A 71526-nucleotide genomic window follows, 5' to 3' on the forward strand; every position below is an offset into this window, starting at 1 on the left:
GTAATCCACGGCAGAATATCTCTAAATATAAAACAGTTTCCCTATTCACCTGTAAAGTCTCTCCAACTCTGTGGGACCGAAGGGTGGTCTCTGACCCCGGCCCGCGGCCCCGCCCTCGGCAGCGTGGCCCGGCCGAACTGCCATATCTGTCACTGTTCTTCCTCTGCTTTTCTATGTACCAGAGCCATATCCGGTGGTTGTTTTTGACGCCATGTTGGTTTGCGTTGGACCAAAAAAAAAGGATTCACTGCCGAGGGACTTTCGGCGCTTCATTGTCGCTTCCTACTTTACGATGGTCAGATTACTATAACTATTACGGGGAATCTTTCTGCATGGTTTTCATATGGAATTCAATGTTTTGCTCATTTTTTACAATTACTTCGGTATTTTTATATATTTTTAATATTTTGGAGATATATATGAATCTATCTGTATAGGCTGCAGAGTCTGGTGGGCGCATACAGCTGATGTGAATATTAATGCCACGTTTGTGTCGTCACATGAAGTTTTTAGGGCTCACAACATGTTTACGTGCTGTCGCTGCCAACCGGGCGGAGTCCGGGGTCCTGGTGCCGGCGCGGGGGCGGGAGTGGAACCCGCGGTCTGAAGGGGGGGCAAAACACTTAAAAGGTTTGACGATTGTTCTTTTAGTAAGACAGAAGGTTTGTTTTACCTGCTTTAGCTCCGAATGCTTCCGGTCATCTTCCTCAGAAGCGCCATCTGCTGGTGAAAGTCACTAGTGAGCAAAACTGGGAAAACAAACCTTCTGTCGTACTACAAGAACAATCTTCAATAGTTTCAACTAAGACGACAGTATGAACCCTTTTCAAAGAAAAGCCACAGGTTAAAGTCAAGGGTGGACGTTTTGAAGGTTCAGATGTTAAAGACGGGAATTATCGGCGCGTCTCGGACACAGCTAGGGGGCGCTGTGACCACGGGAATAACACTAAAGGGTTGGTTTTGTACAAGGGGGCGATATTAAGAGAGGATAGTGGAGTAACGCGGTGGAGACATCAGAACCAGGGCGTCTCCTGCAGCTGCCATTTTGGAGCACGAAGGTTTCGAGCCAAAATGGCGATTTCGCTGCTTTTTCGGTTGAGTTCATTCTTGTTGCATTATCGTTTTTAGATTTTAGAGGGAGCGCTCATTTTTAACGTTGAATAATTGGGGCCAAATCTCGTCCAGCCTCGATATGTTTACACTCGGAACATTCCACTGCAGCGCCGTACAGGAGCACGCCCGGGCCTCCTAATCTGCTGCCTCCTGCTGCCCCCTGCTGGCCTCTACTGCCCCCTGCTTGCCTCCGCCGGCCACACAGGACCCCGGACTTTGGCTCTTTTTGGAGAAATGAATCTGAACAATCGAGTGTCCCTTTTTCACGATTATCACCACACTATTATAAACATGAATATATATAAAGTATATTACTCTATATCAATGCAGTCATCTGTGGTCGGACATGAGCAGTATCACATTAAAATGAGTGTAACATGAACCTCAGCGTCTCTGCCTCTGTGTTTGTGTGTGTGCCTGCATGGGGGTGTGCACGTGTGGACACAGATGTGGGGGGGTGACTCGACGTCAGTGCAGACAGATACTGGAGCAGCACCTCGGAGCCATTTCCTGTTGACAAGAGCTGAAAATGAGCCATTTTCCCATGTTTGTTTCTTCAGGGCTGGTGAAGGGGCTCTTACACAGTGTTCACACCGCACGCTTCTCAAGTGTTATCGCAACCAAAGCCCCTAGTTACTTGTGCTTATTGAAGTCAGACAGCATGGAGACGCTCTGAACGTGCGCCAGCTCAAAGTGTGTTCTGAAGCTTGGCTATCATAGAATGACAGAATTACTGTTTTGGGCTAACTAGTCCCTCTTTGCCACTGCCATGTCCTATGGATCTTTAAAGCAGTACTAAGTAACTCATGCCCCTAGAGGCCATAAGCACCACTGCAGCTGTCATAGCACGCTACGGTTTTGTCCGTGAGAGTAAATACTACGCTGACAAAGGGACAGAAGGATATTGTACATCCAAATACACAATCATTTTTCACTCAAACTTTGCTTTGTCCGTTAGCCTGTTCGCTTCTTCTTCGTGATCCATTAACACTTGTATTACCCCCAGAGGCACTACAGAAAGGATTTATTTAGGTAAACAAGTTACTTAGTGCTGCTTTAACTATACCCGATGGTCTACGCCAGGATCGCTCCAGTATTTAAGCCTACATCCAGTTCATACGCTTGAATAGAGGGCCATCATTTGTACCGGCAAAGTGGCTGAGACGGGATAGCATGTTACAATCTCCTACGGCTCATTGATGATGAAACTTCTGCAATAATCCGCAAATGTGTCAAGCTCAGCTCAGTGTGAGATCATTGTAAACAGTTGCTTTATGTAGATTTTTTTTTTTTTTTTACATTATTAGTGTCAATTTCTTGCACCTAGAAGCCCGTCCACCATATATTTTGTATGTAAATCAGACGCTTTTTACACGATGTGTGAACGTATTTAGGTTGCTAAGCAACACAAGCACGAAGCACTCCCCTCCTCACAAACACACATGTAGTGCACATAAAGCTATACATAAATGCTATAAAAGTCAATGGGCGACTGAAGCCGCTGAGACTCCTGCTTCAGCCAGGTTCAGAGCAGCTGTTTGGACCGGCCCAAAGTGCTGAGGTTGAATTCACACTGACACAAAAATGCCACTCAGGTCAAGAGCCACTGAAGTCGACCAAACTACAGCCTGTGTGAAAACGCCCATGACACTGATGTGTCGTTTGGGGAAGTGTTCACATCCTAGACAGAGTTGAAAGTCCTCCAAGTCAGAGATTCCAAACCGTCTTTGCCTCTCGTACCCCTTACACGTCCATTTACACTCCAAGTAGCTCCCCTGCTGCGGGGGCAGCAGTCTCAGCAGAGATGCCCAAACTTCCCGGTCCATGTGAAATACTGTTCTGGGCAAAATTTTGCAGGACAGTGACTATTTGTCACCAAAGAAGGTGACCCTCGAGCTGTTATCAAGGGGAGGCTAACACACAAAGGTTCAATTTTGACAAACCAGATTCTGAATCAATCTCTGTCCAAATGGGGCAAATAATGACAGGGGTTCCGAAAACACTGTATAATTAGTCCTCAAGATGGCGACAATGAGACCATGACAAAACAGTGTCATTCTGACACACCAGTGTGTTTTTAGGGGCCTGTTCAGCCTTGTCATTCCCAACCCCTGTAAACCTGTTAAGAGGTCCCTGAAATGGTCACACTCGCCCAGAGGCAGGAAGGACTGTGAGGAACAGCTCATCCATCGGTCCATCTTTAGGGCCACAACTGCTTTTCGGCATAATTGCCGCTGACGCAGGGCTAAACACAAGCCAAGAAGCACAACAATCATGTAAGAGAGCAATCAGGGACCATCTGGGATAAAAGGCAGGCAGGCGTTGGGAATGACAACACTATAAAATGCATCATATCTCAGCTATGAATGAACAGAATCAGAATCCCGCATGGACCGAGCACTGGTGCAGGGAAAGGTATCCTGCTCTTTTGAAAGCCTTGCCACACTCTTCACACACGTACGGCCTGTCATCTCTGTGGACGACCTGGTGACACGTGAGCGAGCTTCGATCGATAAATACTGCCCCACACTGGTCGCACTCGTACGGCTTCTCTCCGGTGTGGATGCGCTTGTGCTTTTCAGATACAAGGGATATCTGAACGCCCGGTCACAGACGTCACAGACGTACTTCTTTTCACCCGTGTGGATCTTCTTGTGATACATGAGATTTTTCGCTATAGAAAAGGTCTTCCCACACTGGTCGCATTCGTATGGTCTTTCTCCCGTGTGAATCCTGTAGTGCTGCTTCAAGGAGGAGCGGTCTCTGAACTCCTTCCCACACTGGTCGCACTCATACGGTTTTTCTCCAGTGTGAGACCTCATGTGGCTCCTCAAGGCGTCTCTCATCACAAACCTTCTCCCGCACAGTTGACACTCGTACGGCTTCTCCCCAGTGTGACGTCTCTTGTGTACTTTCAAGTAAGACAGGCACGTAAACTCCTTCCCACACTGGTCACAGCTGCATGCTTTCTCTCCTGTGTGGGTTCGACGGTGTCTTGAGAGATCACCGGCCTCTCTAAAAGCCTGATCACACTGGTCGCACCTGTGCGGCCGCTCGCCTCGGTGGGACTTTTGGTGACGCTGGAGCTTGGACTTAAGCCTAAAGGTCTTCCCACACTGGTCGCACTCGTACGGCTTCTCTCCAGTGTGGACCGTCATGTGTAGTTTGAACCCGTCCTTCTGTGTGAAGGCCTTCCCACACGTGTCACAGCTGTACGGCTTTTCCCCAGCGTGGACTCTCATGTGGGAGTCCAGATTGGCTTTTGAGGTGTACGCCTTTCCGCACTGATCGCACTCGTACGGTTTTTTACCCGTGTGAATCCTCTGGTGCCGTCTGTCGAAAATTAGGGGGAAAACGTTGGAAATTTTGGGGCAAAATTGGGAAGAAATTTGGGGGAGGGGAATTAAAAAATTGGGAAAAACATAGGGAAACAATTGGGGAAAATACCTAAAACCATTGGTGAAAAAGTATATAAATATATGTTTAAAATTGAGAAAAAATTAAGAAAACTTTAGATTTTTGTTTTGTAGTTTAGATTAGAACAGGTAACACATATATACATACAGTAACATGCAGTGAAATTCTCTTTTGTACTGTCTGATAATATATACTACTACGGAAGATTTTTCAGATTTTTGTAGTTATAGGAAGTTTCTTGGTTGTTTAACTTCAAATAAATGATATGGGCCGATATTTGGAGATTTTACAATATTGGCAATCAGCTAATTTTGCGCGAATAAAAAGTGATATCTCTGGGAGCAAAAGAGATAAAGACCTTCCATTTTCTTGCATTGGAAAGAGTGAAGTCAGAACTTTAAATCGAGTCCTCACACAAGTTCTTCAGTCTTAGTGGAACAGAAAAACATAAGAGAAACATCGGCATAAAAAATTGGTCGTGGAATCCAGGGACACAAGTCGGCCGACTCAGTTTCCCAGAAATCGAGAAAGAAGAGCATTTTTTGAAAGTTGGTGATTTTCTTTTTTGCAGGTTCTTTTAGTAGAGATGATGAAGAAGCCTCTCCATGTTTTAGATAACAGTATTGGTATATTTGAAAGCATGAATTCTCAGGCTGAAAAAAATCGGAGAAATAGCGCACGCCGTGGGCCGTGTCATTGTGTGTGTGTGGCTTCATGATTATGCAACGCTTCCCTGTGCCTTCGTGTCTGTTTGCTTTTTGATGAGGCCATTGTTGTGCTGTATGCTACCGTGATGTGTTCAGTTCATTGGATTTGTTTGTGTTTTGTTTTTGGTCGTAAGCTGTGTGTGCAGGTTACGGATAATGTAACGTAGTCACTGTCCATGGCACTAATGACCGTGTGTGTGTTCTTCTTTCCCTCTGATCAAATGTGTGTGTGTTGGGATAATGTTGCTAGTTGTCATTGTGTTGCTAGTTGCTGTAGAGGTAGGCTCTATGGGAAGTGGATTTATACAAGAGACATTTATTTATATATTATTATATTATTATATATATATATTCTTTTTTCCTTGATGGCACATTTTTTTGCTTTTGCCTTCCCAGATCTGCAATCAGTTCACTTTAAATAAATCCATGCAAAAAATTATCTGTTTCTATTTTTCATTCAGTTACTATTACGGAAGAGGCCATCAGTAAGTCAAGCACAACATGTTTCTGCAATACCATAGTACGTAGAGCCACTAGCTCCTCATTGGTAGCATTCACAGCCACTGTAGCCAAGAATGCTAATGATTGGCAACCTATAGGTGACAAGCAATGGTACAGGAAAATGAGAGACCTATACGTGCCTTTCAGTCATGTGACTTTTGTTGTTATGGTGGCCATTTTGAATACCAAAGCAGAATTCTGCATTCTGAATGTACTTGGGATCATTGCTCCAGAAGAGTGAAGCAGATCTTTAGTAAATGCTGCTGTAGCTCGACAGGCAGATCTGCTACGTCTGTGCCACATTTGCTGCTTGTATCACATAAACGTGCGTCTCTGGGGTCGTGTTTTCACTGTTATCTTCTTGAGCAATGATTCCGAGTACATAAAAAGGCCACTCTCAATCAGCTGCCTTTCATTTTTATCCTGAGTAGAGATATTGTTACATGTTGTAGTACTGCGTAATTCTAATTCAGTATTCAAAATGGCAGCCGGAACTATGCATGATGTCAGTGGAAACGCATCTATACAGAACATCGCTAAACTGGAGAGTGACACACAACTAAACACTCACGTGACGGGGAAGACGCACCAACCACAGAAGAGTAGAGACGTCTTCAGTTCTTTTACTCGCAAGGAATGAGTCTCAGAGATGCAACTTCCTCTCACTGGGAGCATGAAAAACTAACACATTTATATGTTCCTTTCAGTATGATGGGCGTTATTACAGATTTCTGCACAGAAACATTTCTGTTAGTCACGTACTCACTTTCACTTCCCTCATGAAACTGGGTGCAGTTAGAACGCTTGTGTAAGTTGAGCAAACATCGCATAAAGGCAGGCATTGAACTGTGACAAGTAACAAGCATACAGTATTTTTCTGACAAGTATGCTTATGCTAACGGCAACATGCTAATGCTAATGGCAGCATGCTAATGCTAACGGCAGCATGCTAATGCTAACGGCAACTAATCAAAGCTGGGACAGAAACTATGATTGAATCACCTAAACTTATAAATACAACCGGCCACTGTTTTTCCAGGGTTATAGACCAGACATTTGGAAACATGGGCTGAGCATATCGGCATTGGTTAATTCAAATCCCCAAAAATCTGCATCTACACGAGGAGTTTGTTTTGACATGATTCTCCCGCTGACTCTTCTGACTCTCCAACAGCCAAAGGAGGTGAGTTTCGATCCTTCTGAATGAACATGTCTGTCACTCACACGGCGGAGGAGCAGGAAAAACCCCTCAGTGCCTTGAGGTCAGCAGCAAAACCTCCATCTGGACTCGATGAAGATTATTCATGCAGCTCTATGAACGGGTGAAACCCTTATTGTCCTGTTACTGTAGTACCAGGGCTCCTCCAGGAAAACAAAAGCAGCCTTTAAATTGAACTGACTGGCAACCAGAAAACAGCAACAACAACCAAATCTATGGAATGCCATGTGGAAGAGAGAAATCGTTTTTTTTTTCTTCACTTTTTAATTAATTCTTGCTAATAGTCCAGGAGCCAGACCTCCTCCTCAGGCACATTTTTGCTACCTTTTCCAAACTAGTATCTTTCATTAGAGTAAACCACGGGTCATTACCAGTGGGGACCCCCATTGCAACTCGGCCCTGTTCGGCTGTGGGACCCCAAAAACCACTTTAATGGGACAGGCTTCAGACAGAACTTTGTGATTCTATCTAAAGTAGTGCTGTGGTCACATACAGAGTCACAGATTAATGACATTTAGAACAAAGAAAGCTGACATGATGACGAACAAAGGAATATGACAGTCTTGGGCTTTAGCTTTTTTGTCTAACTATATATTTACAAAAATGCTAAATAAATGTCATATAGATAAGAAAAGCACTTCACAAATAAGTGCATTATTGTCTTTTGTGTTTATCTTCACCCTTTTCAAATGTAAATAGAAAACTTCCCCGACTCATTCGCTTCACATTAAGCCCAAGATGAGCTCAGGACCTCAAACGGATCAGCAGCTATAACAGAAAATGCGTTCCATGTTCCCTCTCAGAGCTGTGGATCCTCATGCATTTGTCCATATAGGCCTGTGAGAACATTCCATGGTGAAGTTACAGCTTTTAGGACAACAGTTCAACTTCACCTTTTTGGATTTGCTTCAAACTTGGCACAGTTGATGTTGATACACTAAATATTCTGTGAATACAATTTGAGCAGCATATCTTTTTTGATTTATGAGTTTTAAGGGTTTTCAAAGGGGGGTAGGGTTAAAATCAGGCCTTGATGCAACTAAAAAGTTTCACTAACTTTAAAGACTTGGGACGTTTGTGACAGACTTTTGGGAATTTAATAACATGTACAGTAAAAGACAGCTTGAAATATTAGAGTAAAGACAGGTGCTGACTTCTCTGAGTGCACAGGGAGAAGGCAGATGAGTGAGAATCTGCAGCACACTGAGACTGGTGAACAAACATGAGTGTGAAGGACAGAGATACAGACCCTTAGATCTGGACCAGACGCCCCAGCGAGGTCAGCAAGACTGTGCTGACCACAGAAAAGCTCCCAGGCTCACAGCTGTGGTAGAACTGTCACCCTGAGCACAGTTTCAACAGGCTTTACCCAAATCTAAAAGCCTCTGGGGGTAAAAGTGACTATTTTGTCAACAAAAATGAGTTGAAAACGAGGAGGACAATGCGACCAAAGGGGGACAAAAACGCTCCCAAAAACAAAATGTGATGACGACACAAAAAACAAAAAAGCCACATGAGAACAATAGAAAGGATGTAGTTTGTAAGCTCATTGGCTGATCCACACTCCGGAACAGTAGGAGGCGGTAATGCTCCTTTAAGCTGGTTGCCAACCGCCGTAAAACAACAAAAAGAAGAAAGAAGAAGAGAACAATAGAAAAGGGACAAGAATGCAACAAAAGAGACTGGGCAAGGAAAAAGATCCATTTAGATGAGTTTTGTCGGTCTTAAAATAAGGCGTTACTCTGGCTTATAGACTATAAACCTTTAGATTTGGGTAAAGCTGAACTGTAGAAAACACACTTGGTTAAGAGGTTAAGCTAAAAGAACAAATGATACTATTTTCAAGATGCGTATGGACAGAATTGACAGGCTGTGACTCTACAGAAAGTTTCAGAAAGTTAGAGCAACAGCTGGTCGTCTACAAGAAATGTTTAATGAACTTCTTAACCCCCGCCTTAACTGAGCACATTTTCTCCAGTTCGGCTTCACCCAAATCTAAAAGCTTCTTGGGGAAAAAAAAAGTAAAAACACAAAAGAGCAACAAAAAGTGTCGCAAGAGTGGCAAAAATGTGATGAAAAGGCGACAATCACATAGTAAAAAAGTGATGATGAGGGTTATGATAATGGGATCGGTTTTGTAGGTCTTAGCTTTCAAATGAGGCGTTACTCTGGCCTAAAGGCTGTAAACTCTCTAGTCAAGCTTTTAGATTTGGGTAATGCAGAACTGGAGAAAATGCTCTAGGTTAAGAGGTTAAGCTCTCCGCTCACATACACTAGAGCAGGGGTAGGCAACGTCAGGCCCGGGGGCCACAACCGGCCCTCCATCATCAAACTCTGGCCCTCGAGATGATTTTGAGAAATATTATGACCCAAATCAGAGATTGAATGCCTGTTAAAGTACTCTAGAAATGTGAAAAATACTGTCAATTCCTTAAAATGTCTTAGCAGAGCACCCTTTAAGGCCATAATCCTAAAAGAATAATCATCTAAAGGAAGAAATGACTTAAATCTACTTGAATTAAGAGATTAAATCTAAAGATTGAGTAGATTTGGTCTGGCCTTAAAGCAGATATAACCTATTCTTGACAATGGAACAAGCACAAGTTTTTTCTTAATTCAGATTATTTTGTATAATTTCCAGAAAAAATAAAATAAAATACAGTAAAAGTTAATTTGGGGGATTTCTATTTGTTCCATTGGCATTGGTGTTTTTATCTGATCTTAGATTAGTTCAAACAGACTCAAATTTAACATTAAAAAAAACTTTATTCAAGCGAATTTTAATAGTTTATCTAATTTAAGCTGGACATTTTCCCAGTGTGTATGATGTACAACACTGGCATATGCAGAAAGTGATGCTTTACTAATTGCTTTAATTGGAGGGTCGGGCCCTTGGTCTTTTGACGATGAAGAATCCCAGTCCTCCACCGAGCAAACTTGCCACCCCTGCACTAGAGCGCCTCATGTCTGCTGTTTTTTTATCACAAGGAATTATAAAAAAAGATAACACATTGAACCAAAGTCTCACATCGGCGAACAAACCTTTACTTATTTCAAAGTGGGAAAATAGAGTTTGGTCAGTAAAATAGTTTTCACATTAGTTTGTAGAAGAAATACTCATGTAGCTCATTAGCGCCCCTTTCTGGCTGTGCATCATATTTGGACAAAAACACTTTAGTTTCAACATTCTAAAGTTATAGTCCACAGTTTAAAACCGTCATTTCTGTCACGGTTCAGTTAATTGGCTGAAGCGGAGGTCATGTCCCGCCCCCCAGCAGCGGAGACTCCTCCCCCTCTGCTCTGGGACAGACGGGGCCCCCCTCAGGCCCGTCGTACAGGTGCGGGCCCTGCAGCACGGCCTCAGCGCGAAGCTCGATCTTCTGCAGAAACAGGAAGGAAAAGATTGAAGTTCACATGGAAGGGACTGAACGAACACAGTGTGTGAGGAAAATAACACACATGTAAGTTCATGTGAGTTTTGTTGATTTGCTGGAGAGTGAGAGCCCGATGGGAACCTATTGCACATGTTATTAGTGGTCGTGGAAACCAGTGGAAACTTACACAGACACGGGGAGAACATGCAAACTCCACACAGAAAGGCCCGGTCCAGGTGGGAATGGAACCCTGGACCTTCTTGCTGTGAGGCACGAGTGCTAAACGCTGTGCCACCGCCAGACTCACAGCAGAGAGACTTTAAAGTCATGGACCTTCTTTGTGTGAAGAGTTTCAGCCTCGTGACGTCAGTCCAGTCCAGATCCTCTAATGTTTTACTGGAAACTTGGTGTCTGCCCGTCTTGGTCAGGTCTATCTCTAAAGCCTGGTTCACCCGGCAGGATTTTAACCCCCGACAACCTTAAAGACGCCCAATTATTGTAAGATCGTGTGACGATGGGACCGCTCCAAACTCATATCGGGCACTGCTTGGGCACTGTGGTGTGTTGCCAATCAGAAAGCGAGGTGACGAGGCGGCAAGGAAGTACAGAGGGGAATCCAAAATCAAAACAGCCGCCATGGCACGAGAAAGTCCGTTGAAGTAAAAGTACAAACCATCTCCACTGTCGCCATGTTTGTTTACTCTGAAGTCACGTTTGATCTCGAGAGGTTCTGACCTGGGATCCGACCACGTGAGTGAAATGGGTTCATGTGTGATGGCTTGATTTTGCCGTGCGGCTGCACCACACACTGTACAACGTTTTTATGGCTGTGTGTGCTGAAAATCTGTCCACAATTTTAAAATCTTCCCGTGTGAACCAGTATTAAAAAAAGATCTAAGATCTCTATGGGACTAACCTGCTCTCTAAAAATACAAATGAGACACCAGGGGGAGATGAAAGACCCTCCAATCATCCCATTAACACTTGTATTACCCCCAGAGGGACCACGGTAAGGATTTATTAAGGCAAACAAGTTCCTTAGTGTTGCTTTAACTTTACTGCTCATAAACAACGTAAAAAAAAAACGTAAGTGTTTTAGTCCAAACCTGGAAGTCTCTGATGAAGGTGAGGAAGAAACTGATGAAGGAAAAGGCCAGAGACCATTCACTCACTGTGCTGACCAGGTGAGCCGTGTAACCCTGAAATATAATAATAAAACATGTATAATAGACACAGAGCTGACCAGGTGAGCCGTGTAGCCCTGAAATATAATAATAAAACATGTATAATAGACACAGAGCTGACCAGGTGAGCCGTGTAACCCTGAAATATAATAATAAAACATGTATAATAGACACAGAGCTGACCAGGTGAGCCGTGTAACCCTGAAATATAATAATAAAACATGTATAATAGACACAGAGCTGACCAGGTGAGCCGTGTAACCCTGAAATATAATAATAAAACATGTATAATAGACACAGAGCTGACCAGGTGAGCCGTGTAGCCCTGAAATATAATAATAAAACATGTATAATAGACACAGAGCTGACCAGGTGAGCCGTGTAACCCTGAAATATAATAATAAAACATGTATAATAGACACAGAGCTGACCAGGTGAGCCGTGTAACCCTGAAATATAATAATAAAACATGTATAATAGACACAGAGCTGACCAGGTGAGCCGTGTAACCCTGAAATATAATAATAAAACATGTATAATAGACACAGAGCTGACCAGGTGAGCCGTGTAACCCTGAAATATAATAATAAAACATGTATAATAGACACAGAGCTGACCAGGTGAGCCGTACAACCCGGAAATATAATAATAAAACATGTATAATAGACACAGAGCTGACCAGGTGAGCCGTGTAGCCCTGAAATATAATAATAAAACATGTATAATAGACACAGAGCTGACCAGGTGAGCCGTGTAGCCCTGAAATATAATAATAAAACATGTATAATAGACACAGAGCTGACCAGGTGAGCCGTGTAGCCCTGAAATATAATAATAAAACATGTATAATAGACACAGAGCTGACCAGGTGAGCCGTACAACCCGGAAATATAATAATAAAACATGTATAACAGGCACAGAGCCTGAACCCTGAAATAAAATATGTTTAATCACATAACCCCCGCCTTACCCAAGCACATGTTCCCCAGTCTGGTTTTACCCAAATCTAAAAGCTTCTTGACTGGAGTTTGTAGCCTAGAGGCCAGAGTAACGGCTTTTTCCTGATGTGCATTATAACACATCTTGACTCCGGGACGTTTTAATGCACGGCTCCTCGTTGTTTAATCCACTTATACCATGGTCCCACAAACTGAACATTTTATAACGAGTTTCATCTAGTTTCACTTTTCTGTGGAAGTAAACACCGATGTGCGGCACTCGTGGGCAGGAGTTATTTCACTTTTACGCTGTTTAACCTGAAGCTAGCTAGCTCAACCAGCTCAACTGTTTATGGAAACAGCTGCGGTGGAGTCGCTCACACCTGGGCCCCCCCAACTCAAACTTTTATGATTGACTTTACTAATCCAGACAAATATGTTTAAATGCAGGATCATTTTAAGTACACCTGAAAATGATGAATAGCCTTAACCGTTTTCAATAGAAATGTAAAGCTCATATTTTATTAACAGTTGGCTAACCTAGCTGCTCACTCTCCTCTACAAACATTTATCAAACATTTTGTTTTGGCCAAAAACGTTGAAATTAAACAAAATCCATCTCATACGTTCCTGTCAGTCACTAATTACGCCTTTATCTGATTCAGCTGTGTCATGCGTTGCTATGGCGATGCCCACAGCGGAGTGATACCCCAGTGATTTAACTACCGGACTACGTGTGCGGTTATACCAAAATAATGCACGCTTGTTGGCGCCCACCAGCCAATCAGAATCGAGTATTCACCCAGACCATGGTATAAACATTTTTTGCCCCTTTGCTTTTTTGATGCTTTTTTGTCGTTTTTTTAATACGTATCTGAAGCTCCTTTTATGGCTTTTTGGCAGCTTTTTCATACTTGTTCTTGTCTCATTATTGTCGATATTTTGACACCATTTTCCAGAACCTTTTTGATTTGGGTAAAGCCAAACTGGAGAAAAAATGTGCTTGGTTCAGGTGGGGGTCAATGGTTAAAGACAGTTCCAAAACATCATGACAAATGTCCAAATACATCTACAGATACAGGCGGCATCTCGTCATAGAAGGGGGCGTGGCTTCGCCGAGGGGGAAAATAGAATCTTTAGAGAAACACCATTTTTTTAGCCATTTTCTGGTGGAATATGGACTTATTTATCACACATTAATAAAGTCAATTGTAAATCGGGCCCATATGGATATTTTCTTACAGCAGATTGCTCAGTAGAGGTGTAAAAACAGCAGTTGTAGCTAGTGTTAGCTAGCCGCTAGCATTAGCCCGTTGCTAACATGTAGCATCATGTTAGCATTCTCCGTTATTTATATATTTATGGGCTGTTCAACCACTTTGCTTCTCTCCATGCCTTTGTATCTTTATTTAGTAGAAACTATGTTCATAATTCAGCGTTTGTTGAAGTAGTTTTTAAATAATTAGAGAAAGTTTAGATTTTTCTCCAAATGGTTTTCCCCTTTTCAAACATGACCATATATGGGCGAATCCCGTCTGTATCTATATGTTTAAATACTCACTTAAACCACAAACTCAGTGGTCGTAATGTTATGGCTGACGTCACAGTAAGATAAATGAAAAACAAACCGTTTCTCCGGGAATCCAGTGCAGTTTATGAGCCACGTCCACTCCGGGCAAACTGCTGTACATCACCACCGACGACACGAACACTGGGCCACGGTTAAGGACTGAACCGAGACTAACCCAGGACCAAACCAGAGCTAAACCAGGGGTAAGCTGGGACCAAACTGGACTAAGCGGGGTCTTAGTTTCGAAGGATACTGCAGATGATGGAGCAGAAGGTCCACAGCGTCAGCATCAGTCTGGTCTTGAACAGGGACTTGCTGTGGAGCTCCGGCTGCATCCAGAAGGAGATGAGCGTCTGCACCAGGACGTAGAGCGCCCCCACGCCGAAGGTGAGCACCGCCCCCAACAGGTGAACGGGGAACAGCGCCGTCTTCTGCTCACCACAAAGCACCAGAGCAGGAGTTCAATAACCAAAGACGAGACAAAGTTCATACTATAAAACTGGATTATCAAATTATTGAATGTTTGGTCGTTTTTGGTCGAGTTTAAGTGATTTATGCTAAAAAAAGACACTAGAAAAAGAATAGATGTGTGATGGTTTTAAGGCTGTTTTTAGGCGTTGTTATATTTTTCTATAGGTTTGTGATTGGCGGGTCGGCGTCTGACCTGGAAGTTTGCGACGATGCACATGCCGAGGTTCGACAGGAGCCCGAACAGCAGCCCCACGAGGTTCAGCCGGAGCAGGCGCGAGTCAGAGCACAGCGCCCCCACCTGTTTGTACCGCACATACACCGTGAACACGCCTGAGGAGACACAGGAGAGTGGACATCTGAAAACTACATCTGAGAGAGAGAGAGCGCCCCCTACAGGCCTGAGGAGACACAGGAGAGTGGACATCTGAAAACTACATCTGAGAGAGAGAGAGAGAGAGCGCCCCCTACAGGCCTGAGGAGACACGGGAGAGTGGACATCTGAAAACTACATCTGAGAGAGAGAGAGAGAGAGCGCCCCCTACAGGCCTGAGGAGACACGGGAGAGTGATCTGAAAACTACATCTGAGAGAGAGAGAGAGAGAGCGCCCCCTACAGGCCTGAGGAGAGACGGGAGAGTGGACATTTGAAAACTACATCTGAGAGAGAGAGAGAGAGAGCGCCCCCTACAGGCCTGAGGAGACACGGGAGAGTGGACATCTGAAAACTACATCTGAGAGAGAGAGAGAGAGCGCCCCCTACAGGCCTGAGGAGAGACAGGAGAGTGGACATCTGAAAACTGCATCTGAGAGAGAGAGAGCGCCCCCTACAGGCCTGAGGAGACACGGGAGAGTGGACATCTGAAAACTACATCTGAGAGAGAGAGAGAGAGCGCCCCCTACAGGCCTGAGGAGACACGGGAGAGTGGACATCTGAAAACTACATCTGAGAGAGAGAGAGAGAGAGCGCCCCCTACAGGCCTGAGGAGACACAGGAGAGTGGACATCTGAAAACTGCATCTGAGAGAGAGAGAGCGCGAGAGAGCGCCCCCTACAGGCCTGAGGAGAGACGGGAGAGTGGACATCTGAAAACTACATCTGAGAGAGAGAGAGAGAGCGCCCCCTACAGGCCTGAGGAGAGACGGGAGAGTGGACATCTGAAAACTACATCTGAGAGAGAGAGAGAGAGAGCGCCCCCTACAGGCCTGAGGAGACACGGGAGAGTGGACATTTGAAAACTACATCTGAGAGAGAGAGAGAGAGAGCGCCCCCTACAGGCCTGAGGAGACACGGGAGAGTGGACATCTGAAAACTACATCTGAGAGAGAGAGAGCCCCCTACAGGCCTGAGGAGAGACGGGAGAGTGGACATCTGAAAACTACATCTGAGAGAGAGAGCGCCCCCTACAGGCCTGAGGAGAGACGGGAGAGTGGACATCTGAAAACTACATCTGAGAGAGAGAGAGAGAGAGCGCCCCCTACAGGCCTGAGGAGACACGGGAGAGTGGACATCTGAAAACTACATCTGAGAGAGAGAGAGAGCGCCCCCTACAGGCCTGAGGAGAGACGGGAGAGTGGACATCTGAAAACTACATCTGAGAGAGAGAGAGAGAGAGCGCCCCCTACAGGCCTGAGGAGAGACGGGAGAGTGGACATTTGAAAACTGCATCTGAGAGAGAGAGAGAGAGAGCGCCCCCTACAGGCCTGAGGAGACACGGGAGAGTGGACATCTGAAAACTACATCTGAGAGAGAGAGAGAGCGCCCCCTACAGGCCTGAGGAGAGTGGACATCTGAAAACTACATCCGAGAGAGAGAGAGCGCCCCCTACAGGCCTGAGGAGAGACGGGAGAGTGGACATCTGAAAACTGCATCTGAGAGAGAGAGAGAGAGAGAGCCCCCTACAGGCCTGAGGAGAGACGGGAGAGTGGACATCTGAAAACTACATCTGAGAGAGAGAGAGAGAGAGCGCCCCCTACAGGCCTGAGGAGAGACGGGAGAGTGGACATCTGAAAACTACATCTGAGCGAGAGAGAGAGAGAGCGCCCCCTACAGGCCTGAGGAGAGACGGGAGAGTGGACATCTGAAAACTACATCTGAGAGAGAGAGAGAGAGAGCGCCCCCTACAGGCCTGAGGAGACACGGGAGAGTGGACATCTGAAAACTACATCTGAGCGAGAGAGAGAGAGAGAGCGCCCCCTACAGGCCTGAGGAGACACGGGAGAGTGGACATTTGAAAACTGCATCTGAGAGAGAGAGAGAGAGAGCGCCTCCTACAGGCCTGAGGAGAGACGGGAGAGTGGACATTTGAAAACTGCATCTGAGAGAGAGAGAGAGAGAGCGCCCCCTACAGGCCTGAGGAGAGACGGGAGAGTGGACATTTGAAAACTACATCTGAGAGAGAGAGAGAGAGAGAGCGCCCCCTACAGGCCTGAGGAGAGACGGGAGAGTGGACATTTGAAAACTACATCTGAGAGAGAGAGAGAGAGAGCGCGCCCCCTACAGGCCTGAGGAGACACAGGAGAGTGGACATCTGAAAACTACATCTGAGAGAGAGAGAGAGCGCCCCCTACAGGCCTGAGGAGAGACAGGAGAGTGGACATCTGAAAACTACATCTGAGAGAGAGAGAGAGAGAGAGCGCCCCCTACAGGCCTGAGGAGAGACGGGAGAGTGGACATTTGAAAACTACATCTGAGAGAGAGAGAGAGAGAGCGCGCCCCCTACAGGCCTGAGGAGACACAGGAGAGTGGACATCTGAAAACTACATCTGAGAGAGAGAGAGCGCCCCCTACAGGCCTGAGGAGAGACGGGAGAGTGGACATCTGAAAACTACATCTGAGAGAGAGAGAGAGAGAGCGCCCCCTACAGGCCTGAGGAGAGACGGGAGAGTGGACATCTGAAAACTACATCTGAGAGAGAGAGAGAGAGAGCGCCCCCTACAGGCCTGAGGAGAGACAGGAGAGTGGACATCTGAAAACTGCATCTGAGAGAGAGAGAGAGAGCGCCCCCTACAGGCCTGATGAGAGACAGGAGAGTGGACATCTGAAAACTACATCTGAGAGAGAGAGAGAGAGAGCGCCCCCTACAGGCCTGAGGAGAGACGGGAGAGTGGACATCTGAAAACTACATCTGAGAGAGAGAGAGAGCGCCCCCTACAGGCCTGAGGAGAGACGGGAGAGTGGACATCTGAAAACTGCATCTGAGAGAGAGAGAGAGAGAGAGCGCCCCCTACAGGCCTGAGGAGAGACGGGAGAGTGGACATCTGAAAACTACATCTGAGAGAGAGAGAGAGAGCGCGCCCCCTACAGGCCTGAGGAGACACGGGAGAGTGGACATCTGAAAACTACATCTGAGAGAGAGAGAGAGAGAGCGCCCCCTACAGGCCTGAGGAGACACGGGAGAGTGGACATCTGAAAACTACATCTGAGAGAGAGAGAGAGAGAGAGCGCCCCCTACAGGCCTGAGGAGACACGGGAGAGTGGACATCTGAAAACTACATCTGAGAGAGAGAGAGAGAGAGCGCCCCCTACAGGCCTGAGGAGACACGGGAGAGTGGACATCTGAAAACTGCATCTGAGAGAGAGAGAGAGAGAGCGCCCCCTACAGGCCTGAGGAGACACGGGAGAGTGGACATCTGAAAACTGCATCTGAGAGAGAGAGAGAGAGAGCGCCCCCTACAGGCCTGAGGAGAGAGGACATCTGAAAACTACATCTGAGAGAGAGAGAGAGAGAGCGCCCCCTACAGGCCTGAGGAGAGTGGACATTTGAAAACTACATCTGAGAGAGAGAGAGAGAGAGAGAGAGAGAGCGCCCCCTACAGGCCTGAGGAGAGACGGGAGAGTGGACATCTGAAAACTACATCTGAGAGAGAGAGAGAGAGAGCGCCCCCTACAGGCCTGAGGAGAGACAGGAGAGTGGACATCTGAAAACTGCATCTGAGAGAGAGAGAGAGAGAGCGCCCCCTACAGGCCTGAGGAGAGACGGGAGAGTGGACATCTGAAAACTACATCTGAGAGAGAGAGAGAGAGAGAGCGCCCCCTACAGGCCTGAGGAGACACGGGAGAGTGGACATCTGAAAACTACATCTGAGAGAGAGAGAGAGAGCCCCCTACAAAAAAAGAGGAAAATTAAAGGAAAAGTGTGTGTGTGTGTGTGTGGGGGGGGGGGGGGGGGGGGGTGACAAAGTGATGTAAATATTTCTGATTTTACCTAAAAACGCAGAGACGTCCAGCATGATCCCGAACACGCAGCGCTCAGGAGCCATCGTCCCGGTGTCACTGGAACAAAAACAACAGAAGATCCTAAAAGACGAGTCTCTGCTCCTCATCTGATCTGAAGCTGCCGTCACTGATGTTAAAGAGCACTTGAGACAATAATGAGGCCGGAAGATGAGCTTGTTTAATCAGGAGGAAGATTCAATAACACTGAAGAAATACCGTTTGTGATGTGTTTAAAAAACTTTGACTTATTGAGAACATTTTTGCAGAAACATACATCTTTCTGTGTCAGGTTTTTGTCCTCAGTGGAAGAAAAAAAAAAAAAAAAAATGAATCTTCACTAAATCGGATGCAAATAAAGCAACCTCACAATATATGAAATTTTCCTATATTGCGAGGTTGCTTTTTTTGAGTGGTTTTCATTTAAAATAGATTGTGTTTCAAAATGTCTCCACACATTTTAATTATTTTGGATAATTTAGATAAATTTTAAAATTTCAAAATAAATTTTGTGCAAAACAACTGGAAAACTATATTGTAGTAGCACTGCCTGATCGACACACTTTTGTTTTCGTATAAGTTACAACACAGAGCCATCGTATCGTGTTGTTGATTGCACAAATAGAAGCACCAACAATCCAGGACTCATCATTCATAACATACAGGCAGGTGCGCGTCCGTTCAGGACCATAGACAAGGCTTAGGGTGGTGTAAGTCAAACGATAGACCAATGGTCCGAGGTTGAGATCAAGAATGCACCCGCATCACCTTTGGGACCTGCTGAATCCAGACGGCGTGAGGAAAACACATGCTTTTTGTACTTCTGCAGTAAAGTTTGTTGGTAATGACGAGAGGAGCAGCTGATAAAGAGAAACTATCATCAGGATGCTGCTTCAGCCTGAGCAGGAAACTCTGTCTGTCACCAACACAAATGAGACACATTTTCCCTCTCTCTTCAATGACCCATGCGTCTAATTATGTTCATGATAAATGGATAAATCGCTTGTTTTGAGTGCTGCACGGTTTAAGAAAAGCCTTTGTAGTGCTGTGACTCTTGTAACTTGTGTTGAAGGTCCTACACGACTCTGCAATCCTGCAAACTAACGTTAATTGCTGTATTTAAGAAGTACATTTGCATAGCTAACCTTGGCCTGCATAATTGTAGACCGATATGTTCACCTGTACTGACAGTAAGTTTCCGTAGATAAACGCCGCGTCCTGACAGCGCTTCATTCATTGCATTACTCGCGCGTTACCCATGTAAACACCTGATATCTATTCTCTAATAAATATATATAAATATTAGTGGTGGGCCGCTAGCCTCGCACTGTCACAAATACCCGATTCGAGTGGAGTCTATCTTCCGCAAACGCGCACACGTGTCAGCTCCAGCCAAATCTTACCAACAGCCTGATTAACAAACTACGACACTTAATCCTTTACTTACTAGATTATTTTGAAAAATATTACACTTTATATTTTGGTCTGTACTTGTATGTTACCTCCCATATATTAAGTGTTTGCACAAATTGGGAATACATTAGGTCCAAGTGCAGAGTAAATATGTAATAAAAAAGTTTAATAAAAAATATTGGCCTAGGCTACATTGCCTATATACAGTAGCCTCTATCTAACGTTTTTCTTTTTACTTTTAAAGCACCGATAAGAGCACCATTAAAGTCCCGGATCTTTTTTCTGTAGCAGGTCATAGTTGCAGAAGAGGAGATTTAGTTTGTCACAAAGCTACTGACTGTACACAGTTCATCAGGACCTCTAATGTCGGCCTACAGTTCAAAATTAATGTTTAACTGAATAAACAGTTAGTAAACACAAGTGCATCTTCTTGAAAATGAATTATTTTCATCACCAATTATCATAGTAGAACGTTCTCAAGCAGTTTGTGATGCATTTTGGAAACAGGAGATGAGCCCCTGGTCTAACGCACCACCTGATTTGAGAAACTCGTTCTCAAAGACTTACTTTTAGTCATTATTTGGGGAGCACACATATTCTGAATGGCTTCGGCAGAATTCAAGCAAGACATTTTAATCTAGATTAATCTAGATTAATTTCAGAATTAATCTAGATTAATCTAGATTAAAAAAAATTAATCTATGCCCACCTCTAATAAATATAAATATGTGATCCGTGATATTGGAAGAGTATGTGTGCGCACATCAGTCACGTGTCTCATGTTTGTCAGCAATGAAATCCGTCTGTAAACAATAACCTACATAATCTAATTAGTGAAAATAATAAACAACAAATAATAAGCATAAGTGCATGGCCTTATAGTTTTGTAGTTTTATAGTTTTAAAGTTTTCATAGTTTATCATTTATCTCAGCATAGTTTTCTGTTTCTTGTTGCACAAATGAATGGAAGAAATGGAAGCCCTACTTTGTGAATAAACCGATTCTGATTCTGATGTAAGTTCCGCTCTGAGGTTCCTGACCTCAGAGGGACTTTCCTGGTTAAATAAAGGTCAGACCATCGTTCTCAGCAGCAGGACCGAAGGAGGCTGCACTTATGCAACTCCTGAACCCCTTAACCCCCACTTGCTTCAAAAAAGCTTAAAGGAAACAATATCAAGATAGTGACAAAAAACGAGGATGAAAACGGAAAATAAATTCGTACCAGAAAAGCAACAAAAACGTGATGAAAATACGACAAAAAAGCTGCAAAAACATGATAAAAAAAGAGGTACGATCACTTTTGTAGGTCTTAGCTTTCAAATGAGGCGTGAACACTGTTGCTCTCCAGTCGAGAAGCTTTTAGATTCGGGTAAAGCTGAACTAGAGAAAATGTGCTCGGTTCAGGCGTACACAGGGTTACACAGGGGTACACAGGGGTACACAGGGGTTACACAGGGGTTACACAGGGTAACACAGGGGTTACACAGGGTTACACAGGGGTACACAGGGGTTACACAGGGGTTACACAGGGTAACACAGGGGTTACACAGGGTTACACAGGGGTTACACAGGGTTACACAGGGTTACACAGGAGTACACAGGGTTACACAGGGTTACACAGGGGTTACACAGGGTTACACAGGAGTACACAGGGGTTACACAGGGTTACACAGGGTTACACAGGGTTACACAGGGGTTACACAGGGGTTACACAGGGTTACACAGGGTTACACAGGAGTACACAGGGTTACACAGGGTTACACAGGGGTTACACAGGGTTACACAGGAGTACACAGGGTTACACAGGGGTTACACAGGGTTACACAGGGTTACACAGGGGTTACACAGGAGTACACAGGGTTACACAGGGTTACACAGGGTTACACAGGGGTTACACAGGGTTACACAGGAGTACACAGGGGTTACACAGGGTTACACAGGGTTACACAGGGTTACACAGGAGTACACAGGGGTTACACAGGGTTACACAGGGTTACACAGGGTTACACAGGGGTACACAGGGTTACACAGGGGTTACACAGGGGTTACACAGGGGGTACACAGGGTTACACAGGGTTACACAGGGTTACACAGGGTTACACAGGGGTTACACAGGTGTACACAGGGGTACATAGGGTTACACAGGGGTACACAGGGTTACACAGGGTTACACAGGGTTACACAGGGGTACACAGGGTTACACAGGGGTTACACAGGGTTACACAGGGGTTACACAGGGTTACACAGGGGTTACACAGGGTTACACAGGGTTACACAGGGGTACACAGGGGTACACAGGGGTACACAGGGGTACACAGGGGTACACAGGGGTACACAGGGTTACACAGGGTTACACAGGGGTACACAGGGTTACACAGGGGTACACAGGGTTACACAGGGGTACACAGGGTTACACAGGGGTTACACAGGGGTTACACAGGGGGTACACAGGGTTACACAGGGTTACACAGGGGTTACACAGGTGTACACAGGGGTACATAGGGTTACACAGGGGTACACAGGGTTACACAGGGTTACACAGGGGTACACAGGGTTACACAGGGTTACACAGGGTTACACAGGGTTACACAGGGTTACACAGGGGTTACACAGGGGTTACACAGGGGTTACACAGGAGTACACAGGGTTACACAGGTGTACACAGGGGTACATAGGGTTACACAGGGGTACACAGGGTTACACAGGGTTACACAGGGGTACACAGGGTTACACAGGGTTACACAGGGTTACACAGGGTTACACAGGGTTACACAGGGGTTACACAGGGGTTACACAGGGGTACACAGGAGTACACAGGGTTACACAGGGGTTACACAGGGTTACACAGGGTTACACAGGGGTACACAGGGTTACACAGGGGTTACACAGGGTTACACAGGGTTACACAGGGGTACACAGGGTTACACAGGGGTTACACAGGGTTACACAGGGTTACACAGGGGTTACACAGGGGTTACACAGGGGTTACACAGGGGTTACACAGGGTTACACAGGGGTTACACAGGGTTACACAGGGTTACACAGGGGTTACACAGGGGTTACACAGGGTTACACAGGGTTACACAGGGTTACACAGGGGTTACACAGGGTTACACAGGGTTACACAGGGTTACACAGGGGTTACACAGGGTTACACAGGGGTTACACAGGAGTACACAGGGGTTACACAGGGGTTACACAGGAGTACACAGGGTTACACAGGGGTTACACAGGGTTACACAGGGGTTACACAGGAGTACACAGGGGTTACACAGGGGTTACACAGGAGTACACAGGGGTTACACAGGGGTTACACAGGGTTACACAGGGTTACACAGGGGTTACACAGGGTTACACAGGGGTTACACAGGAGTACACAGGGGTTACACAGGGTTACACAGGGGTTACACAGGGTTACACAGGGTTACACAGGGTTACACAGGGTTACACAGGGTTACACAGGGGTTACACAGGGTTACACAGGGGTTACACAGGGTTACACAGGGTTACACAGGGGTTACACAGGGGTTACACAGGGTTACACAGGGTTACACAGGGTTACACAGGGTTACACAGGGGTTACACAGGGTTACACAGGGTTACACAGGGGTTACACAGGGTTACACAGGGGTTACACAGGGGTTACACAGGGGTTACACAGGGTTACACAGGGGTTACACAGGGTTACACAGGGTTACACAGGGGTTACACAGGGGTTACACAGGGTTACACAGGGTTACACAGGGTTACACAGGGTTACACAGGGTTACACAGGGGTTACACAGGGTTACACAGGGTTACACAGGGGTTACACAGGGTTACACAGGGTTACACAGGAGTACACAGGGGTTACACAGGGGTTACACAGGAGTACACAGGGGTTACACAGGGGTTACACAGGGTTACACAGGGTTACACAGGGTTACACAGGGGTTACACAGGTGTACACAGGGGTACATAGGGTTACACAGGGGTACAAAGGGGTACACAGGGTTACACAGGGTTACACAGGGGTTACACAGGGTTACACAGGGGTTACACAGGGGTTACACAGGGGTTACACAGGGGTTACACAGGGTTACACAGGGTTACACAGGGTTACACAGGGTTACACAGGGGTACACAGGGTTACACAGGGTTACACAGGGGTTACACAGGGTTACACAGGGTTACACAGGGGTACACAGGGTTACACAGGGGTTACACAGGGTTACACAGGGTTACACAGGGGTACACAGGGTTACACAGGGGTTACACAGGGTTACACAGGGTTACACAGGGGTTACACAGGGGTTACACAGGGGTTACACAGGGTTACACAGGGGTTACACAGGGTTACACAGGGTTACACAGGGGTTACACAGGGGTTACACAGGGTTACACAGGGTTACACAGGGTTACACAGGGGTTACACAGGGTTACACAGGGTTACACAGGGTTACACAGGGGTTACACAGGGTTACACAGGGGTTACACAGGAGTACACAGGGGTTACACAGGGGTTACACAGGAGTACACAGGGTTACACAGGGGTTACACAGGGTTACACAGGGGTTACACAGGAGTACACAGGGGTTACACAGGGGTTACACAGGAGTACACAGGGGTTACACAGGGGTTACACAGGGTTACACAGGGTTACACAGGGGTTACACAGGGTTACACAGGGGTTACACAGGAGTACACAGGGGTTACACAGGGTTACACAGGGGTACACAGGGTTACACAGGGTTACACAGGGTTACACAGGGTTACACAGGGTTACACAGGGGTTACACAGGGTTACACAGGGGTTACACAGGGTTACACAGGGTTACACAGGGGTTACACAGGGGTTACACAGGGTTACACAGGGTTACACAGGGTTACACAGGGTTACACAGGGGTTACACAGGGTTACACAGGGTTACACAGGGGTTACACAGGGTTACACAGGGGTTACACAGGGGTTACACAGGGGTTACACAGGGTTACACAGGGGTTACACAGGGTTACACAGGGTTACACAGGGGTTACACAGGGGTTACACAGGGTTACACAGGGTTACACAGGGTTACACAGGGGTTACACAGGGTTACACAGGGTTACACAGGGGTTACACAGGGTTACACAGGGTTACACAGGGGTTACACAGGGTTACACAGGGGTTACACAGGAGTACACAGGGGTTACACAGGGGTTACACAGGAGTACACAGGGGTTACACAGGGGTTACACAGGGTTACACAGGGTTACACAGGGTTACACAGGGGTTACACAGGTGTACACAGGGGTACATAGGGTTACACAGGGGTACAAAGGGGTACACAGGGTTACACAGGGTTACACAGGGGTTACACAGGGTTACACAGGGGTTACACAGGGGTTACACAGGGGTTACACAGGGGTTACACAGGGTTACACAGGGTTACACAGGGGTTACACAGGGTTACACAGGGGTTACACAGGGTTACACAGGGTTACACAGGGTTACACAGGGTTACACAGGGGTTACACAGGGTTACACAGGGGTACACAGGGTTACACAGGGTTACACAGGGGTACACAGGGTTACACAGGGGTACACAGGGGTACACAGGAGTACACAGGGTTACACAGGGGTACACAGGGTTACACAGGAGTACACAGGGGTACACAGGGTTACACAGGGGTACACAGGGTTACACAGGGTTACACAGGGGTACACAGGGGTACACAGGAGTACACAGGAGTACACAGGGTTACACAGGGTTACACAGGGTTACACAGGGGTACACAGGGTTACACAGGGGTACACAGGGGTACACAGGAGTACACAGGGTTACACAGGGTTACACAGGGGTACACAGGGTTACACAGGAGTACACAGGGTTACACAGGGGTACACAGGAGTACACAGGGTTACACAGGGTTACACAGGGTTACACAGGGGTACACAGGGTTACACAGGGTTACACAGGGTTACACAGGGTTACACAGGGGTACACAGGGGTACACAGGGTTACACAGGGGTTACACAGGGGTACACAGGGGTTACACAGGGGTTACACAGGAGTACACAGGGGTACACAGGGGTACACAGGAGTACACAGGGGTACACAGGGGTACACAGGAGTACACAGGGGTACACAGGGGTACACAGGAGTACACAGGGGTACACAGGAGTACACAGGGGTACACAGGGGTACACAGGGTTACACAGGGGTTACACAGGGGTACACAGGAGTACACAGGGTTACACAGGGGTTACACAGGAGTACACAGGGGTACACAGGGGTACACAGGGTTACACAGGGGTACACAGGGGTACACAGGGGTACACAGGGTTACACAGGGGTACACAGGGGTACACAGGGTTACACAGGGGTACACATGGTTACACAGGGGTACACAGGGTTACACAGGGGTACACAGGGTTACACAGGGGTACACAGGAGTTACACAGGGGTACACAGGGTTACACAGGGTTACACAGGGGTACACAGGGTCACACAGGGGTACACAGGGTTACACAGGGGTACACAGGAGTTACACAGGGGTTACACAGGGGCTACACAGGGGTTACACAGGGGTACACAGGGGTACACAGGAGTACACAGGGGTACACAGGGGTACACAGGGTTACACAGGGGTACACAGGGGTACACAGGAGTACACAGGGTTACACAGGGGTACACAGGGGTACACAGGAGTACACAGGGTTACACAGGGGTTACACAGGAGTACACAGGGTTACACAGGGGTACACAGGGTTACACAGGGTTACACAGGGTTACACAGGGTTACACAGGGGTACACAGGAGTACACAGGGTTACACAGGGGTTACACAGGAGTACACAGGGTTACACAGGGGTACACAGGGTTACACAGGGTTACACAGGGTTACACAGGGTTACACAGGGTTACACAGGGGTTACACAGGGTTACACAGGGTTACACAGGGTTACACAGGGGTACACAGGGGTACACAGGGTTACACAGGGGTACACAGGGGTACACAGGGGTACACAGGGGTTACACAGGAGTACACAGGGGTTACACAGGAGTACACAGAGTTACACAGGGTTACACAGGGGTACACAGGGTTACACAGAGTTACACAGGGGTTACACAGGGTTACACAGGGTTACACAGGGGTACACAGGGGTACACAGGGGTACACAGGGGTACACAGGGTTACACAGGGGTACACAGGGTTACACAGGAGTACACAGGGGTACACAGGGTTACACAGGGGTTACACAGGGGTTACACAGGGGTACACAGGGGTTACACAGGAGCACACAGGGTTACACAGGGGTACACAGGGTTACACAGGGGTACACAGGGGTTACACAGGGGTACACAGGGTTACACAGGGGTACACAGGGGTTACACAGGGGTACACAGATGTGTAATGACACGTGGAGAGTCACCTGATGTACGGCAGCAGAGGGTCGACATGTCTGAGGACGACCGCAGTGATGTAAGCGAAAACAAAGGAGGCGGCCGTCCAAACGACGAGGGCCGCCGGGAGGAAGCACAGGCCCTGCTGGAACCACCACATCCTGAGGAGAGGGGAGAGAGAGAAGAGGGGGAGAGAGAGAGAGAGAGAGAGGAGGGGGGAGGGAGAGGAAAGAGAAGAGAAAGGAGAGGAGAGAGGAGTTGAGAGAGAGGAAGGAGAGAGAGGGAGAGAGAGAGAGAGAGAGAGAGAGAGAGAGAGAGGAGAGAGAGGAGGGGGAGGGAGAGGAAAGAGAAGAGAAAGGAGAGGAGAGAGGAGTTGAGAGAGAGGAAGGAGAGAGAGGGAGATAGTGGGGGGAGAGAGAGAGGGGGAGAGAGAGGAGCAAGGGGGTGAGAGAGGGAGGAGAGAGAGGGGGAGAGAGAAAGGGAGAGAGAGGGAGATAGTGAGGGGGAGAGAGAGGGGGAGAAAAAGGAGAGAGAAAAGGAGGAGAGAAAGGGGAGAGAGGAGAGAGGAGAAAGAGAGAAAGGAGAGGAGAGAGAAAAGGAGGGAGAGGGGGAGAGAGAGAGGAGAGAGAAAAGGAGAGAGAGACAGGGGAGAGAGGAGAGAGGAGAAAGAGAGAAAGGAGAGGAGAGAGAAAAGGAGGGAGAGGGGGAGAGAGAGAGGAGAGAGAAAAGGAGAGAGAGACAGGGGAGAGAGGGAGAGGAGAGAGAGGAGAAAGAGAGGGGGAGAGAAAGGAGAGGAGAGAGAAAAGGAGGAGAGAGAAAAGGAGGAGAGAAAGGAGAGATGGGTAGAGAGAGAGAGAGAGAGAGAGAGAGGGAGGAGAGAGGGGGAGAAAGAGGGGTAGGCATTAGGTTCAGTACAATCAGAGTCAGAGATTCATGTTTTTCATATTTTAGTTGTAAGTTGGTGTCAAAAATAACATGTAGTATTATTATTAACAGTCAAGCGTTGTTAAAAAAAAATAGGATTATAACAAGCACTTTTTTTTTTCAAAGTTAAAACTCAAACTCAGAATTGCATTTCATTCTAAAGCATTACTATATGTCAAAGAGGAGGTAGTAAACAGCACCAGGGCCTGAGGGAAGCGCGAGTTTCAGAGGAAGTGAAAGCAAACTCTGAGCTATTTTAAATTAAATTAATGTTCACATTCTTCACTCTTAGCGCGAGATAAACTTGAAACGTGAGCGGTGACTTCCAGAATGTGTAGTTCCTGGCAATGAAAAACCTTCATGTAACAACAATACAGTAATCTGCTTTAATCTTTTGAGGGAAAATAGGTTTATATATAAAGATTGTTTTTGTGTCAAACTTAGTTCTTTAATGATCGGAGATGCCTAATGACTGAATCAGACTTTTTAGATTCACAACATGTGGCAGCGGGACACTTTGTAGAATATTTTAGCTTTTGTAAACACTTTTATTCCTTAAATAAATCTATCAAACTGCCTTTTCTTCTTCTGACAGACTCGTGTTTTGATGTCGGAGCTAATGACTCTCACGTTACCCGCCCCCCTCTCAGCTCAAACCCGACAAACTGACCTCTGAAGCGGCCGCAGCTCCGTCCCAGCCCGCGGGGACCTCCGTGATCCCCTGAACCAAAAAAAACCTGTCCGAAAAACGGGTGAAAACTTCCTAAAAACAACCTGTCACGGCTCAAACGCAGCGGCTGCCACTCAGGCAACCACTGCGCATGCCCAGTGCTTCCTTCACCCAGAGTGTGGTCTGTCAGGCGCTGGATCCCGCAACAAACTCATATGACTGTTTGGATTTTTGCGGAAACAGTGAGATAAATACCTTGTGAAAAAGGCCAGCACATATTTATTTATCTTATTATGTAAATGACCAGCTGTAACTGTTGTTTGAATTGTGGTAATGTCTGACTTCTCCGTTTAAACGCAGCAGAGAAAGAAAGAGGAGGCGGGACACGCTTTTCCATCTCTTCCGTAAACTCGCCTTTCCCTCGAGGTTTGTGGGCTTTAAATCTAGCTTCTTCTACCACATGACAGTTTATGCATTTTTTGCTAATATATACAGCTTATCGTAATTGTGGCGTGCAAACCGCTTTAGTACTGATATATATTTGCGTTTGCGGCTAGCATTAGTGAACAGCGGCACCTGTGTACAGTACAAGTCTACAGATGTGACCAGTGTGGGCGGGATCTCAGACTAAACCAGCCCCACGCCTGTCGTCATCACAGGCACAGTGAGCGAAGAGCCGGAGACCTGAGCGCGAAGAGCCGTAGGTGCTTCACGTGCAGAGAGTGCGGACCGCTCTGACCAACGTGTTCTCTGTCACGAACTTTGCTCACGTCAGATGCTTCGTGGACAACCTCACCCTAATCTAATTATCTCAGTCAATAAAGTGATCTATTGAGGAGTTTAATTGAACAGGTTCTTCCAGGCCGTGTTCACAAAGAAACAAGATGCACATTTTTTTTATTTACAGTGGGAGGAAAACGTCTGAACCTTTTGGAATTGATTATATTTAATTTATAAATCAATAGAAATTCATATTATATTAAAAATGATTAAGAAAAATGTATTTTATTATAATATAAACATTCCATATAATTAATTACAACAAACTGATATTTTCACCCAAACAAATTTAATAAAGTGTTCCTTGAATACGATGCATTCATGCGCTGTGTTTCGTTAATACTAACTCGCTCCCATTCATTCTCAATGGTAAATATGGATGCAGTCCACTTTTCTGCCACCAGCGTGGCTTTCGCAAAGTTAAGGAAACACTGTTGTGGTGTTTTGGTGTTCATCAATCACAGAGTGTTGTAGCATCAACTTTCCCAGTTTCCCAACTATTATTGCAAAGGTTGTTGACACAACAAAGGTCATGTTAAAATTGACTTATAAAAAGAATTATGCTGAACTGACACTTTAAAAATGATAAAATGTGGTATTTTCTTTGAGTTAACAAATGATTGAGGTAAAGTCCCTGTAGGTACTGTAGAGAGGCAACAGGTGGTGCTGTTTTTACATTTTGCACTACATTGCTGCAATTGTTGATTTTGTTCTACTAAAACTAGGCTCCCCTCCTGGAAACGCCACCTTAATTCCTGGAGCTCTGTTGTCGGGGCTTCGTGCCCCTGGAAGGGTCTCCCAGGGCAAACAGGTCCTCGGTGACGGGTCAGACAAAGAGCGGTTCAGAAGCCCCTTATGAGAGACCAACGGGCCTGACCGGAATCGTGAGGCCGTCCTTCTGTGGACCCACCACCTGCAGGAGGAGCCATAAGGGGCTGGTGTAATGTGATTTGGGCAACTCCAACAGCTGCCCCCACGACCCGGCAATGGACAAGTGGAAGAAAATGGATGGATGTTATTATTTGCAGTTGTATGTGTTTCACTCTTGACATCGCCGTGTTTGGCCCGTGACCCACAGGGACTTTTTTATTTTGGCCCTAGGAGACAAAAAGTTTGGGCACCCCTGCTCTATATCCTTTGCCCAGGGCTGGTTGTTGCAGGACAGTCTAAAACTCTTCTTCAGGAGCAGATCTCACACATGCAGCTCAAAGCAAACTCGTATTATTTCATGCTGCTGGGATGATTGTTTTTGTTCCCTGTGCATGTGCTACCGGCACATACTTTGGTCCGACATAAACAGCGCTGTGTGATATCAGGCCGCGCAGCTTGGTTTGCTTGGGCAGGTGTGAGGGCTGGCCAGCAGGCAGGTGAGCCAGGGATGTCTCTAAAAGAGGATTAGTCTAGTAACGTGAGCGTATGTAACATCATTTTGACTTTTTGTAACTGTCCAAAGATATTAAAATAGTAAAATAATCTTGGTTATTTTTCCTGTAATTGAGCAGCCGTAGCCAAAATATTTACTCAATGTAAGAGAAACGGCTCTTTGAAATGGCTCTTCAAATGTATTATTCAAAAGTGACATGAAAATATATACATCAACACTAAGTCAATGCAGTGTGAATGCAAAGGAGAATCTTATATCTGCCCCGTTGTTAATGTTATTTTGACTTTCTTTTTAATTATCAAGCGAGTTCCACATATACTTTGGTGCATTTTGCAAAGTGATGAACTTGGGCAGAATTAAGTTCAAATGATTGTTGGTGCGGCCCTTTAACTCAGTTGAGGTTTCTCATGTGGCCTCTTATAAAAATGAATTGCCCAGGTCGGCCTCATGACGAGACAAAGGAACAGCAGTGAGGATTAGGATCAGGAGCTACGATTTGAGGAAATCAGAACCAGCCCCTGCGTCGTCCTCTCGATCCAAAATGGCCGCGTCTCTCCAGTTTCCTCCCCACAAATAAACGGCACCGAGACAGAGTTCGATTTAAAAAAAGGCTTTAACTTAAGAGACAGAAGCACAGACGGAGCGCGTGTATTTACAAAAGGCCAAACGAATGTTTTACAAAAACAGGAAACAGAAAAAGCCACGACGGACAGACAGTAGTGGAGTGGTTAGCACCGGCGTCTGTAGAATACTCCTATGTACAAGACGAACCACGTTTATATTAATATTCACACATTCAGAGGCAGAAGCTTCAGAGCCGCTCAGAGCTGCACCAAGCCCACGGAAAATCCCAACACTTCCAGGGTAACTTTCACAGGTTTTAACACTGGTTTATCTTTGGCTCGGGCTCGATCCGTTCTCTGCCGTCAAAGCTACCGACTCACGGCGACGAACAACGGATTTCTACTTTGAATACTTTGAAAACTACTCTGTAGAGGTCGACTGAGATTTAGGATTTTTCAATATCGTCTACTGGCCTGATCTAAAAGCCGAAATCTCCGGGAGCGAAAGCGAAAGACTAAAAGTTTGGGGAAGAGCTCAGTCAGGGCTTTACAAAGGGGAGCTGAGAAACACCGCTGTGAAAACTGGTTAGCTACAAGTTTGTTCAGCACAAGTTACACCAACTAATCCTCGGGGAATATGGACCTGCTGCTTCTCATTTTGATGCTCAGTGCCTGGAGAATTCAATCTCCAGGTTATTATTAAGTCAAATTAGTTTTAACCTCCGCAATTGTATCTTTGATTGCCGCGCAAAATGCTAACTGCAACGAAACAAAGCTGGAACAGACACTATGATGGATCTGAAGCAGTGTTTGTGTTTGAGACATAAATGATCTCACACGTTTGTAATGATCAGATCACTTCATATGAGCTGTTAATATTAATGTGACGCCTGTACAGCCTGTCATGTATAAGGCCGTTAAACCATGTCAGTCTGGTATCGCAAAAATTCCAGTATCGAAAGCAGGTATACCTTTAGATCAGGTTGGTAAAGGTTGTTTCAGCTCAAATATATATATATATATATATTTTTCGCCCAATTTATCCTTAGTTTTGCCAAAATTTCTCCCAATTCCGCCCCAAATGATTCTCCATTGTGCACACATTTCTTGACATTGGAGATGAACCTGATATTGCAGCTCTTCCACACATCATTCTGTTTCTGGTTCCTGCAGCAAATATTTTCTTATCAGAAACCAAGTATCCAGCTCTAGTCCTTGTTTAACGTCTTGTTTGTCAGATCAGTAAAGAGGATCAACCCTTTTTCACTCAGAGTGTCAGCCCAGTATCGAAGCAGAAAAACCCGGCTCGGTGCATGTTTAGTACCCACTGAACAGGAATGTTTTTAATGAATCATCTCGAAGCCCCTAATAAAGAGTCACAGTTCAACACAAGCTTCATACACAGGATTATAGCCCAGAAAAACATGGAAAGAAATGTATGAGAATAACCTGAATCCGTCGACCTCTACCACTAAAACGGCTTTTATAGAATCACAGACTTTTGAACCGCCATAAAGGAAGTTTAAATACTGAGAGTTTTAGTATTTCTCCATTTTCCTGAAGGCGTTTGTAATGAGTGAAGGACTTCACAGCTTTACCTTGAAATGTAACAACTTTCACATGTGCGTTTTGACCCTTTTTTTTTTTTTGTTGCAGTTTGATTCGCGAGGAGAACATGTCAGTGCGGCTCTGAGCGGAGTCTGTGGAGTTGTTTTCACGGAGAGGCAGCAGCGAGGACGCGAGGATGGAAGGATGTAGGACACAGGAGGTAGGAGAGATCTTAAGAGGAGGCGAGGCTGACGCTGGAGCTACGGCTGCGCCACTATCAAGACTTTCTTTCTTTTTTTTAGATGGCAAAGATGGCGAATATTCAGGTTTTAGAAACTTCATGATGTGGCCACTTTGTGAGCGGCCTGGAGTTTAAAATGGAGCTGATTATCGGACTTGGTTTGTGGTTAATACAGAGGCGGGCAGAAATGGGGAAAAAGGGGGAACGATCGGAAATAGGGGGGAAAACAGGGTTAAATAAAAAACTATTGGGGGAAAAATTGGGGGGAAAAAATAAATTAATGGGAAAATAGGGGGAGAAAATTTGGGAAAGAGTTGTCAGCTGTCACTTCTAATAATGATCAGGGAAAACATCTGGACATTTCTTTCCAAAACTAACTGGATATCTGGGATTATCTGCTGAACGGTGCAGCCGTGAGTCTCCAGCACCGGGCTCTCGTGTCCCAGAGCCAGAAGGGGGCGCCGTGAGGAGGAGGGAGACCGAGGATGTTCGGACGTTAGGGTGTTAGGGTGTTAGGGCGTGTGTCAGTGGTGGCCTGCAGGCGGCGCTATGGAGCAGAGCTTGATCTTGAAGACGTTGATGCGCAGGTGGCAGGCGATCTGGTTACACACGCTCACGCAGTAACGCACCAGGTCGAACAGCGACAGCACCTGGGGACGAAGAAAGAGCAAAAAACACGTCAGAGGAAGGTGCAGATACTGGCCCTCATTTATCAACATTGCATACAAAAACGGTGTAGGTGTATTTGCGATATACGCCAGAGTGCGCGTGGCATTTATGAACCCGCGCTTTCCGCTCAGATCTCTCCGTACGCAGAAGGAGCTGATGGTAAATGTCACAGAGAAATCCCAGCGTCATTTGAATGAAACGCCCAAAAATATTCATAATCAGGAGGCCTCACCCACGGGTTTTGCGGCACGCACGCTCGAAACACGGCAAAAAAGGAACATTTCTCCAACCAGGAAATGATTAAGAATTGTTTTTAACACAACAAATATGATATTTTTGCGCATGAGAAAAATTTAAGAATCTATTAGAAACCCACAATAACCTTATAGCCAATCCAAGATCACATTTACTGAAAACAAATAGGTAAATAATAAAAAACGTTTATTAAATACGCTGTAGGCCTAAGTAACATAAAAAAGGTATAAAATTAAACCACAAATATAATGTGTAGTAAAAAGAAGAAAGCGTGGATGTAACGCTGCAGTCCGAGCAAACTCTGGACCATGAACTGAACCAGCGAAAAGCAGCTCCGCGGACTCAGCGCTGGAGCCGGGGTAGAACTGCACGTCTTTTGGCCTGAGCGGAGCTTTCCTCCGGGAGGGAACAGGTGCGCGGAGCTGACAGCCGACCGGAACCTAACGAACCCGTCCGGACCGAAGAAAGCTGTGGTGCTGTCGAAGGATTTATTTGACACCCGGGCTGCTCACGCCACGGAACACGGTCCACAGACTTGACGCTCAAACCAGCCAGAACACGGAGCAGGGCCTCGCGAAGACCCAGGTGAGTCCCGGTGTCCCGACGGCAGCGGCATGTGAGGCGGGGCAGCCATCCACAAAGTTTGCGCAGCAGCAGCGGTCTTTTTTGTTAAAAAAAGAAAATATCCCCACAGTCCAGGTTCTAGTGTCTCTGGTCGGGCTGAGCCTCTGAGCTCGCCCCGTGGTGTGGAGGAGCATGTCGATGCAGCGCAACACTGAATCAAGTCTGCCCATAAACATTAACGCTGTAGCCTTGTTTCATGTTTAAATCATCAGTGTGGATGATATGCAGTGTGGCAATGCAATTCATGCTGCTAAAAACTGTTTCCCAGCGCTGTTTAGTGTTTAGTTAAAACTGGTGTATCATGTGCACCACCTCCTGACTCAGTGTAGGATCTGAACGCACCGTACGCCAGGTGCACGGTGCGCTCAGATTCAGGGCCGTAGCCAGGATTTAAAAAACAGTGAGGTCCGGATAATTCTTTAAACCAGGGGGTCTGGGGGTCCTCCCCCAGGAATTTTTTAAAGATTCAGATATAATTTCCTGTATTTTAAGTGATCAAAAACACTTTTGTCTCATCCTTGAGCCATTTTCAAAAATTGCTTTTTGTTGCACCGTTTGGGACCAGGAGCCTGAGTGAATGTAGTGAGTGAGTGGATGGTGGTCGGACATGCAGATGGTGCAGACTGGCCTCACTTCCATCAGTCGACCCATGGGCAGTGGGTGCAGCCGTGAACCCCCTGAAGAGTTAGGTGACGAGTCACGTACCCCATACTTTGACATGATGAATATCACAAAACAAAATATCTATTTAATATCTATTTCATCCATTATTACTGTGAAGCAGGTTTTCCAAACAGTTTTACTCGCCTGAGTGAGAGGCAATAAGAAGGTCTTGTCCTAAATAAATACTGAAATGTTAAATGAAAATTGTTTTGAAAACGAGGCTGTGGGTGTGAATGGGTAAAGCTGAGGGTTTTGCTTTGGCTCATTCTGAACATCAGACTCTGGTTTGGACACTGCGCTCTGGCCCCGCCCCCTCTGCGTCGCCCTCACTGTCAAACCACTGGAGCTACAAAGGTGAATGCGCTGGTTTAAGCTCTCATTAAAGCGAAGATCATTTACACGCAGGACATTCTTTGCATGAGACAGAAACAAAGTGAGCAGCAGAGGAGGAGGCAATGATGAGGCACAGACGCTTCTCCTTCTCCTCTCGCTCCTCAGATCAGAATGAGGAAAACTTCTGTTGTAAATCGAGGTCACCGTGACGGCGCGCGCACTGGCTCCTCTCTCTTTATGACCGAGAGCAAAGAAATTGCATCTCAATCAAACTTTGGCGCGGTTCATGCGCTGCTGTTGTAGTGAGGCTGACGCACAGCCGCGCCTCCGCGGAGTTTTACGCACTCGGGTCCAAAGCGGCTCATGAGGTCCGGTTTCAGAGTGGACACGTTTAGGTTCAGAACAAGCTCATCCACGTCTGAACTAGAGGCTCTTCCGCCTGTAGAGGCGCGTGTTTACAACATTCATTTGCGCAGGATTCAATGTGTAAAAAAAAAAAAAAAAAAAAGCTAAAATTTTACCGAGGTCCGGACCTCGGTGACCTCAATGGTAGATACGGCCATGCTCAGATTGATAAATGCCAAAACAGGCGGTAATTTTTCGTACACCCCACATACGCTCTGATTTCACCGTACGCAAGTTTGATAAATGAGGGCCATTGTGAGTTCTTGTGTTACGGATCTTGCCTCACCTAATATCGCGATACAATATTTTTTGCCATATATTGTGCAGCCCTTGCCTATAGCTTGGATTTTTATTACTTTCAAAAAAAAGCCTGAACCAAAGCAGACTCATGCGTGACATTTCCGGCCTAGATCTAAACCCTAATCTGATCACGGCTCAACCACAGGACACAAGCTGGGTGTGACATCAGGGTAAAACATTCGGTGGTTCTGTAGTTCAATTTACAGAAACATGCTTTGGGAAAATGGAGGGACTTTTAACGACCTTTAGGATGTTCTAAAGCAGTGGTTGCTTTTGGAGCTGTGTTCCCCCTGAAGCTCCAGGCGACCAGTCACATACCCTCTGCGTTGATGTGATTGAAAACACTGAATATAGCTCATAAAATAACATCCACATTTCACCCATAATAACGGTGAACTCCAGCAGGTTTTCCACATTTAAAACATTTTGGCTCATCTGGGTGAAGTAAGAATATGTGGGCCTAATTCAATACAAAAATACATTATTAAAACAAAATGTCTTTTAGTTTCTACTTTCTAATTATTTTGAAAACGGGGTAAAGCTGAGTGTTTTGCTTTGTCCCAATTGTTAGAGAATTAACACTGGTGTTGGAGAGGACAGATGAAAAACAGGCAGCAGTCTGGATGTCTTATACAGGAGAAGTTTATTTACCATCGGTGCGGGACCTGGAGACATGAACTCGAGACATTGCACTAGTCCCACCATTCAAGTCTGTCTATGCTTCCACAGAAAAGGGATAAATCCCCTCTCAGAGCGTCATATTGATACACAAGAGTCTGAGCTCCACAGTCAGGGCTCTGACAGAGATGGTACGACTGTCCAGCCTGACCCAGTGTGATAAATAGTGATTTAATGTTATCCTTAACACCAGTGACCAGCTCATTCTGAACATCAGACTCTGGTTTGGACTCTGTCAAACCACTGGCAGCTGCAGATGTGAATGTGCTGGTTTAAACTCTTGTTAATGTGAAGATCATTTACACGCAGGACTTTACAATCTTTGCACGTGACACAAAGCCACGGCGGAGGAAGGCAATGACAAACACAGCTTCTCCTTCTCCTCGTATCAGAATGAGAGCAAAACTCCTGTTGCAAATCTGAGTCTCCAACAGTCTGACGGCACAGACTCCTCCCCCTTTATGACAGAGAGTAAACAAAGCACTGTTCATGTTGTAGCTAGCACGCTCCCAGTCTCCACGGAGTTTCACGCACTCGGGTGTACTCCAGCTTTTGAGGTTCTGTTCTGGAGTGGACGGTGTTTAGTCCAGAACAAACTTATCCACGTCTGAATTAAAGCCTGTATAAACACGGTTCCCTTTCTGACAAACTTGTGCAGGAAATGCGTGGTATAAATAAAGTTGCCTTGCCTGTACCTTTGTCTCTGTGTGTGGTTTTGTACACCGTCTATACTTAGGTTTATATGGCTCAAAATAAAATATTCAAATCAAATGTGATGCTTTTTACTAGACTGGAGAAGCACAGTGTCAGAGCTGAGCGCTAAGGGGGAAGCCTCGCTCCCTCAGTCCATTCTTTATTGTTCTCACCAGAGCGGCCCACAGCACCAGGTACTCGTCGATGAAGCTGTTGAAATACTGATCCAGGAACAGCAGCCCGGGCCCCAGGAAGGAGAAGTCGTGGAGGTGCATCTCGCTCTTCGTCATGTGGGCCACCTGCAAACAGCCACAGAGCTCACTCTCTCTCCTGGATCAGTCCGCTCTCATCGCGTTCAGTCTCTTACCACCAGTTTGTTGGTGATCTTGGCCGACACGAAGCCAAATGCCAGGATGTAGAGGCAGGGGTGCTTCTGGAACAGCTGCGCCGCAGACTTCTTATAGATCATCATGGCCAGGATTATCACCGTCCCGATGTGCAGCACTGGAGACAACACGCTGGTGCCCTGAGGCAGAGGAACACAGGAGGCCCGTGCAGATCAAGTGACTCTACCACGCTTTAACGTCACAACACTCGACACTTTACAGGCTCAACTACGTTTCACACCAGGGTTTTTACAGATCGAAGTCCTGACACATTCAACCTCTTAACCCCCGCCTTTCTCCAGTTCAGCTTTACCCAAATCTGAAAGGCTAGACCAGTGGTTCTTAACCTGGGTTGGATCGGTGAGTCAGTCTCAGGTGCACGGTGGAGGTCAACACACACTCGACTCGTATGATTCATGATGGCACGCTAATGAAGGTGGGGTTCAGTAACTCCAACCAGGTTAAGAAGCACTGGGCGAGAGCCTATAGGCCAGTGGAACGCCTCATTTGAAACCGAAGACTTACAAAACTCTAGAGCAGAGGTTACATTAACCGAAAATTCTCCATCATTTACGGAATATTTTTTACTTTGACGGAAAATTTCAAAGGCCGTCCGTCATTTTGAAGGATTGAAAATCAAACCGTAATGAAAATAAAGACGCAGCTCTGATGTTATTCATAGCACGCGGGGTCTTGTCTTGGATGAGCTCTTACAAGTTGTATCACTGCCTCGCTAGCTAACTTTCCTGACCCGGATGCTAACAACAACACGGGGAATAAAACCACGATGCAAACGCAGTTAAAGACTAATAATATCCTTCCCATCTGGAGTGCTCTTCTCATGTAAGTCTCAGGACGACTTCATCTATGTCCCCCCCTCTCTCTCTTTCCCTCCCCGTGTGCGGAGCGGGCGGTGCGTAGTGCAGTGATGTGAACTGGTAAACATTGACCCGTTCACCCCTCAGAGAAAACAGCACACACAAAATTCCGCTAAAATTGAAAAAAATGCAAATAATAAGCTCCACTTTACATTTGTATGAGCGTAATGTGGGCCTTGATATTGATGAGCAGGTGACGCTCTGAAAGTCGTCTCCTCTGAGACTTTTACGCACCAGTTTATACACATTTCTGTTGCAAAATGTACCATGACTGTTCAGATCAGGTTTAGTTTAGCTCCATTTATCCTGCAATCTCACATTTTTACTAACAGAAATAATGTGCAGCCTATATATATATATATACATTTATAAAAAATAAAAAAAACGCTTGAGATTAATTCATGAAGGATAAAAATTGCTCATGACAGATTTTTTTCAACCCTGTCCTTCAAAATGAAGGAGAGAAATTATCCCGAGCGAAATCACTGCTCTAGAGTTTTGGTCACTTTATGGTGCTCACTTCAGGTGGGGGTAAGAGGTTAAGGTGAGACGCTGCAGGTGAATAGAGGAAAAAAAACATTTTGTGATGATGCTGATTATTGATATAAATATGAGAAAAAAATGTGTAGATCTGACAACAACAAACAACAAAAATCTGCCGGAGCCTTCAGGACACGTGGATGTAAAATGTATCAATATTTGTGGATGAATGTGTGAAAAGATGTTAAAGAAAGAAATCTCCACTTTGACCACAGTGTGAAAAATCAATACTTTCAACTATCAACTTTAAAGAGCTTTGAACCAGTTTATTCAAACAGACTAGGGCTGGGTACCACTGGGTACCACTGGGTACTGGGTACTGTAAAAAAAATGCTTAGGTTCTACCCAAGCAGGAACAAAAAACCAACAGCACATAAAAGCTTTTTATCTTTAAATCCAATTTCTAATGCTGTTGGTCCAGGGACAACGTTAAAGGAAAAGACTTTATCAGCTCAAATAAATGAGTTTTTTCCCCCTACATTTTTGCCCAATTTTATTATTTCCTATTTTTTGTAATTTCTTTATCTTGACCCCAATGTTTGCCCCATTTCCCCCCTCATTTTTGCTCTTTTGTTACTACTAATATTTTCCCTATCGCCCTATTTTTGCCCAATTTTTCCACAATTTCTTCCATTTTCCCCCAAATGATTCCCCATTTTCCCCACATTTCTTGACATTGCAGATGAACCTGATATTGCAAATTTGCAGATCCACACATTATTGTTCTGTTTTCTGGTTCTGGACGACAAGGCATCAGGAAAAGCATGGTTCAAAATGTATTCCTGTGTTCCTTAAACCCATTCACAGACTGGGGAGTGTCCTGCTCAGCGGCACGCGGGCAGGTGTAAGGCTGTACTCACGGCGATGGTGGATCCGTTCTTGCCCACTCCTCCGGTGAAGATGACTCTGAAGTAGTTGGTGCAGGAGAAAATGGCTCCGAGAAAAGTGCAGAAGGCGGGAACCATCTTCATCTGGACGTTCATCAGCGGGATCTGACACAGACACAGAGCATTAAACCAATGAAGACCAAGTCAAGGCCTCTTTGAAAAGCTTTACATTTGTTTCCAGCAGGCATTAAATCAAAGAAATCTAGAAAGAACTGACATGGCGTGACCTAGTTTTGAGATTCAACAATGACATAAACCAGGAAACATGGAGCGCTAGAACTGTAGAAGAAGAAAAGTCTACATTGAACATGATTAAGGGCTAACTCTAAACTGCGTGAATGTAGTGAAAGACTCCAGATCAGTCTTTGACGAGGAACAACATTACAATAGCGCTGGAAGATATTGACAATAATCAATATCTCAATATTTTTGGGACTTTCTCAATAACGATGATGAAGCTATATTTTGACAAACATCAGAAATATGTCAAAATGTGCTGCAAATATCTACATTTACAGATCACTTTGTCGCTCAAAAACAAATGGCCCTGAACACTAACAGACAAAAGGGCAGAAAAGAACACATTTTTTCTCAAAACAAAAAGAAAATGTTTCAAATTGTACCTTATTTTATGAGCTTTGTCCTAATTTGTCACGTTTTTTTTTCTTATTTTATCCCTCGAATTTGTCCCCATTTTGATCACCACGCAAAATGCCGGGGCTAGCAACAGCATGCTATTGGCACCATGCCAATGCTAACAGCACCATGCTAATGCTATATTGCCCAGCTCTATCATTTCAGATGCAGAGTAAAAGTGGAGGAGCTCGGAGTAGAGTCGCTGCTCCTTCACGTCAAAAGGAGCCAGCTGAGGTGGCTTGGGCATTTGTTTTGGATCCTTCTGGTCGCCTCCCTCGGGATGTGTTCCAGGCATGTCTTATCATCGTGGAAGGCCCATGACACACTGGAGGGACTATGTCTCCGAGCTGGCCTGGTATGGCCTCGGGGCCCCCCCCAGAACAGCTGGAGAAGGTGTGTGTGGATCGGGAAGTCTGGGCATCTCTGCTCAGCGACCCGGCCCCGGAAAAAAGTGGAAGAAAATTGATGGATGGATGGGTGTCTAAATCGTGTTACCGTGGACTCCCAGAACACGGCTCCTCTTTAACTCTGACGTGTCTTAAGCGTGTCTAAAGCACGTTACTGTGGACTCCTAACCTGGCTAACACCAGGCTGCTGTGTGCGCTCGAATTATTTCGAACTGCACAACAGCCTGGGGACCATGGCCAAATCTCCGGTGGATTTGGGAACCAATCACAGAGCGAGGAGGGACGGCAAGACGATGACGCGCTATTCGATATATGGAAGCTTGTAGTTTATTTACGGATAATTAAAAAAAAAGTTTATTTACGGATCCAACATGACAGCAGCAGACACGATGGTATTTTTTTGATCAAGCTTTAGACCTTGTTCTAAATAATTTAGCTCAAAAGTTTACAGCGGGTACGTCATACGTCATCTCATACGATGATACGATTGGCTGGGGCTACGTGCAGACGCATGAGACTTTTTTTTTTTTTTTTCGTATCGCCCAATAAACGAGTATGGACGATCGTAAACCACACCTCTCCTACGAGAAAATGAATTGGTGGTCCCCAGACTAAATATCACTTGTGATTTTAGTCTGGTGTTAGCCAGGCTAGTGGACTCCCAGAACACGGTTCCTCTTTAACTCTGACATGGCTAAAGCATGTCTTTAGCGTGTCTAAATCGTGTTACCGTGGACTCCCAGAACACGGTTCCTCTTTAACTCTGACGTGTCTTAAGCGTGTCTTTAGCGTGTCTAAAGCACGTTACCGTGGACTCCCAGAACACGGTTCCTCTTTAACTCTAACGTGTCTAAAGCATGTCTAAGCATGTCTAAAGCACGTTACCGTGGACTCCCAGAACACGGTTCCTCTTTAACTCTGACATGGCTAAAGCGTGTCTTTAGCGTGTCTAAATCGTGTTACCGTGGACTCCCAGAACACGGTTCCTCTTTAACTCTGACGTGTCTTAAGCGTGTCTTTAGCGTGTCTAAATCACGTTACCGTGGACTCCCAGAACACGGTTCCTCTTTAACTCTGACGTGTCTTAAGCGTGTCTTAAGCGTGTCTTTAGCGTGTCTAAAGCACGTTACCGTGGACTCCCAGAACACGGTTCCTCTTTAACTCTGACGTGTCTTAAGCGTGTCTTTAGCGTGTCTAAAGCACGTTACCGTGGACTCCCAGAACACGGTTCCTCTTTAACTCTGACGTGTCTTAAGCGTGTCTTTAGCGTGTCTAAAGCACGTTACCGTGGACTCCCAGAACGCGGTTCCTCTTTAACTCTGACGTGTCTTAAGCGTGTCTTTAGCGTGTCTAAAGCACGTTACCGTGGACTCCCAGAACACGGTTCCTCTTTAACTCTGACGTGTCTTAAGCGTGTCTTTAGCGTGTCTAAAGCACGTTACCGTGGACTCCCAGAACACGGTTCCTCTTTAACTCTGACGTGTCTAAAGCGTGTCTTAAGCGTGTCTTAAGCGTGTCTAAAGCACGTTACCGTGGACTCCCAGAACACGGTTCCTCTTTAACTCTGACGTGTCTTAAGCGTGTCTTTAGCGTGTCTAAAGCACGTTACCGTGGACTCCCAGAACACGGTTCCTCTTTAACTCTGACGTGTCTAAAGCGTGTCTTTAGCGTGTCTAAAGCACGTTACCGTGGACTCCCAGAACACGGTTCCTCTTTAACTCTGACGTGTCTTAAGCGTGTCTTTAGCGTGTCTAAAGCACGTTACCGTGGACTCCCAGAACACGGTTCCTCTTTAACTCTGACGTGTCTTAAGCGTGTCTTTAGCGTGTCTAAAGCACGTTACCGTGGACTCCCAGAACACGGTTCCTCTTTAACTCTGACGTGTCTAAAGCGTGTCTTTAGCGTGTCTAAAGCACGTTACCGTGGACTCCCAGAACACGGTTCCTCTTTAACTCTGACGTGTCTTAAGCGTGTCTTTAGCGTGTCTAAATCACGTTACCGTGGACTCCCAGAACACGGTTCCTCTTTAACTCTGACGTGTCTAAAGCGTGTCTTTAGCGTGTCTTAAGCGTGTCTTTAGCGTGTCTTAAGCGTGTCTAAATCACGTTACCGTGGACTCCCAGAACGCGGTTCCTCTTTAACTCTGACGTGTCTTAAGCGTGTCTTAAGCGTGTCTTTAGCGTGTCTTAAGCGTGTCTAAATCACGTTACCGTGGACTCCCAGAACACGGTTCCTCTTTAACTCTGACGTGTCTTAAGCGTGTCTTTAGCGTGTCTAAATCACGTTACCGTGGACTCCCAGAACACGGTTCCTCTTTAACTCTGACGTGTCTAAAGCGTGTCTTTAGCGTGTCTAAAGCACGTTACCGTGGACTCCCAGAACACGGTTCCTCTTTAACTCTGACGTGTCTAAAGCGTGTCTTTAGCGTGTCTAAAGCACATTACCGTGGACTCCCAGAACACGGTTCCTCTTTAACTCTGACGTGTCTTAAGCGTGTCTTTAGCGTGTCTAAAGCACGTTACCGTGGACTCCCAGAACACGGTTCCTCTTTAACTCTGACGTGTCTAAAGCGTGTCTTTAGCGTGTCTAAAGCACGTTACCATGGACTCCCAGAACACGGTTCCTCTTTAACTCTGACGTGTCTTAAGCGTGTCTTTAGCGTGTCTAAAGCACGTTACCGTGGACTCCCAGAACACGGTTCCTCTTTAACTCTGACGTGTCTTAAGCGTGTCTTTAGCGTGTCTAAAGCACGTTACCGTGGACTCCCAGAACACGGTTCCTCTTTAACTCTGACGTGTCTTAAGCGTGTCTTTAGCGTGTCTAAAGCACGTTACCGTGGACTCCCAGAACGCGGTTCCTCTTTAACTCTGACGTGTCTTAAGCGTGTCTTTAGCGTGTCTAAAGCACGTTACCGTGGACTCCCAGAACACGGTTCCTCTTTAACTCTGACGTGTCTAAAGCGTGTCTTTAGCGTGTCTAAAGCACGTTACCGTGGACTCCCAGAACACGGTTCCTCTTTAACTCTGACGTGTCTTAAGCGTGTCTTTAGCGTGTCTAAAGCACGTTACCGTGGACTCCCAGAACACGGTTCCTCTTTAACTCTGACGTGTCTTAAGCGTGTCTTTAGCGTGTCTAAATCACGTTACCGTGGACTCCCAGAACACGGTTCCTCTTTAACTCTGACGTGTCTAAAGCGTGTCTTTAGCGTGTCTAAAGCACGTTACCGTGGACTCCCAGAACACGGTTCCTCTTTAACTCTGACGTGTCTTAAGCGTGTCTTTAGCGTGTCTAAAGCACGTTACCGTGGACTCCCAGAACACGGTTCCTCTTTAACTCTGACGTGTCTTAAGCGTGTCTTTAGCGTGTCTAAATCGTGTTACCGTGGACTCCCAGAACACGGTTCCTCTTTAACTCTGACATGGCTAAAGCGTGTCTTTAGCGTGTCTAAAGCACGTTACCGTGGACTCCCAGAACACGGTTCCTCTTTAACTCTGACGTGTCTAAAGCGTGTCTTTAGCGTGTCTAAAGCACGTTACCGTGGACTCCCAGAACACGGTTCCTCTTTAACTCTGACGTGTCTAAAGCGTGTCTTTAGCGTGTCTAAATCGTGTTACCGTGGACTCCCAGAACACGGTTCCTCTTTAACTCTGACATGGCTAAAGCGTGTCTTTAGCGTGTCTAAAGCACGTTACCGTGGACTCCCAGAACACGGTTCCTCTTTAACTCTGACGTGTCTTAAGCGTGTCTTAAGCGTGTCTAAAGCACGTTACCGTGGACTCCCAGAACACGGTTCCTCTTTAACTCTGACGTGTCTTAAGCGTGTCTTTAGCGTGTCTAAAGCGTGTCTAAATCACGTTACCGTGGACTCCCAGAACACGGTTCCTCTTTAACTCTGACGTGTCTAAAGCGTGTCTTTAGCGTGTCTAAAGCACGTTACCGTGGACTCCCAGAACGCGGTTCCTCTTTAACTCTGACGTGTCTAAAGCGTGTCTTAAGCGTGTCTTAAGCGTGTCTTAAGCGTGTCTTAAGCGTGTCTTAAGCGTGTCTTAAGCGTGTCTAAATCACGTTACCGTGGACTCCCAGAACACGGTTCCTCTTTAACTCTGACGTGTCTAAAGCGTGTCTTTAGCGTGTCTAAAGCACGTTACCGTGGACTCCCAGAACGCGGTTCCTCTTTAACTCTGACGTGTCTAAAGCGTGTCTTAAGCGTGTCTTAAGCGTGTCTTAAGCGTGTCTTAAGCGTGTCTTAAGCGTGTCTTAAGCGTGTCTAAAGCACGTTACCGTGGACTCCCAGAACGCGGTTCCTCCGGCAGCGGCGAGCAGATACACAGAGATGATGAAGATCTGCACCTCAGTCACGTCGATGCTGCACAAACGGGAAAAGGCTCTGGTTAAAGCCACAGACACAAACGCAGATGAGATGTTGGTGACTCACATCCCGAAGCGCAGCGTCCCGGACACGTAGGTCTGCCAGTGAGCGCAGTAGAACATGAACATCCCGGCGAAGCAGCAGAAGAACATCCAGTCGGGGTTTGTGCCGAGCTGCACCGCGATGCTCGTCCCCAACACCACGAACACTGAGGGAGAGAAAAAATAAGCATGAAACCATGAAAACGGTACAGATATAGAGAAACGCAGAGCTCCGGTGTGACTGAAACATTTTTGACTGCGCTTTCTCGTTCAAACGTAATACCAAGTCATTTTATCGTATTGCCAAAGTCGTATGAACAACCTCTGAGAGTGTAGGCCGTGTTACCATGGACTCCCAGAACACAGTTCCTCTTTAACTCTGACATGGCTAAAGCGTGTCTTTAGCGTGTCTAAATCGTGTTACCGTGGACTCCCAGAACACGGTTCCTCTTTAACTCTAACGTGTCTAAAGCATGTCTTAAGCATGTCTAAAGCACGTTACCGTGGACTCCCAGAACACGGTTCCTCGACGGTGATTCGTTATCGATAAACCTTGCGGCCCGAGTTGGTGCCACAGTCCAACTCCCGTCCTGTTTCTGTCAGCAGAGAAATGGAAGCCGCTCAGCCTCTGCAAACTCCCCACACGCGGGGCAATACAGTCGACTGCGACCAGTGTGGGCAATCTTTCACCACACCAAAAAGTCTGAGACGGCGCAAGGTCATCCACACTAAAGACAGGAGACGCTATGAGTGTGACCAGTGTGGGATATCTGTCATGTCATCACATTCCCTCAGACAACACATGATGATCCACACTGGGGAAAGGCCCTACGAGTGTGACCCGTGTGACAAGGCTTTTATTCAGGCAGGCGGCCTCAGACAACACATGAGGATCCACACTGGGGAAAAGCCCTACCGCTGCGAGGAGTGTGGGGAGTCATTCCGATACCACTCAAATTTCAATCCGCCAGCCTCACGGCACACATGAGGGTCCACACTGGAGAGAAACCCTACAGCTGCTTGGAGTGCGGAAAGGAATACAGACAACGCACACCGTTTAGGCAGCATCAGAGAGCCCACAGTGGAGTAAAGCCGTACAAGTGTGACCAGTGCGGGAAAGCATTCGCCACATCAAGGTCCCTCAGACATCACCAGAGCATCCACGCTAGAGAAAAGCCCTACGTCGGCGAGTGTGGGCAGGCCTTCCGAAGTTCAAGGAGTCTCACAAAACGTGGGAAAGTCCACACTGGTGAGGAACCCTAGGAGTGCAATCAGCGCGATGAAGCCTTTACTTTGACAGCTGGTGAGGCACAGCAGGTCAAACGTATTCATTTTTCACACAGTGGTTGAAGTGGAGATTTTCAGCTTGATTAGTTTCTTCAAAACTGTACAACGCTTATTTTGTGAGGTTTTGTCGCAAGGCAGAGATATCCCGGAAGTAGCTACTATCCCTGGCACATTCATTCACAAATATCATTTCATGTCCTGAAGGGTGTCCATGAGGCTAGAACTAAAATATAAAAATTAGGTTATTGTTATTGTAACGATCACCACTTTTATAGCTCCTTTGTTATATGAAATTAAAGACATTTATATCAGAAATGTTAAACAGAAGTCAAATGAATATCTCTAAATGTAATTCTTTCCCTATTCCCCTGCAGTGCATATCATGACTTAACACTTTTCATGCAGTTCGATGTGTTATGTTAGCATACCGTACGCATATTCAGCATGTTGTTTTTTTTATTCATTAGGCATATTTTGGCTTATAGTCCAGAAAATACGGTACTCCATGTATATTTGTCGTATTTTAAATGCTTTGGAATTTTGTTACATTTTGAGTTTGTGTTTTAAGTCTAGTTTTTATATGTTTAATCTTTTACTAAACCAATTTTGAACTTGCGTCTCAAACGTGATAGTTTGTTGAGTTCACTTTTCACTGAGGAATGTTTCCGTTAAAATTCAAACAGTGATACTGGTGTTGCTTATTGTGTGTGTGCCTTAAAAACAACTAAATAAAATGGTGAAAAATTCAAACTGTGATTGTGATGTTTCTGTGTCGAATGTTTTCTCTCTCAGGACTCGCTATGTTCAGACAAGAGGTCGACCGATGTATCGGGCCGATTTGGGGGTATTATACAATATTGGCTATCGGCCGATATCCCACCACTAAAAGGCCGATATCTCCAGAACCGAAAGTGATCGAGACTTCCTGTTTCTTTGCTTCAGAATAAGCTCAGTCAGAGCCTCAGGGGAACTGAGAAAAAGAGGTGAAAATCGGTCACAAGTTTGTTCACCTATTTTATATGTTTTATTTTGCAGACTTTTGCGTATAATTTCTGAATCATAAGAGACAGACTATTTTAGAGAGGTCAGGACAGAGCGGTGGTGAGTCAAAACGCGTGTTTGTGTGTTAGCGCGTGTGTTAGCGCGTGTGTTAGCGCGTGTGTTAGCGCGTGTGTTAGCGCGTGTGTTAGCGCGTGTGTTAGCGCGTGTGTTAGCGCGTGTGTTAGCGCGTGTTTAAGCGCGTGTGTTAGCGCGTGTGTTAGCGCGTGTGTTAGCGCGTGTGTTAGCGCGTGTGTTAGCGCGTGTGTTAGCGCGTGTGTTAGCGCGTGTGTTAGCGCGTGTGTTAGCGCGTGTGTTAGCGCGTGTGTTAGCGCGTGTGTTAGCGCGTGTGTTAGCGCGTGTGTTAGCGCGTGGGTTAGCGCGTGTGTTAGCGCGTGTGTTAGCGCGTGTGTTAGCGCGTGTGTTAGCGCGTGTGTTAGCGCGTGTGTTAGCGCGTGTGTTAGCGCGTGTGTTAGCGCGTGTGTTAGCGCGTGTGTTAGCGCATGTGTTAGCGCATGTGTTAGCGCATGTGTTAGCGCATTTGCAAAATACCCCTAGAAAATACTTATATTTCTCACAAAAAATAGTTCTCCATAGTGCCTATACTTTATTTTGGGATGGCTAAAATAGCAGGATACAGATCCTTTAAAGTCCCAGAAATTATACAGAGTAAACATTTTAGTTTAACGAAAATCTAAATAATTTGGCACAAAATTCCATTTGATCATTTCAATCAAAAAAAGTCACACCCATGCCATATCTGGTCATCGCCGTAGCGATTCTAATGTCAAAATGTTCAAGTCGCATAATTCAGCTTGAATAACCTTTACTAAGTAAAATGTATATATTTTAACATTGAAATTTTAACAGTTTTCTGCCGAGTTTAGGCCAAACAGCAGCTGGAATGTAGTATATTTCTCCAGTCTTTAGCCGCTGCTGTCTCCCATAAAGGAAATGATCATATATGAATTACAGCGTCATCTCGGTCACATCCTTTCGTGCTACACGTGGATACCAAACATGTTGTGAATGAATAAGTGTGGGAAAGAATAAACATCGGAAAGAGAGTTAAGGCTGTTTTTTAACTGACCTGTGGACAGCGAGTCGCAGCCATGGTCGAACAGCTCCCCCAGTGGCGAGGCGCTGTTGGTGCGCCGCGCCTGCTTCCCGTCGATGGCGTCCAGCGACTGGTAAATGAAGAGGCCGACGGCGCAGAGCAGGTACGCCCACAGTGGAGCCTAAAAGCACACAAATCTGTTACAGCTTTGTTCAGGGAGGAACATCTTAACCTCTTACCACCCACTTTTTCTCCAGTTCAGCTTTACCCAAATCTAAAATCTTCTTAAAGCTCTTACATTAAACTAATGAATAACAGACGAGGGGACAAGCTGTAGATGTGTCCGATACGGTGCTGTTGTTACCTGCTCCGTGGCCGTGGGGCAGTAATACACCAGCACCAGCGTGGTGAACACGTTAGTGGCCAAACCGATGATGGTGATGAGGTTGGGAGCGATCCATGACGGGACACGGGACACTAACCACTCCCAGTATCTCTGCATCAGCGGCTCCAGCAGCGAGCGGCCGGCGCTGCTGTATCTGAGGACGACACAGGGGACAGGGGCGTGTTCACTTCTACTCATCGAGAAATCCCTCCAGAGGAAGGCACAGTACTGTAAAAGTACAGATGCTACTGGTCAAACAATATCACAAAGAAGCTCACTCAATTCATTACTTGGCTGTAGTAGAAAGGCATTAAAACACAAAGTACACATTTTAAAAGGGAAAATAAGCTGAGTGATAAACCAGAAAATGATATGAAACATTGTTAAACTGGGTTCAGTCCAGGTTTGACCTCGGCCTCGGTGGAACCTGCCCGGGTGAAGTCAGACCCCACAGTGTGTCACTCACTCAAAATAGTGTTAGTACTTCGTTGGTGCTTAGTTTGTGGAGGTTATAGACCGGTCCCGAGTAATCTGTGCAAATCAACATGCCTGCTCTGTCTCATCATCCGAAGCCTGCTCCCCGATTTTTAGAAAAAGAAAAACTCTTTGGAGCCAGGCTTTTAAGCAGAAGGCAAGGCAACTTTATTTATACCGCGCATTTCGTACACAAGGAAACTCAATGCGCCTTGAACAAGGGAAGGTCAAAGTCACTGTTAACTACTGTTACAGCAACATCAGCACCCGCCATGAGGACCATAGAGAAGCGTGTTCCTCGCCCATTGATTTGGATGAACACACAAAGGACGGAGAGAGAAGAGGCGTTCAAAATATGATGTGGTCATACCGCCTTTGCGATGCCCAATCCCATCAGACCTTGGAAGCTAAGCAGGGAAGGGCCTGGTCGGTACTTGGATGGGAGACCGTTTAGTAACACCAGGAAGCCTAGTGAATGTAGTGAGAGTGAGTGAGTGGTTGGTGGTGGTCGGAGGGGCCGATGGCTGGTTGCCTCGCTTCCGTCAGTCTACCCCAGGGCAGCTGTGGCTACAATAGTAGCTTACCACCACCGGGTATGGAGTGAATGAATAATGCAATGTAAAGCGTCTTTGAGTGTCCAGAAAAGCGCTATATAAAACCAATGCATTATTAAAAATTTAATAAAACGCTGCAACAACGTGACGCAAAAAGTTACGATCAGTTTTGCAGGTCTTAGCTTTCAAATGAGGTCTTACACTGGCCTAACACTCCAGTCGAGAAGCTTCTAGATTTGGATAAAGCCAAAGTGGTCAAAGTGGAAGGTAAGAGGTTAAGGAGGGTTTCTGGTTGTGTCTGTGTGTTGTCTTATGGTAACCAGTCTTTGTTTTGGAATTATTTCTAAAATGGTGATTGATTTTTTTTTTTATTTAAAATCTTTGACAAATCATTAAAACGTGTCATTAGCATCAATGCTATATCTATATATTTCATGTTTTGGCTAATTCTAAACTAAAATCTCAGTCCTGAAACTTTAAGTCCTGGTTCTCATATCAACGGTAACATGGGTGAGAAAGCACAGAAAGTATAGTAAAAAAAAAATATATATACATTTCTGAGATTGACAAAAATATATTTTGAATAGTATATTAAAGGAATAGGCCACCGTTTTTACATACAAAGATATGCTCTTACCTCACTTTAGACGTGTTAATAGATCCCCGTCTGGTCTTTGTCCGTGCGCTCTGTCAGGCAAACGGAGCACATACGCAGCCTCTCCCACATGTCACATAGCTCCAAAAAAGCTCAAGCTATAAGCTACCAAGCTCTTCCACGTGTTCCCTATTTAAATAAAGTTACGTGAAGTGTTTTCATGCGAAGTATATTTACACAGAAATGTAACCTAAAGGTTATTGACGGAAGTGAGCGGGGGAAGTCTTTAGGAGTTACTACGCGGACGCTTTGCTCCTCGTATCATTACGCCTCACAATATAGTCCCCCTTTTTATTTGCTTATAAAATCGACATGTTACATTTCTGTGTAAATATACTTCGCATGAAAACACTTCACGTAACTTTATTTAAATAGGGAACACGTGGAAGAGCTTGGTAGCTTCTAACGTGAGCTTTTTTGGAGCTATGTGACATGTGGGAGAGGCTGCGTATGTGCTCAGTTTGCGTGACAGAGCGCACGGACAAAGACCAGACGGGGATATATTAACTCGACTAAAGTGAGGTAAGAACATATTGTGTTATGTAAAAACGGTGGCCTATTCCTTTAAGGCGAGACACTTTAGGTGAAAGTATTGATTTTTCACGCAGTGGTCGAAGTGGAGATTTGTATCTATTTTCCTCCCTTTACATCTTAGTTTTCATGTCAGAGTATAAAAATGACAAAACTCACCCGCATGATGTTTATTTTATGTTTTGTCTGCGAGGTGGGGGAAACCCGGAAGTAGCTGCTGCGCTGCGTAGAAACGCCGTCTTTCAAGCGGGTATTCATTCATAAATATTGACAGATTTGACATCCACGTGTCCTGCTAAGGGGCACCGTGATGACACTTTCACCCAAATATGGTGTTTTTCCTCCTACGAGACGCTGGTGCGGAAAAGTCGGAGAACGGGCCGAGCATGCGCACTCGCTACAAAACTTCAGGGCTGGTTTTCTCTGAATGAGAGAAGCCGCACTCGGGCAGAGCCTGAGCCCTTACAGAAGCTCCCACAGACTCCAAACTTTACAGTCTGAGACACAACAATATTTTGAAGGTTTTTTCAGAGGGATTTTTTAATATCTAATTCCAAGCCTAATTTATTCAGCTTTGAAACCAAAAAAACAGGCGAAATTTGAGTTTTTACAGATTTTTTCACTGATGATTAGTTTATTGAAAAACTAAACAAAATATCCAAAATCCCCTCTGAAAAAATCTTAGTTACTAATATGTCAATAAAATAAAACCATAAAATTTAATCTGGCTCAATTCATGAAAATGAAATGAAAACATAAAATGACAGAAAAAATGCAATACATTTTTTTCTCATATTTATATCTGTAATGTTCAGCAAAAGTTTCAAATTGATATCTCTACATTTATTTTTTTTCCCTATTCACCTGCAGTGTCTCTCCTTAAGTGTACTACTAGATTTAGATTTAATGTTGAAAAATGTAGAAATTTAAACTTTGAAGAAGTACAACAAGCGAATGGCACCCATTCGGTGGAATGACTCGTTTATGGAAAATAACACTTGTTCCACATGTTCTGTAGTTAAACATGTCCTCAAATGTAAATAATGCATCAGAATCCACAGATGATCCGGCCCTAGAGTGAGTCTAACGTTACTCTGCTGTTCAGGACTGACCTGTGCTCCTCCAGCCTCTTGAGCTGGTGTCTGGACAGAGGCGGAGAGGGCAGCTCGATTAGCCTCCGCAGCAGCCCGGGGCCCCAGCAGCTCTCCATGGCGGCCCCTGTGGCCCCCGGGGGCACCACCTCTCGACTGGTGGCCCTCCGCGAGCGCAGGCCCCCTCCCTGCAGCGGCTGGCCCGGGCCGCTCATACAGCCGCTCTGCTCAGGGCTGAGGACCAGAGGGTAGCGTTAGTTTACAGGGAAACATTCAGGAGTTTGTTTAGATATTTACCAAACACGATGCAAGTTAGAGCAAGAAATGTAAAATAAACCAGAGACGGCAAAAGTCCTGCACTCCACACATTCCCAAAGCCTGGGACGTCGTGGCCAAATATCGATCCGAAAATCTCAAAGGCCCACTAATAATAATATTTATTTTATTCTGAAGAATGCATTATTTTACAGCTAAAATTAATTTAGAAGCAACATTTAGCCACGACTGCAGGTTAAATAATGGTTTAAAGTCGCATAATGTGGCAACAATATTTATTTTTCAATGTACTTGTTTTGTGGACAAGCTTTGGGTGGCCCCCCTGCAGGGCCTCTGAGGCCCCCACTGTGGGAACCACTGCTATAAATACAGCTGTACAACAACTGACCCTCTGTGACAGAAAACTGTGCCATTCAGTTCACTCCTCCTCTGTTCATTGTTCTTATTCACTGCAATAAGTTTTTCTTTTACAATCCTTTTTATATACTGTGCATTTCAGATTCATCCTATTTGAATGTTTTACACTTGGATATCTACATATGTGCGTAAATGTTTGCATCAGTTTCTGTTCGGCTTAATCATTATATTATTTCATGTCAGTCCTTTGTTTCTAACACTATTTGCGCTCCTGTGACAGCGCAGTTTCCCTGTGGATCAATAAGTCACGGTCTCCTAAAGAGGCAGCAGTGAGAGAGCGGGGAACAAGCTACAGGTTTGTTTTTGTTATTAAGTCAATCCAGCTGTTTTGGAATAAATGTTCGATGCCTGAATGATTTAAATCCTTCGTTAGATTAAATAGGCTCAGTGTCCCCACTGTGCACTGTATCCGACATCTATAGCACTGACAAAGTAACAATATCGACACAATGTGACGAGCTCTTGAGATAAAGCACTTGGTTTGGTTTACATTAAACTAAACCACACACAGCCCCGAATGTGACACAGGACTCAAACCTCACAGACACACATTTATAATAATAAAATATGCTGTGACAATGATCTAAGAGTAAAGAATGGCCATAGACACCTCTGCACATAGTATTCATGTGTAAAACATTGGCTCTAAAAGGATAAAACCGCAGAATAAAGTAAACACGAGTGTTTTGTGAAGTTAGCAAGATGGCGGCCTCTGCTCAGCACTTCCTGCAGCGACAGCGTTAGCTTTAACCGCTTCTAAAAACAAATAAAGGACTGCTTTGTCACGCCGTGAAACGTGGGGAGCTCCTGTAAAGCGTCTGCAGCAGAGGTTGTGGTTTTAGTCTCGAGTCGTGCCGTAAATCCGTTTCCGAAGGGAGTAGTTGGCAGCGAGGGCTCCCCCGAGCTAACGGCGGCTAATGCTAACGCTGCCTCTGACACAGAAGAAGAGCCGCGGGAACAACAGACCTGTGTCCGGGAGGAGAGAGGAGGCGTGAGCCGGTGGGTCTGCAGTGGGACGTGTCGGTGTGTCGGTGTCGGTGGATGCAGCGGCCGCAGACTGACAGCAGAGCCGCCCGGTGCCTCCGCTCACACGGACACTGTTCTGCTGAGGCTCGGGGCGGGGGCCTCACAGCGCCCTCTCCTGGACAGGAGTGCGTCGGCCCGGGGGAGGATTGCGCAATAAAAACATCCTCCGCCTCAACCGAGCGCATACTGTTTATCAGCTTTACCCAAATTTAAAAGACTCTTGAAAAAAGTGTAAAAAAAAAAAGCAACAAAAATGAGATGAGAACACATCAGAAAAGTGACAGAGATGTGACAAAAAAAAACAACACAATACACAAAGCTTCAAAAAGCGATTAACCCCTTAACTCCCACCTGAACCGAGCACCTTTTCTCCAGTTTGGCTTTACCCCAATCCAAAAGCTTCTGGAAAAAAGGTGTGAAAATAGCGACAGAACTGAGATGAAAACAATGATGAAGATGTGACAAAAAAGTGAGAAAACTTTGACAAAAAAGTGACAAAAAATGACCAAAAAGACAAAAAATTAACCAAAATATGACAAAAAAAGACAAAAAAAAAGAAAAAGTGACAAAAAATGACAAAAAAGTGAGTTGAAAAAAATGAGTTGAATGCCCCCCCCCCCCCCCCCCCCCCCCCAAAAAAAAAGGATGGAAAAAAATCTGATGACGGGAGGAAAAAGATCCATTTAGATGAGCTTTGTAGATCTTAGCTTGAGGTGTTACACTGGTCTACAGGATTTGGGTAAAGCTGAACTGGAGAAAATGCTCTCGGTTCAGGCGGGAGTTAAGAGGTTAAAATGCGACAAACATGTGATGAAAATTGATTAAAAAAGCAATGAAAAAATAAGCCAAGAAAGTGATGAGGAAAATTATCCGTTTAGATGGGCTTTGTAGGTTTGGGTAAAGTTGAACAAAATGCACTTGGTTAAGGCGGGGGTTGGTAAACCTCTTAACTCCACCTGAATCAAGCACATTTTCTCCATTACCCGAATCTAATAGCTTCTTGAAAAAAGTGATGAAAATGCAATGAAAAACAAAAGTGACGACAACACAAAACAAACTTTTTATGTGGGGGAAATAAAGTTGATGTTTGCAGTGTTTGCAGTGCTCCAGAACAAACTGACTGAGGCCAGGGGCAATACCGATTCAAAAGGGCGCAAATAGAGATTCTCGCCATTGTTAGAGGATAACATTAAATTGCTATTTATCATACTGGGTCAAGCTGCAAAGTTGCACTTTCTCTGTCATAGCTTTGACTGTGGTGCTCAGGCGCCCACTCTCAGCCACTGAATGTTTGCTTGTGTATCAGTCTGACGCTCTGAGAGGGTATTTATCTCTTTTGGAAGCACAGACAGACTTGAATGGTAGGACGAGCGCAGTGTCTCGAGTTCATGTCTCCGGGTCCCGCACCAATGGTAAATAAACTTCTCCTGTATAAGACATCCAGACTGCTGACTGTTTTTATCTATCCTCTTGAACACCATTATTTATATACTGTTATTTCTCTAACAGCCATGAAGACACATTATAATACCCCTAAAAGGTGAGTGCAAACATGTAAACACTTTTGCCCCTGTACACTGCGTTCCAAATTATTATGCAAATTATTGCAAGTTGTCAACTCAAATGATGACAGTATTTTTTTTCAAAAATAAATATAAAAAATTCAAAATCCATCCATCCATCCATTTTCTTCCGCTTTATCCGGGGCCGGGTCGCGGGGGCAGCAGTCTCAGCAGAGATGCCCAAACTTCCCGATCCACACACACCTCCTCCAGCTGTTCTGGGGGGACCCCGAGGCGACACCAGGCCAGCTCGGAGACATAGTCCCACCACCGTGTCCTGGGTCTTCCACGAGGCCTTGTCCCACTAGGACATGCCTGGAACACCTCCCGCGGGAGGCGACCAGGAGGCATCCGAAACAGATGCCCGAGCCACCTCAGCTGGCTCCTTTCGACGTGGAGGAGCAGCGACTCTACTCCGAGCTCCTCCCGGGTAGCTGAGCTCCTCACCCGATCTCGGAGGGTGCGCCCAGCCACCCTGCGAAGGAAACTCATTTCGGCCGCTTGTATTCGCGATCTTGTCCTTTCGGTCATTACCCAAATCTCATGACCATAGGTGAGGGTGGGAACGTAGATCGATCGGTAAATCGAGAGCTTTGCCCCGACTCAGCTCCCTCTTCACCACGACAGACCGATACAGCGACCGCATCACTGCTGACGCTGCACCGATCCGTCTGTCGATCTCACGCTCCATCCGTCCCTCACTCGTGAACAAGACCCCGAGATACTTGAACTCCTCCACTTGAGGTAAGGACTCCCCACCGACCTGAAGAGGGGAAACCACCTTTTTCCGGTGGAGAACCATGGCCTCGGATTTGGAGGTGCTGATCCTCATCCCGGCCGCTACACACTCGGCTGCAAACCGCCCCAGTGCGTGCTGAAGGTCCTGGTTCGTTGAAGCCATCAGAACAACATTGTCCGCAAACAGCAGAGATGAGACTCTGAGGCTCCCAAACCGGACACCCTCCAGCCCCTGGCTGCGCCGAGAAATTCTGTCCATAAAAGTAATGAACAGAACCGGTGACAAAGGGCAGCCCTGGCGGAGACCAACACGCACCGGGAACAGGTCTGACTTACTGCCGGCAATGCGAACCAAGCTCCTGCTGCGGTCATACAGGGAACGGACAGCCCTTAGCAGAGGGCCCCGGACCCCATACTCCCGGAGCACCCCCCACAGGGCACCACGAGGGACGCGGTTGAGCGCTTTCTCCAAGTCCACAAAACACATGTGGACTGGTTGGGCGAACTCCCACGAACCCTCGAGCACCCGACGGAGGGTATAGAGCTGGTCCAGTGTGCCACGACCAGGACGAAAACCGCATTGTTCCTCCTGAATCCGAGGTTCAACTATCGGCCGGATCCTCCTCTCCAGCACCCTGGAGTAGACCTTACCGGGGAGGCTAAGGAGGGTGATTCCTCTGTAATTGGAACACACCCTCCGATCCCCCTTCTTAGAGAGAGGGACCACCACCCCGGTCTGCCAATCCAGGGGCACTGTCCCCGACCGCCACGCGATGTTGCAGAGACGTGTCAGCCAAGACAGTCCTACAACATCCAGAGACTTAAGGTACTCAGGGCGAATCTCATCCACCCCCGGAGCCTTGCCACCGAGGAGCTTTCTCACCACCTCGGTGACTTCAGCCCCGGTGATGGGCGAGCCCACCCCCAAGTCCCCAGCCTCTGCTTCCTCATCGGAAGACGAGACGGCGGGGTTGAGGAGGTCCTCGAAGTACTCCTTCCACCGTCCGACGACATCCCCAGTCGAGGTCAGCAGCTCCCCACCCGCACTGTACACAGTGTTGGTGAAGCACTGCTTCCCCCTCCTGAGGCGCCGGATGGTTTGCCAGAATTTCTTCGAGGCCGACCGATAGTCTTCCTCCATGGCCTCCCCGAACTCCTCCCAGACCCGAGTTTTAGCCTCCGCGACCGCACGAGCCGCAGCACGCTTGGCCTGCCGGTACCTCTCAGCTGCCTCAGGAGTCCCACAAGCCAACAAGGCCAGGTAGGACTCCTTCTTCAGCTTGACGGCATCCCTTACTTCCGGGCGCCACCACCGGGTTCGGGGGTTGCCGCCGCGACAGGCACCAGAGACCTTACGGCCACAACTACGAGCAGCCGCATCAACAATGGAGGAGGAGAACAGAGTCCACTCGGACTCCATGTCCCCCGCCTCCCCCGGAATCTGGGTGAAGCTCTTCCGGAGGTGGGAGTTGAAGACCCCACTGACAGAGGGATCCGCCAGTCGTTCCCAGCAGACCCTCACAACACGCTTGGGCCTGCCAGGTCTGACCAGCTTCCTCCCCTGCCAGCGGATCCAGCTCACCACCAGGTGGTGATCGGTTGACAGCTCCGCCCCTCTCTTCACCCGAGTGTCCGAGACACGCGGCCGGAGGTCAGACGACACAACTACAAAGTCGATCATCGACCTCCTGCCTAGGGTGTCCTGGTGCCACGTGCACTTATGGACACCCTTGTGCTCGAACATGGTGTTCGTTATGGACAAACCGTGACTAGCACAGAAGTCCAATAACAGAACACCACTCGGGTTCAGATCGGGGAGGCCGTTCCTCCCAATCACTCCCTCCCAGGTCTCACTGTCGTTACCCACGTGGGCGTTGAAGTCCCCCAGTAGAACAATGGAGTCCCCAGTCGGAGCACTATCTAGTACCCCTCCCAGGGACTCCAAGAAGGCCGGGTACTCTGCACCGATGTTGGGCCCGTAGGCCGAGACAACGGTGAGAGACCTGTCCCCGACCCAAAGGCGTAGGGACGCGACCCTCTCGTCCACCGGGGTGAACTCCAACATGTGACGGCTGAGCTGGGGGGATATGAGCAAACCCACCCCAGCCCGCCGCCTCTCCCCGCGGGCAACTCCAGAAAAATGGAGAGTCCAGCCTCTCTCCAGGAGTTGGGATCCGGAACCCAAGCTGTGCGTGGAGGTGAGCCCGACTATATCTAGTCGGTATCTCTCAACCTCCCGCACAAGCTCAGGCTCCTTCCCCCCCAGCGAGGTGACGTTCCATGTCCCGAACGCCAGAAGCTGTGCATGTGGACCAGGTCGTCGAGGCACCCGACCTCGACTGCCACCCAGTCCTCTTAGCACCCGACCCCTACGGATCCCTCTGCGGGTGGTGGGTCCACAGGAGGGCGGGCCCACGTCGTCCCTTCGGGCTGTGCCCGGCCGGGCCCCGTGGGCAGAGGCCCGGCCACCAGACGCTCGCGTTCGGGCCCCAACCCCAGGTCTGGCTCCAGGGTGGGGCCCCGGCTGCGCCATGCCGGGCGACGTCTCGGTCCTTGATTGGTGTACGTCCATAGAAGTCAGTAGTCTTCAAAATCTACTGTTCCAAATTATTATGCAACTCATCGTTTCAATACATTCTAAAAGGTTGTAATTAGCTGAAAATGGTCATTTGTTGAATTCAAAAACATCTTAACAGGTGAAGCTATATTTTAACATAGGAGCCGTTCTTTGAGCAGCTTCAGAATTCTTAAATCCATTAAACTTGTGAGTTTTTGGACAGTTTCTGTTTGGATTTCTTTGCAGGATGTTAGAAAAGCCTCCCAGAGCTACTGTTTGGATGAAAACTGCCTCCCACCCTCATAGAAGTTTTTTTTTTGTTGAGGCTCCAAAGGTTCTCAACAGGGTTGAGGTCAGGGGAGGAGGGGGTCCACATCATGAGTTTCTCTCCTTTTATGCCCATAGCAGCCAGTGATGCACAGGTATTCTGCTGACCAGCTCTCTCACCATGATTGGCCCAAAACATGACTCCGCCCCCTCCTTACTGATGTCACAGCCTTGTTGGGACATTGTGGTCATTCAACAACCATCCACTACTCCATTGATTTGACCATCCAGGGTCACACGGCCTCATCAGTGAACAAGACTGTTTGAAAATGAGTCCTCATGTATTTCTGAGCCACTGCAGCCGTTTCTGTTCATCAGCTTCAATGAACAGTTTAGGGGAGGCCGGATAGAAGGTTTATGCACAACTGCAGCCTCTGGAGGGTCCTACACCTTGATGTTTGGGAGACTCCAGAGGCACCAGCGGCTTTAAATACCTGTATGCTGCTTTGTAGCATCTGTTCTCATAATCTGATGTGTTTGTCTGACAGAAACCGTCCATATTGTGCCATTATCTGCACAAACCCGAGTGTGCTCAGAATCATCTACAAATCTCTTATCAGTTCGATGATTAAGCTTAATCTTTCATGAAATATCGAAGGTTTTCATACCTAGACCAAGGCATTCAACTATTTCACGCAGCAGAGAGATCCTTTTTCTAGTGGAACGTCCTTTTTCAGTAGTTTTTCCCTTAACTGGGCGTAACCTGAAAACTAATCATCCCAGGTCTCTGAGATTAATGTCAGTGATTCAAAGAGCCCTGAGACACGATACCATCCATGAATTTCATTGAAAAAGTTTTTTTGTTTACCTTTTTGACACTGAAATACAATTTGCATAATAATTTGGTTGCCAGGTCTCTGCAGCAAAACCCACCTGCCTCTTTAGTTTTGAGTGTGTTTTTTCTTGCTTGAGTTTTCCTTTGTTTGCTTTGGGCCATGCTTCATTGAATTAGTTGGCAGGTGTGAACTTAATCTTTTTTCTCACTCACACCACATTCACACCAACAGCAGCGGGAGCCAATTCACCTTATTCCGGAAGTTTGCGTGGGCGCCGCCACGGCAGGCCAAGGAAGCACAACAAGCTGAGCCACGGAAAGCATGTTATTCACTCCTGTTTGTCCTCTGTCCAGCCGGGGTCGGCTCATCAGTCCGACAACCCATCAGTCCAAAGTCTCATTATGTCCAATTGAGTACAAGTGCCATTAGTCCAAAAACAGGGTCTGAAGTCATGTTGGTCCGACCATAAACAGCGGAGATGTGCTCTGAGTTTGGGCATTAATTAACTGTTTAAATGTATAAATAATTATCATGAAAATATAAGGATTATTTGAACGTTTAACTTATTTTAACGGATTATAATAAATTAACCGGATTTCGGACCAATGGGTCAGTTTTGGGACACAAATGGGACATTTTTGGAATAAATGGGACATAAATGGGACATTTGAGAAAATGAGAATAATAATGAGACGTGGGACCGATGGCATGGCACCGTCCAGCCGGGATCCAGGCCAGAACCTACTGTAACTCTTGTGTACCAACTTTGGACTCTCCCACAATGCACAAAAAAACCAACATGCTCCAGTCCATTAACACTGCCCTCTCCGTCGTAGCCTTTTAGCTTCATTTTTGTAATAAAACTTTAAAAACTGTACAATTCTCAGGGTGTTTTGGTCCTGGTCAGGGCTGGACTGGCAGAAAAAATCGTCCGCGGACAACGTGTAACAATGTGTAATAACCTGTGGGTTACATAGCCTGGGAACCCTCATGCTGCTGTGCAGAGATCGAATCATTTGGAACGGCAAAACAGCCTGGGGACCATGGCCGATATTTTCACATGGATTTGGGACCAATCACAGAACGAGGAGGGACGGCAAGACGATGAAAAAAACTTTATTTACAGATCCAACATGACAGCGGCGACAGCCGTGTTCTAAATAGTTTAGCTGAAAGTTTACAGCGGGCACGTCGTACGTCATCTGATACGATGATACGATTGGCTATGACCACGTGCAGACGCATATGAGAGACATTCAGCACAATAAACGGATATGGACCATCGTAAATCTCACCTCTCTTACAGAACATGAATTAGTGGTCCCCAGACTAAATATCACCTGTGATATTTTGTCTGGCGATAGCCAAGCTATGGGTTATATACACAATGGAATATGTATTTAGTTTGTAGGTACATACTGTAATAAAACCCTAACCTTAAGGGTCTCGTGTCCTATTACATTACGTACCTACAAAGTACTAATTAATACAAGTTAATACATTGTGTATCTAACCTAAACGTAAAAGTGATTACACATTGTTACAGAGCACATTACATTGTACTAAATATAGTTAGGTACAAAACATCAAGGTAGTGTAAAATAAAGTGACATAATTTTCATTGTCGAGGCCATTCTATAATAATATATAATAATATAATGAGCACTTGTATAAAAACTGTCAAAGTTACAAAGCCGAGGACAAGAGCTGCATTTCGTTTTTGCCAAATTCAAGCTAACTCCTTCACAACTTGCTGCAACATTTGCAAAATGACTAAACAATATGTTAATGAGGTTCCTCTCACGCCTGCGACACAAATAAACTTCATAAAACCAGCCAAATGATCCCACTGTAGATTTAGGTCATGGAATGGTCCAACTCACTATCTGAAACCTGTTTTAATACCATGTTATTTGTTTTGTTTATCTCAATGATTTCAGAACTCTATAACGTGTCTAAATGGGAAGATAAATAAGTCTCATAAACGGCGTTTAAAGTTGAAATTTCCCAAAGTCGCCATATTTCGCTGTAGTCCCAGACCATTCTGCTCTCTTCTTTTTCTTTAAATCAAAGACACAGGCCTCGGTTCATCTCATTCTTTTATTGAACAGAAAATGAACGTTTCGCACATGAGTTCGACACCAGCCTTTAATGATCCACAAAAACATTATTTTCCGTCTTATATGTACAGCGTTTATTTTACATATTTTTACAATAAAACCAACCAAGAAAATACAATTCCATTTACAGCTTTGTCAAATCTCTGACTCACATTACTCACATGTTTTCACCGGTCATTTAAAGGTCCTGTATCCGACAAAAATCCATGTTTTCCAGCTTTTAACCACATTACAGTTGTATATCTGTATGCCACATGCCAGTTGTATTTTCTCCTTTTACCCAGTGTCTCTGTGGGTTGTTACAAAGCATGAAAATTCCTTCATTAAGTTGTGCCAAATTTGCATTAAAAAGTATTTGTAATTGGACTCAAAATTGAAACACAAAGCAGGAGTTCAGCTGAAGTGGACATTTTTCTCATAAATCTTCCAATCCGAGACACAAAGACGATCTACCTCACCATTGTAGCCCAAAGTATGGAACCATTTACTGCAAACCGCCAAAGTTTGACATCATATATGTGCGATATAGTGCCATGTTCTGCCAGGAAATGTAAAAAAAACAGTGTTTGACAGTATATTTCCTGCATTTTTAAAGTCCTTTAACCTCTTAACCCCCGCCTTGACCGAGTCCATTTTCTCCAGTTCTACCCAAATCCAAAAGCTTCTCGACTGGAGCTCACAGCCTATAGGCCAGTGTGTAACGCCTCATCTGAAAGATAAGACATCCGATATAAACTGATATAAAGAATCTTTTTCCTCATCGTGTTGTCACTTTTTTCATGTTCTTTTTGTGTTTTCATCCTCGTTTGTCACTATTTTGACACAAAGCTTTAGATTTGGGTAAAGCTGAACTGGAGAAAGTGTGCTCAGTTCAGGTGGAGTTAAAGGAATAGGCCACCGTTTTTACATACTGAGATATGTTCTTACCTAAGCTTTCATCAGGAGTAATTTGGCATCTGCGCAGTAAAGTGAAGATTACTGCGCGGATTTCGAACTACTCCTGGTATTATTACGCCTTACAATATAGTCCCCCCTTTTATCCGCTTAGAAAATCCACATTGTTTAATTTTACTTTGTAGTGGAACACTTCACGTAACCATATTCAAATAGGGAAAACGTGGAAGAGCTTGGTAGCTTCTATCTTGACCTGTTTTGGAGCTATAGTGGAGAGAGGGAGAGGCTAAATGCTAACGCCGTCTGCGCTGTGTTTACGTGACTGAAGGCACGGGTGAAGATCAGACAGGCCCTAAAGAACTCGTCAAAGCTAAGGTAAGAACATATCTCAGTATGTAAAAACGGTGGCCTATTCCTTTAAGAAGGTAATTGATCTCTTTTTGCAGGTTCTGCTCTGGTTGGCCACGCCCCCTCAGTCTATTCTTAATTATTATAGTGTGTGTTCAGCGATGAGAGCACCATAGTTACTTAAAGCCACTATACCTCATTTTTAATCTTTTTAGTCAAAGTGTGATGAAAAATGTGTCATCGACTAAATGTCAGTGGTTTGATAAAATAAGCGTCAGCAGCAGGTTCGAAGGAAAATAAACTTTCTGAAACTAATTATAAAGTAGTTGAAGCCTGGACGAAGCGGATACAGGACCCGGCCGTGACACTGACTCCAAACGCTCTCAATCGTCCTCATTGTTTGACGGACTTGAAGAACTGGCGCAGCACGTCTTTGATCCGCTCCAGACTGGCCTGGTCCGGATCCAGGGCGAGGCCCGCGGGCAGCTCCGGGGGCAGGTCGGTGAGGTCAGCGAGGTCAGCGAGGTCAGAGCTGCGAGTCTGCGCCGTGTGCAGACCCTCGATGGCCGACGACAGCCAGATCAGGCGCTTCAGGCTCTGCACGGTGCGGCCGCGGTCGTGCATCAGCTGGTGCTCGGACACCGCCCTGCGACTGGAGAGGGGGGGGGACAGGTGAGGGACAGGTGAGGGACAGGTGAGGGACAAGTGAGGGACAGGTGAGGGACACGTGAGGGACAAGTGAGGGACAGGTGAGGGACAAGTGAGGGACAGGTGAGGGACAGGGGAGGGACAGGTGAGGGACAGGTGAGGGACACGTGAGGGACAAGTGAGGGACAGGTGAGGGACAAGTGAGGGACAGGTGAGGGACAGGTGAGGGACAAGTGAGGGACAGGTGAGGGACAGGTGAGGGACAAGTGAGGGACAGGTGAGGGACAAGTGAGGGACAAGTGAGGGACAGGTGAGGGACAGGTGAGGGACAAGTGAGGGACAAGTGAGGGACAAGTGAGGGACAGGTGAGGGACAGGTGAGGGACAGGTGAGGGACAGGGGAGGGACAAGTGAGGGACAAGTGAGGGACAGGTGAGGGACAAGTGAGGGACAGGTGAGGGACAGGTGAGGGACAGGTGAGGGACAGGTGAGGGACAAGTGAGGGACAGGTGAGGGACAAGTGAGGGACAGGTGAGGGACAGGTGAGGGACAGGTGAGGGACAAGTGAGGGACAGGTGAGGGACAGGTGAGGGACAGGTGAGGGACAGGTGAGGGACAAGTGAGGGACAGGTGAGGGACAGGTGAGGGACAGGTGAGGGACAAGTGAGGGACAGGTGAGGGACAAGTGAGGGACAAGTGAGGGACAAGTGAGGGACAGGTGAGGGACAGGTGAGGGACAGGTGAGGGACAGGTGAGGGACAGGTGAGGGACAAGTGAGGGACAGGTGAGGGACAGGTGAGGGACAGGTGAGGGACAGGTGAGGGACAGGTGAGGGACAGGTGAGGGACAAGTGAGGGACAGGTGAGGGACAGGTGAGGGACAGGTGAGGGACAGGTGAGGGACAGGTGAGGGACAGGTGAGGGACAAGTGAGGGACAGGTGAGGGACAGGTGAGGGACAGGTGAGGGACAGGTGAGGGACAGGTGAGGGTCAGGTGAGGGACAGGTGAGGGACAGGTGAGGGACAAGTGAGGGACAAGTGAGGGACAGGTGAGGGACAGGTGAGGGACAGGTGAGGGACAAGTGAGGGACAGGTGAGGGACAAGTGAGGGACAGGTGAGGGACAGGTGAGGGACAGGTGAGGGACAAGTGAGGGACAGGTGAGGGACAAGTGAGGGACAGGTGAGGGACAGGTGAGGGACAGGTGAGGGACAAGTGAGGGACAAGTGAGGGACAGGTGAGGGACAAGTGAGGGACAGGTGAGGGACAAGTGAGGGACAAGTGAGAGACAAGTGAGGGACAAGTGAGGGACAGGTGAGGGACAAGTGAGGGACAAGTGAGGGACAGGTGAGGGACAGGTGAGGGACAAGTGAGGGACAGGTGAGGGACAGGTGAGGGACAGGTGAGGGACAGGTGAGGGACAAGTGAGGGACAGGTGAGGGACAAGTGAGGGACAAGTGAGGGACAGGTGAGGGACAGGTGAGGGACAGGTGAGGGACAAGTGAGGGACAGGTGAGGGACAAGTGAGGGACAGGTGAGGGACAAGTGAGGGACAGGTGAGGGACAAGTGAGGGACAAGTGAGGGACAGGTGAGGGACAGGTGAGGGACAGGTGAGGGACAAGTGAGGGACAGGTGAGGGACAAGTGAGGGACAGGTGAGGGACAGGTGAGGGACAGGTGAGGGACAAGTGAGGGACAAGTGAGGGACAGGTGAGGGACAGGTGAGGGACAGGTGAGGGACAAGTGAGGGACAAGTGAGGGACAGGTGAGGGACAAGTGAGGGACAAGTGAGGGACAGGTGAGGGACAGGTGAGGGACAGGTGAGGGACAAGTGAGGGACAAGTGAGGGACAGGTGAGGGACAAGTGAGGGACAAGTGAGGGACAGGTGAGGGACAGGTGAGGGACAGGTGAGGGACAAGTGAGGGACAAGTGAGGGACAGGTGAGGGACAGGTGAGGGACAAGTGAGGGACAAGTGAGGGACAAGTGAGGGACAGGTGAGGGACAGGTGAGGGACAGGTGAGGGACAAGTGAGGGACAAGTGAGGGACAGGTGAGGGACAGGTGAGGGACAAGTGAGGGACAAGTGAGGGACAGGTGAGGGACAGGTGAGGGACAGGTGAGGGACAGGTGAGGGACAAGTGAGGGACAGGTGAGGGACAGGTGAGGGACAGGTGAGGGACAGGTGAGGGACAAGTGAGGGACAAGTGAGGGACAGGTGAGGGACAGGTGAGGGACAAGTGAGGGACAGGTGAGGGACAGGTGAGGGACAGGTGAGGGACAAGTGAGGGACAGGTGAGGGACAGGTGAGGGACAAGTGAGGGACAAGTGAGGGACAAGTGAGGGACAAGTGAGGGACAAGTGAGGGACAAGTGAGGGACAGGTGAGTGACAAGTGAGGGACAGGTGAGGGACAGGTGAGGGACAGGTGAGGGACAGGTGAGGGACAAGTGAGGGACAGGTGAGGGACAGGTGAGGGACAGGTGAGGGACAAGTGAGGGACAAGTGAGGGACAAGTGAGGGACAGGTGAGGGACAGGTGAGGGACAGGTGAGGGACAAGTGAGGGACAAGTGAGGGACAGGTGAGGGACAGGTGAGGGACAAGTGAAGGACAGGTGAGGGACAGGTGAGGGACAGGTGAAGGACAGGTGAGGGACAGGTGAGGGACAGGTGAGGGACAGGTGAGGGACAGGTGAGGGACAGGTGAGGGACAAGTGAGGGACAAGTGAGGGACAAGTGAGGGACAGGTGAGGGACAGGTGAGGGACAGGTGAGGGACAAGTGAGGGACAAGTGAGGGACAGGTGAGGGACAGGTGAGGGACAAGTGAAGGACAGGTGAGGGACAGGTGAGGGACAGGTGAAGGACAGGTGAGGGACAGGTGAGGGACAAGTGAGGGACAGGTGAGTGACAAGTGAGGGACAGGTGAGGGACAGGTGAGGGACAGGTGAGGGACAGGTGAGGGACAAGTGAGGGACAGGTGAGGGACAGGTGAGGGACAGGTGAGGGACAGGTGAGGGACAAGTGAGGGACAGGTGAGGGACAGGTGAGGGACAGGTGAGGGACAAGTGAGGGACAAGTGAGGGACAAGTGAGGGACAGGTGAGGGACAGGTGAGGGACAGGTGAGGGACAAGTGAGGGACAAGTGAGGGACAGGTGAGGGACAGGTGAGGGACAAGTGAAGGACAGGTGAGGGACAGGTGAGGGACAGGTGAAGGACAGGTGAGGGACAGGTGAGGGACAGGTGAGGGACAGGTGAGGGACAGGTGAGGGACAGGTGAGGGACAAGTGAGGGACAAGTGAGGGACAAGTGAGGGACAGGTGAGGGACAGGTGAGGGACAGGTGAGGGACAAGTGAGGGACAAGTGAGGGACAGGTGAGGGACAGGTGAGGGACAAGTGAAGGACAGGTGAGGGACAGGTGAGGGACAGGTGAAGGACAGGTGAGGGACAGGTGAGGGACAGGTGTGGGACAGGTGAGGGACAGGTGAGGGACAGGTGAGGGACAAGTGAGGGACAAGTGAGGGACAAGTGAGGGACAAGTGAGGGACAGGTGAGGGACAGGTGAGGGACAGGTGTGGGACAGGTGAGGGACAGGTGAGGGACAGGTGAGGGACAGGTGAAGGACAAGTGAGGGACAGGTGAGGGACAGGTGAGGGACAGGTGAGGGACAGGTGAGGGACAAGTGAGGGACAAGTGAGGGACAAGTGAGGGACAGGTGAGGGACAGGTGAGGGACAGGTGAGGGACAAGTGAGGGACAAGTGAGGGACAAGTGAGGGACAGGTGAGGGACAAGTGAGGGACAAGTGAGGGACAAGTGAGGGACAGGTGAGGGACAGGTGAGGGACAGGTGAGGGACAAGTGAGGGACAAGTGAGGGACAAGTGAGGGACAGGTGAGGGACAGGTGAGGGACAAGTGAGGGACAAGTGAGGGACAGGTGAGGGAGAGAGAGGAGAGAGAGAAGGACAGAGAGAGATAGAGAAGAGAGAGAAAGAGGAGAGCGAAAGAGAAAGAGAGAGAGAGGGGAGAGGGAGGAGAGAAAGAGAGAGGGGGAGGGGGAAAGAGGAGAGAGATGAGAGAGAGATTGGAGAGAAAGAGGAGAGAGAAAGAGAGAGAGTGGGAAAGTGAGAGAAAGAGGAGAGAGAAAGAGGAGAGAGAAAGAGAGAGAGATCGGAGAGAAAGAGGAGGGAGAAAGAAAGAGAGAAAGAGGAGAGAGAGGAGAGAGAAGAGAGAGATCGGAGACAGAGCAAGAGGAGAGAGAAGAGGGAGAGAAAGAAAGAGAGTGAGAGATCAGAGAGAGAGAAAGAGGAGAGAGAGAGAGGAGAGAGAAAGAGAGAGAGGGGAGAGAGAAAGAGGAGAGAGAGAGAGAAAGAGGAGAGAGAAGAGAGAGATATCGGAGAGAGAGCAAGAGGAGAGAGAAGAGGGAGAGAAAGAAAGAGGAAAGAGAGAGAGAGAGAGAGAGAGAGGAGAGAGAAAGAAAGAGAGACAGAAAGACAGAAAGAGAGAAAGAGAGCGAGAGGGGAGAGAGAAAGAGGAGAGAGATCGGAGAAAGACAAAGCTGTGACTGAAGGGACCAGGGAGATATTGCTGAGGTTGTGTTGAACTCTGACCTGTCGCTCTGTCCGAGTCCTGGGGAGACGAGGATCATCATCATCATCAGCGGCAGCAAAGCGCTCTGCAGCGGTCGGAGAGAGAGCAGCATCTGAACCAAACACAAGATATGGTTCTTCAGTGTGGAGATACTTCCACATGAAGAGAGTTTAGTACCTCGTTTATATTTACAGCTTATATTTTGGCCTTACCAAACCTGATGTTTTGTTATTGGGCGTGCAATATTCATATTTTTCATTACTGGTTGCAGGTAAGTAGCGTGAGGCTGGGGAAGATCATCTCGGGGACTCAGCCTACAAACACTGGATCTCCTCAGGGCTGTGTACTTTCCCCCAGGCTCTTCTCCCTGTACACAAACTGCTGCACCTCCAGTCACCAGTCCGCTGAACTTATCAAGTTTGTGGACGACGCCGCCCTCTTCTGGCTCGTCTCGGCCGGTGATGAGTCCGCCTACAGGAGAGAGGTGGACCGGCTGGTGCAGCCACGACAACCAGGAGCTGAACACCCAGAAGACAGTGGAGATGATCGTGGACTTCAGGAAAGACACCGCCCACCGCCCCCCCCCCTCGCCCTGACAGACTCTCCCACCCCCATCTCCATTGTGGACTTCTTCACCATCACCCAGGACATCAAATGGGAGCCAACCATCAGCTCCCTCATCTAGAAGGCCCAGCAGAGGATGTTTTTTTCCTGTGGCAGCTGAGGAAACTTAAGCTGTCGACCAAGATGCTGGTGAAGTTCTACACGGCCATCATCAAGTCCATCCTCACCTCCTCCATCGCTGTGTGGTCCCTTCTCTCCTCCTCCATCACGGTGTGGTACCCCGGCGCTTCCAAGCCCGGGACAAGCATCAGCTGTTCACCTCCAGGACCCAGAGGTGTGTGGGTGGGATCACAGCTGACCCTTCTCATCCTGGACACGGACTATTCACCCTCTCCCCTCAGGCAGGAGGCTACGGTCTATCCAGATCCATAGATCCCGCCACTTGAACAGTTTTACTCCCCTCCGCCATCAGACTCATGAACGATAACAAGACCCAGTAACTCTGTATCAGACTCATGAACATAATAACCCTTATAGCCTTATAGTTTTAAAGTTTCTATAGTTTATCTAAATTCTGTGTCGTTATGTTCTATGTTGCACGATTGTACCGAGAATAATTCCTAGTTTGTGACAATAAACAATAAATACAATTCTGATTCTGATCGCCTTCTCGTAACATTCCTTCCTCAGCTGGCTAAAAGAATGTTTTTGTCCTTTTTTTCTCATTCATATTGTCTTATCTAATACAAACTATTCAACTTTGCTTTCATCCGTCCATAGTATATTAGCCAGTAGTGCTGTTGAACAGTTTGGGAGGAACAAGCACATCGACATCAAAGCCCTTTTCCGCAAAGTTAAGTATGGAGCAGGAGAATCATGGTGTGAGGCTGTTTTAAATAAAAAGAATATGATCAAATGTAAATGTTTGGGTGGTATTAGTTTAAGCAGACACTGTTTAATCATTCTTATGATTTTGGTAAAGATCAGATCACCAATTTAGGCAGAAATGTGAGCAATTCCAAAGTATTTTCCTCCCCCTACATGTTCCTCCATGTCCTCATGTGTAGAATAAGCCCAGACCTGTTCACCACAACTGCCTCTAAAATCCTGCACTGTCACTCAGAAAGGTGTTAATTCGCGTCTGAAGTGCCGTCATGCACGAGCTTAATATAGAAGCTGCAGTTACACGTATGACCTGAGGTGGCAGCAGTGAGTGTAAAACGACCAACTTGCATCTAGCCCCTTTAAGGAGATTTCTTGG

The 71526-nt window shown here is 47.0% G+C and overlaps 3 protein-coding genes across 3 annotated transcripts in view; all 3 read right to left on the reverse strand.

The window, feature by feature from the left end:
• Positions 1-9998: 9998 nt before the first annotated feature.
• dram2b (DNA-damage regulated autophagy modulator 2b) lies at positions 9999-29231 on the reverse strand. The gene is made up of 8 exons (XM_079556725.1): positions 29079-29231; positions 27514-27645; positions 18698-18765; positions 14688-14824; positions 14277-14454; positions 14082-14164; positions 11438-11530; positions 9999-10337 (listed from the first exon to the last, which is right to left on the reverse strand). The coding sequence occupies exons 2-8, from the start codon at positions 27642-27644 to the stop codon at positions 10215-10217; spliced, it is 813 nt and encodes a 270-aa protein (XP_079412851.1). The 5' UTR covers position 27645; positions 29079-29231; the 3' UTR covers positions 9999-10214.
• Positions 29232-33979: 4748 nt separating this feature from the next.
• cept1b (choline/ethanolamine phosphotransferase 1b) lies at positions 33980-55251 on the reverse strand. The gene is made up of 10 exons (XM_079556026.1): positions 55090-55251; positions 53452-53664; positions 50105-50279; positions 49774-49921; positions 46384-46525; positions 46230-46314; positions 40879-41010; positions 38582-38740; positions 38388-38513; positions 33980-34244 (listed from the first exon to the last, which is right to left on the reverse strand). Exons 2-10 carry the CDS (start codon positions 53643-53645, stop codon positions 34119-34121), a joined length of 1287 nt encoding a protein of 428 aa, XP_079412152.1. The 5' UTR covers positions 53646-53664; positions 55090-55251; the 3' UTR covers positions 33980-34118.
• Positions 55252-64715: 9464 nt separating this feature from the next.
• The window catches only part of pth4 (parathyroid hormone 4), a 7345-nt gene continuing 534 nt past the window's right edge, over positions 64716-71526 (reverse strand). The window contains exons 2-3 of the mRNA XM_079556740.1: positions 69722-69813; positions 64716-65123 (exon numbers count right to left, since the gene is read on the reverse strand). Of these exons, the coding sequence (XP_079412866.1) occupies positions 64865-65123; positions 69722-69813 (351 nt within the window). The 3' untranslated portion in view covers positions 64716-64864. The remainder of the gene's footprint in view (positions 65124-69721; positions 69814-71526) is intronic.

This window comes from Gobius niger (genome assembly GCF_951799975.1).
Source record: "Gobius niger genome assembly, chromosome: 5".
Taxonomy (NCBI): Eukaryota; Metazoa; Chordata; class Actinopteri; order Gobiiformes; family Gobiidae; genus Gobius; species Gobius niger.

Excerpts from the sequence above, each read along its gene's own strand:
- dram2b (XM_079556725.1), bottom strand. The coding sequence starts at position 27,644 with ATGTGGTGGTTCCAGCAGGGCCTGTGCTTCCTCCCGGCGGCCCTCGTC. Across the intron at positions 14,825-18,697 it reads GGACGTCTCTGCGTTTTTAG|GCGTGTTCACGGTGTATGTG; the intron begins GTAAAATCAGAA and ends GTGTCTCCTCAG. Across the intron at positions 14,165-14,276 it reads CTTCTGCTCCATCATCTGCA|TGTTCGTGTCGTCGGTGGTG; the intron begins GTATCCTTCGAA and ends ACCGTGGCCCAG.
- cept1b (XM_079556026.1), bottom strand. The coding sequence starts at position 53,645 with ATGAGCGGCCCGGGCCAGCCGCTGCAGGGAGGGGGCCTGCGCTCGCGG. Across the intron at positions 50,280-53,451 it reads AAGAGGCTGGAGGAGCACAG|ATACAGCAGCGCCGGCCGCT; the intron begins GTCAGTCCTGAA and ends TGTCGTCCTCAG. Across the intron at positions 41,011-46,229 it reads CCGCGTTCTGGGAGTCCACG|ATCCCGCTGATGAACGTCCA; the intron begins GTAACGTGCTTT and ends TGTCTGTGTCAG.